This window comes from Gordionus sp. m RMFG-2023, chromosome 3 (genome assembly GCF_954871325.1).
Source record: "Gordionus sp. m RMFG-2023 chromosome 3, tfGorSpeb1-WG-v2, whole genome shotgun sequence".
NCBI classification, from domain to species: domain Eukaryota; kingdom Metazoa; phylum Nematomorpha; class Gordioida; order Chordodea; family Parachordodidae; genus Gordionus; species Gordionus sp. m RMFG-2023.
In genome coordinates, this window is record NC_088777.1 from 51,676,218 (window position 1) to 51,748,306 (window position 72,089).

The window sequence follows — 72,089 nt, forward strand, 5'->3', positions numbered from 1 at the left end:
TAGAGAAATTTGCATAATTTATCGGTTCATTCCATGGTTAATCAAGTAATATTTTCTATATTTTAAAAACAATATTGACTTTAGTTTTTTTTAAACCTCTTTTGTCACAAAAATTTGTCATTTTTTCTTCCCCTATTGGCGATGATTAATTTGGATTGAAAAAATAACACTCTTATGTATTTTTCGAAGATTAAACGACGATACACTTTACTAGATAAAGCTGAATTTATACCACTTTGCCCCGGTATAATTCCTCAATAGCGACACTATGGAACAGCTATTGAAGGTCTGGCCCAGTTTTAAAATTTTGGAGTGCCATCTCAAAAATTCAAATTCTGAAGTATAAGATAAGGAAAAAAAAACACATTTTTGATTTAAAATTACACACTCATTGAAGCCACGAAAAACTGAAAAAGTATCGTGATTGATGTTCCTGATTCCTTCCAAACTTGTAAAATATACAAATTAAAATTTCAAGGTCTTATTCATTATTAGCATAATAATAACCTGTTTGTAACTTAAATTTCTAAAACTGAATGTGGCCCCCCTTATCACATGGTTCATTTTGAAATATTTACTTTTTTAAAAAAATATATATATTTATATGTACAATTATTTGACAGGTTAGAACATATCAGGGTAAAAGCGGTTCCCGTGAAATTCTTTATGAGTATCATTGATCCCTCGGACGGTTCGGTTATTCAGCATGTAGAACACAAGAAAAAGATTATCCTGAAAATTACGGCATCGGGTAAGAGGCGAATTATAAATAAATTAGACCAGAAGTGTCGGATAGGGGGTCCGAGCTGCGAGAATATAAAAATATCAACCCACTTGTTAAGAGGATCCATCTTTCCCGATTTGAGATTGGTTGATTTGGTCTGTTCCTGACTAAAAGGATTAGATCAAGTCAATTCCTATTTATTTTCTAAAAATAAGTAGTGTTGTTCATCATTCCATTAAGACTTAATCAAGCCTTTTAGCCCACAAAATAAATTGACTTAAACATAAACATGGATATTTTTAAAATTATTACTTACAGTCTCATGGAGAAAGTATATTTTTGTTTAAAGTATCTATATCTAGCTAGAAGTACTTGTTTTTATATACAGATACTAAATTTTTTATATCTTGATACTTAAACAACCCTGATAAATATTGTCTGTTTTAGTAAGAATTATTGAAATTAATTAGAAATCTAGTTAATGGCATTTATTTTTTAAAAAATTCTTAAATCAATTAGGCAAGTAAATATCAATAAGAACTAAGTACAGAAAAATAAGTAATTCATTTCCTAAAGGGGAAAAAAAAACTAAATTTGAAATTAAGAATGAATAACAAGCATTTCTTTGAAACCTTACCTCAATCTTCAAAATATAATAAATAATAGAAGCAGCTTAAGGAAACAATTTCAATAACAAAGAAATTTTATCCAATATTATTAATTATCGTAGTAGTAGTAGTAGTATATTATCCAAGAAGTTTTTAAAAGCAAACCACCTTTTCCCCTGCCTAAATTTTGTAAATCAAAAATTTTGTTCTGATTTTTATCAAGTAATTTAATTTTTATATTGATAATTATAAACAAATGCGTAAATAATACAAGAAATAGGAATTTAACTAATGTAAAAATATTATTTGTTAGAATAATATTTTGAGATTTTGATGTTTAATCAGCTGTAAGGAAATTACTTTTCATTTTAAACACATTTTTAGAATCTGGTTTTGATTTATTTGCAAGAAATTGCTATGTTACAATAGGAGATGATAATCAAACAGGCACGTTAGAAACATTAATTGATGAAAAGGGGTAAATGATTAATAGTATACAACATATCAATATTTCAATTAATAAGAATATTAAAATAAAATTCTTATTTCAAGTTGTTTCGGGGTTAATAATTTTTAATTCTAATTTTTTTTAGTTGTCCAAGACAAAGAGAAATATTCAGTGGTTTTATGAAGAATTTTAGCTCAGATTCCCTCATTGCATCCTTTTTAGCCTTCAAATTTCCAGATATTTTAACAATATCTTTCAGATGTACAGTTAAAGCATGTATAGGAATGTGTCAAAAAGTTTAATAAGTATTTTTTAATATCGTATAATTTTCATAGGCATAATATACTATTTCTCTTCATTTATATATATGATGGTTGTATTTGACACTATATAAAAATAATATATTTTTTTATAAGCCTCATTGTCAAGATCATGAAGCAAAACAAAATGTCAAACGCCATATAATTGGAAATGGTAAATAAACAGATTTAATACAAATTATGTCTTGCCATTTTTAGCAATAAAATCAGAACATGAACTTAGTTCTCCTTATAATTTAAGAGATCATGGCTACAATAAAAATTTGTGTTTAACAGACAATATTTACAATGCTTTGATAGTGCTCTGGATTTTATTTCTGTTAAATATATTATTTTTACCTTCATTTGTCATATATATAAATAACAGTAAATAATATTATAATAAAATTTTGTTTAAGTGTGGCGACAAATATTTTGAAAGGGTTTCAATCTAAAATAAGATTTAATTCGTGGAAAAAGAAATATGTTTCTTACTTTGATCATAATCATACCCATATTAATTTCATCATATTTTTCAGTGTAAATACAAAGGAGCAACTTGTTAATTTTTTTAACAAAAACCATTCCATTCTAAATTATCTAAATAAAATATCTTGAAAAAATATGATAAAAAAAAACCATGCATTCTATTGACACAGCTTCTAAAGTATCATTTAATTCTGTGTCATGTCCCAATTTTTCATATAAATTCCAGATATTACTAACTAAAGCTGATATCATGAAAGAATTTTTATCAGCTTCACCAGTGTGAGCTAATAAAGCTCCTTCATTATTCAATAATCTATAAATATATATAATTTGAAAGGTTAAAATTTAATAACAACAATGTGCTATGAATCCCTCCAGTATTAATCTGCTTTAAAACTTCTGAAAGAACTTTTGGTTTTAACATGTTTGCTTTGCCGCTAGTTTAAAATCATATCATTCATTAAAACATATGTGATTTTGTGGCAACCACGAGGAAAGTTGATCAAATGTATTTGATGTTTGAAAATGAAGAACATAACACTAAATTAACCATATATGTGAGAAAATATAATTTTAATAAAATTAGAGGTTGCTGATTAAATTCTTTATGCGATCTTAGCAGTACCTACATATCAAAACAAAAACCAACAATTCATAATACGTTGAAAATATAGTACACCAAGACTTTTTTAATAACTTTATTTTAAAAAAACGAACAACTTTGAAAGTATATCAAAACAAAAATTTTATTATATTTAGACAAAAATTTTATTATCCTTCTAAAACAAAAATAATTTTTCCAAAAAATAAAAACTTTTTGTAATTTTTCAAAAAAATGAATAATATTAATTATTAAAAAAATAATTTTTTCTTTTAAATTTCAAAACTTTAATAATAATAATCAAAAATGATACCCCCCTTTTCCTTCTTGTTATTTCAGCAATAGCTTTCCTCAGAATATTATATAAAATCCTGGATTCTCCTAAAATAATTATAACTGCATTTTACCAATTAAATTATTAAATATCCAAAAAACATCTCGCATTGCTTTTATTGATTGAAGACATGTTAATAGTTAGATTTCGAATATATTGCATCTCAGATAATAATTTGTTTTTGAGTGAGTTAGAATAAATAGTTTAGAGAATAGGTCTTGTATGTCTAAGTACATACGAATAAAAACCTTCTTTAGTTTGCCTTCTGAAAACGTAAATAGATTTATAAATTCAGGAAATTCGGAGGCTTAAAAATTAAAAAATAATCTTGACAGGGTCCTTTTTAAAAATAAAAATTAAATTAATTAAGCAGTTGAAAAATAATATAATTATGAGTTTACTATTCATTTACTACTAATATTTTTTTATCCCTTTGAAACAATTTGAAAAATAGGCCCTTGAGGCATTAAATTGAAATTAATTAAATTATAACGGTATATATTTTATTATTTTTAATACAAATACTCACAATTCAAACTCAATATAGTCACTTAAAATTTTTTTTTAAATATAAATATCTGATTCATGTTTTCAATTTTAATAAAAAATAAATATTTATTTTTTATAACTTTAGCTTATAACTAATATTAGAAAGTTTCTAAAATAAGACACATATGGAATATCCACGCTAAAGTCAATATTTATTAAATATAAATATATTTGTATTTATTTTTAAATATTGGTATTGCTAGTATAACAAATATTTTATTACCATTGGATTGATATATCCCTAATTGTATTAAAAATCAACACAATATCTGTATTGAGGGCTGGCTAACAATACCATTATGTTGTATATTTTAAAATAATGTTACGATTTAATTTTAGCAACATTCTATTATATTCCTTTATCGAATATTGGTAACTTTTTTTTATAAAACTTATATAAGAATTAAAATTATAATTCTTTCTTATTATCAAAACTCTAGATTGTGTTTAAAACAATGTGACTCTCAGATCTTTAACCTTTGAGTCACACCTGCCACTTAAAAAAAACATTAAAAACGAGTTTTCCAGACAAAAAATCATTATACTTGCCAAATTTCGGTATCTTAATCCATCACATTATATTTAAAGTGCATCGCTGCTAAAAACAAAAGCTCTGTAACATATGATTTATAAATAAAACTAGTTATAGCATAAAAAAAATAAATGATATAGGATTAATTAATATTCCTTGTAGTGTAAATCAACGACGAAGCGTCCATAGTATGGGAAGCATTGCTTCCCTTGAAATTTTTCTTACAAAATTCTTAAATAAACTGAATATAATCTTTATACTATGCTAAATAAACTAATCTGACTTCGTTGAAAAAAATATTAATATAATTTTCATAACCTTAAAAAGATTAATATTATTTTTACTATTATTAAGAAATATTATTATTTTTACTAGGATACAATAATTTACTATTATTATTTACTACGTTAAAAGATTTACTATTATTTTTACTACTAATTTATAAAATCATGGTTTCATACAATATATTTATGGTGCAATATTTTTATTACGTTAAAAAAAATATACATGTGGGGAAGCAAATATAATATTGCTCATTTTTTTTAATAAATAAAGAGAAAATCACATTGTGAAATTGTGACGATTAAAAAATATGCATTGGGAATAGTATCGTTAAACGGCTAACTAATACAGTAGCCTGAGGATTTTGCTCATTGAAGGAACAAAGGTCTAGACACATATTATCGAAATATCGAGACTTAGGCAATATTTTTCTAGCTAAAATATTGAGTTAGCCGTTTTAAAAAATGGGCTCAAGACGAGCCGTTTAGCAACACTAATTGGGGAAACAAATTAAGAAAAAAATGCTTATTTAATAAACAAAAGAGAAAGAATTTTTTTTATATTATATTTTTATTTTTACCTTACTTTTTTTAAATAAAAATTTTTTTTATTTTTTTATAAGCCTTTAATTAATGTTTAATAATTGTAATTGTATTATTGAAAATTTATTAACATTATCATTTAGCTCAAGAAATTTTGATGCGGAAAAATTGATTATTGAAAAAGGAAGACCAAAACCACTTTTACAAAACTTAAAAAAAAAGGATTCAAAACTTGCATTCATAATTTTTCTATCGATAAATATGAAAAATATGAGTTGCTCACTGGACGTGATTTTCTAATTCTCTATATTGTTGGTCATGCCTATTATTCCCAAAGGAAAAATGTGCTTGAAACGATAAAGGATTTTCGGATATGAATAATTTTTCAAAGGCAGTTAAACGGCATGAAGGATCAACCGCTCATTTGCAGTCGATGATTGAATTAAAAACTGGCCAAAATCGTATTGAAAATATGATAGATTCGATGCACAAAATATCAATCGAACAGCATAATTCGAAAGTCAAATCAAATAGAGAAATATTGAAAATATTGATCAACTCTATGTTTTCTTGGAATTCAGGAGCCGGCATTCCGTGGTGATGATTAATCCTCTAATTCAGTAAATAGATAAAAATAATATTGAATTAATTTATTTCTCGCGGAAGTAAATTTACTACTGAAACATCATTTAGAAAATTGTAGTTTTTATTGGACTATAAAGCGACATTAAAAATGATTTAATTAATTCCATTTCATACGTCTTGCACCATAAAAATATTAATTAAATTAAGAAGAAAAGGAAATTTATATCAATAATATTAGATGAAACAACAGATATCAATAATAGATCTCAACTAGCTGTTGTTCTTCGTTATGTTTTAAATAACGGGTCATTGTATGAAAGATTTATTGAATTCTTTGATGTTACTCTGCATCGAGATGCTAATTATACATCTAAATTTGTCATTAAATTCTTGAATGATAAAAAAATTAATAGGTCAAAATTAAGATGGCGCAACTGTTATGGGCGATTCACATCCGACTATAAGCTAAAATTAGGGACGTCAATCATTCGGCACTTTATATTCCTTGCTTTGCCCATAAGTTGAATCTAATATTATTCAAATTCTTGCAGCAAAATTAAAGAATGTTAGGTTTTTTTAGCAACTTTATCTGGTTTAGCCAGATATTTTAGTTACATCATCTAAGCGAACAGCAGAATATGATAAATATATCCAAAAAAAAGATTACCACAAGTAGCCCCAACGAGATGGGAAATGGTAAGCTGGTTCAAACAGTTTTCAATTATTTGAAGGATCTAGTCGTTTCTTTTTTTGAAAGTATGATTGGTGGAGAATGTGTAATTGTCAGGGATAATGACGTTCTAATAACATATCGTTCGTGGCTATTTAAATATATTGAATGATGGAAATTTTTCTAATTTTATTATATTTTTTTCAAGAAATCTTTCCAGAATTTGATTTACTATTCGATATACTGCGAACTAAAATTAACGATATCGCTTATTGTCTTCAAAGGTATTAACGATTTCCGAAATTCAGTTAAATCGAATATAGAAAACATTAATGTTTTTTTTTGGAGAAATTTAAATGTAAAAGAAAATATTGAAGACAATTTAGATATAAAAAAACGTAATAGATCGGGATTGCCCAATACAAAAGAATTTTATAAAAATTTGATAATTAAAATAACAGATAATATAATCAACGAAATTGATTTTTGGTTCAATACATTTAAAAATTAGTAAATTCCAAATATTTAATCAAAATTTCCAAAAATATTTATTAGACAATTTAAATAACACTCATTCTCATTTTTTCGACTTACACAAGCTGGAAACCGAATTAAAGGTAGTGTTTCGGGACGATGAATTCAGAAATAAAAAGAATGTTAATGAAATACTTGAATTTTTGATATGTACCGATTTGATGAAAAGTTTTAAATTTTAAAATTATGCAAATTCATCTTAACATTGACTTCAACAACAGCAAGTGCAGAACGGGGTTTTTCATCTTTAAAAAGAATCAAATCTTATTGCAGAAACAGGATGAGTCAAATGCGATTATCGAATCTATCTTTATAAATGAAGTAATCGATCATTTTACACAAAAACAAAGACGAATTCCATTTATTTATAAATCTTAATATTTTTTAATTGTAAATGATAAGGCAGGCATATTCCTTAAAATTACTAATATTGCATAGTAATGACAATTTTATTTAATTGGTATACAACAAAGGTTAAAAATTGTATTGTTAATTGCAAAAAAAAATACATATATATATTATATATACAAAGTAAAGACATAAAAAATAGGTTACACAATTGTTACTTAAAAATGACTTTTTTTTTAAAAAAAATGATTAATTCACATTAACATATTCTTATTTGGTAACGAAGTTATATTAAAAACACGATTAAAAGAGGCCAATATTTTGTCGGAAAAAAAGCCAAGCGCATATAGAATTAACTCCTAAACATAGGCCCAATACGAAAGTGACGAAAATATTATAGTTCGAATGGTGAAGAGCGGTCTGCGGATTCGCTTGATAAGCTGCTTGCATGAGCATCCAATAATGCCTATCATTAGGTAACCGATTAAAATATGACAATTGGTTTTGGGAGCTGGTAAAGGCGTCATCGGTTGAACAACTTCCGCCATTAAAGCGAGATATTTGATTTCGAATGCGGGAAGAAGATGTAGCGAAGATTGTGCCATCGTTATTAGTCGGGTACGGTGAAGGGGGTATGAGGGAATGGCTTACGGCTCTATTCCTGTTGTGCAGATCTTTGTATTCCTCTTCGCAGCCTCCAACAACTCGTTGTGATTGAGGGGGAGTTACGTTCAATTTAGGTTTTCTCAAAAAAAAGTTTTCGGCGATATCATTGGAGGTACGATGCCGGGTATGTTGGAACGTAGCATTGTTGACTGAGCTAGACAATTGCTTAGATCTAATACGATCTTTTTTTTAAAAAAGATATATAAAGAGTGATAAACTGAATCATAATTATTTAAATAGTATGTATTACATATTTTCTATATAGAGACTAAATTATAAATAATTTATATTTTTTTCGTCAATCATTCAAACACGTGACATAACAAAAATAAAGCGCGTCTCGCCATAATGAGAAAACACAAATTTTTTACTTTTTATTTGGTATTAAATGATTTTTCATATTAACCGAAAAAGGAGACAGTAAAATGCCGAATTGGGTACCCGAGTCAAACCGGTTTTCTTTTCCCAAACCCGGGGCTGGGCCCCTGAAAAGCTGTATAGCCTCAATAGATCTCTCTCTCTCTCTCTCTCTCTTCTGACTCTGATAATTTTTTAATAATGTAAAAGTTAAAAAAACCAAAAATATACCGTATACATGATTCGATGGATTGATGTTGCTAGTCGTTGCTGGTTCGAGCCGGGAAATATTAAATGATCCGAATTTATTGTTCAGATCGTATTTTGGCTTTGGTCTTGCATTTCTGAATATATATATATTATTTTTTAGAGTATACTCATTTTACTCAAAAACGCTTAAAAACGCTGGAGAAAGCGGAAAAGTTAAAACGCGGGCAACTTCATGGTCGCGGCAATAGAACCGAACGAATATTTTTATTTATCGAATGGTAAAATATATTTTTTTTTGAGTACGAAACTTAATATTTTTGTTAATTTTTTTTTTAAAGTAATGAATAACCTAAGATACCAAAATAAAAATAGTTCCTTATGTTTTTTGAATTGATGTTTCATACAAAAAAATCTAGAAATAGAAATCAGATGCTGAGTATGAGACAAAAAAAATCTTAAGAGGAGAGGGCTTTTTTAAACTTTAATTTATTTACTTATTATAATCGTTCTCAACGTATCCGCCATCGAACGAGTTTGGGAAATGCCCGTTTTGATTGGCGTAAAACTTGTGTGTCGTAGTTCTCCGCGAAGCGGGCATAAGAGTGTTGAACAATTTTAGAGCGGAAAAAATGGTCAAACACACGTCCATACAATAATGCCACCAAAATTGATACGAATAAGTGTGACGGTAAATAATCGATCCAAACCAAAGAAATGGTAAAGGTAAGGTGAAAAATTTGCTCCATCCACAATTTCTATAACAACCCAATCATCCAAAAAAATATGTCAATGTTTGTGTATTAGTAGTTATCAGAGTTGTTAAAGAATCAGTATACAAGTATCTAGATCCTGTTTCTAGATATTATTTTAGACGTTGTATCTGTATCTAGATCCATTTAAAAAGTATCTTTTAACAACTCTGGTAATTATATTATATTGTATAAAATGTTTGACAATATATAGTCACTCCGGTAATTGAGGTACGCATGGATTTGGGATAAATGGGGTTTAGTAATCGTAGTGATCTAATTGGTTGAGACGTAAGCCAATACGGAGCATGGAGATTGTTACGTTGTCATTTGCGGAGTATTTAAATGATTAAAATGGAAATCTCCGCATTTTATCATATTACTGTTCGTGCTAAAAACGATCCGCCTCTCCCTCCCTCAAGTTTGATCGTGGTGGGTGGTAGGGAGCATTAAACCCAAATCTAGACTTTAAAAATGGAGGCCCATCATCTGTAAACAATAGTATCGGAGTTTCCAGATGGCAAAAATTATATTTTCTAAACTTCCGCAAAATGTTTAGTAGAAAAGTGTTTTTTATATTTCTTAGTCCCTTTATTAAAACTATCGATTATCACTAAACATATCTCTACGTAAATGGGTCTGGTAAAATCAAAATGTACTCGTCATAAATGTTAAAAGATACACGATATTTGAAAGATACATTGGCAAAAATTCGCGAAAAAAATTAATGCGGCTAATAGTCAGAACTGCTGCGGCAATTAGGAAAAAAAATGAATGATATTAATTATGAACCCCCGCTATATCATAAATTAATTTATTTATTTTATTAACCAATCAAAATCTATATAATCACATTGAATATAACTGCTTCAAAATAATTTATATACCTTATCTAAAAGTTGTCCAAAAAAAAAGTGAAACTGAAATTGCTAAGTAATAACAGAAGCTCAACCAGCAATGCAATAGGTGTCATGCTGAATCAAAAATTTCACCAAATCTCAGAGAACCAAACAAAAATTAATGATTAATATAAAGGAAATTTTGAATATCAGAAAATGGTGGTCATTAGGTAAAAACTTTGCAAAAGAATATAAGGCACCAATACACATAATGATTGATTAAAAGTGTAATTTTGAAATGCCTTAATATATGATCTCTTCATATTACAGTCAGGTAATACCATTTTTAACCAATAATGTGCCCTAAATATATTTTGACTTAACCAATCACAAACGGAGTTTAGTATTAGATTGTGAATTTGATAATGCAAAGATTTCCTTATTTTTAATTATCGATATATTATGTAAAATAGTAACGAAACGATCTCCAGGTTCCATCAATTACTAAAGCCCATTTATCCCCCATCCATACATGCCCCAATTACTGTTTTCGTTTAAATGTAAATGAGAAGATGTATACGAAGGTATCATAGTTAACGGAACGGGACCGATGACGTTTTTAGGTGTTGCGGAGAAAACAGAAAACACGGAATGGACCATTCCGAGTTTAAATGCCAGGGAGAGGGTACGATTAGGGTCCATTCTATAGAATATTAAAAAATATCAAAAAGGCAAGTAAGCTATAATGGCCTCCAGTACGGCCCCTAAAGTTAAAAGTGAGAGAATTTAAGGTTATTATAACAGAACACGTGGTCGAGTCCGGCCTCCAAATATGTAATCACCCCAAAGACAGAAAAATTCTGTCCGATACCATCGATAGACGTCAATCGAAACCGATGACTATTATCCAAACCCAAACCTTGAATAGCCTGAAGAAACTTCAGAAATGGCTCCTCCAAATTTATCTGTAGAAGAAACCGAAAATTCTCCTAGTTCCCATATATTTAACGGATCCTAGTTCGTGGACAAAATTTAGTCCAAATCCCAAGGTATGATCGATTTGTCCCTATCGTCCCGTAGTATCGAATTAGGATTATTTTTATACCTTTTGTCGCCTTATAAAAAGGTGATATATAAATTGGTTCTGAGTTCGAATCCCAGCAAGGATCAAGTTTTTTTCTTCTCTTAATCCGACTTGATGGTTCCGTCTTTGGGGGGGGATTATATGTAGGAGGCCGGACTCGCCCACGTGATTCCGTTATAATAACCTTAAATTCTCTCACTTTAAAATTTATGGCTCATTTTGGACGCCATTTTAGTTTACAAGGTGGGCCCAAATCCCATTTGACATGACTCACGTTTGAACTGTAGAGTTTTATATGGAATTTGATCATAAACTACTAAAAAAAATAATGAAATATAGTAAATTGGAAATCAGTAAACCCAGTGTCTTGTCGTTGATAAAGGATGACGACGGATAATAGGCAGGCCATATTGGTTATGTAACGACAAAGGGTGGGTTTGTTGGCGGGAAAGACTTCGAAGTACCGTAAATGATTGACGTGCGAATGGTCAAGCACCAGGCAACATACGGATAGAATAAAGTTAAGGGCCGCGAGAGAGACGGATATTAGCCTAACATTCGTTTTGAAGGGACTCTTATGGAGGTAAAGCGGGGGGAGGGGAAGAGTATTAGCGGAAGTGAAAAAAAAGGTAAAGTATATCAAGAAAAAAAAATGATCCAAAAATGTTACAACGAATTAATTCTACAAAAAAATTAAATTTACGCCGTCCGCGATGCGCGTCGTAGAATCGTCTGTATGAGGTAAAAGCGATTGGTCGGCTTTGATCTTTTTGTTCAGAAAATGTTGGCACTTGCGGCAGAGAGGGTACACGCGTTCCAGATTGTCGCGAAGAGTCGCGTGCTCATCTTCGTAATTTCTCTTTTAAATCACGATATATTTTTTTTTGATAAAGTTATCTATATAAAATAAACGTATTTACGACCAGCTAATCAAATTCGAGATAGAAAAAAAAAAGGAAATGGAAAAACGGAATTTAATAAATTCAGAGGAAGATGTGAGCAAGATCTCCTGTTGAGAGTCAAGGTCAGTTGGATTTTAAAGAATATGAGTTAGGATCCAATTTTTTTCGGATCCATATTCAGTCCCGAAGTGAAGAGGTAAACCGAACCGGTTTAGAAGGCGTCATAATGCTATTTTTTTTTTAAAAAAATCTTTGATTTCTTAGAAATCAAATGAATAAGTTACTTTATCCCTCAAAAGCCGGTCCGGAGAGGAGTCAATCTTTTTCAAATGTTTTTCGGATAGTTAAGCGGTCTAAACCATTTTTGGTTGATTTATTACTATAGCCCTATTTATGATATTTTGAAGGAAATCGGGAGAACCGATAAACTCTTTATTCGAGTCCGGTCTTGATTAATTAATTTCTGAACTGTCCGTGCCCAACCGATCCACATCCGGTAGGATCGGACAGTTCCTTGTCGGTTTCTCGTAAAAATATTATGGTCACCTTATTTCGAGGAGAGAAATTGTTCAAGCAAGATATCTTGTGGTTTTCGTTCGCGTTACAAGTATCGCACAGACCGTTAGAAAATCTATCGCCGCTATTAAAAGCGTTACATTCGGCGTAACGTTTCCGCGTATTCGAGGTAGAATAATGTTGAGCCCTTATGAGCCTATTATAGCCTCCATCCTAGCAAAATATAATGACGGGGAAAAAAATAAATAAGGTTTGTATATTAGCAAACGAAGCGGATACTTCGGGAAAACTATATAAATAAAATAATCCATTTCCGGAGGAAAGGTTTAAAAAAAAGAGAAATAGGAATGAATGAGAAAAACCATCACTGAGAGGGGATAGTCTAGTAAGGAGTTGATGATGCAATTGTGTTATTTATATTTTAGTGGAATATCCTATCATTGAACATATATCGACAGCATCCATTTTTATAATTGAAATCGATATCAAGGGCGGGAGTCATCAGTGTCATTGGCTCGGTTCAAGAGAGCTATGAGCGAGGAAGGTAACCTTCTTTTCGTAAATACTAGAGATCTGGAGAGGTTCGATCCTACAAAGCTGGACTGACCTAGAAGCGCAAGGATTTCAGCTAACAGGGATTTAGCAAAAGGGAAGGGACTTGGGAACGTAAGATTCTACTGCTAGAAGGTGTGGTAATGGTTTTAGGGGCACCTCAGAGCAATACATTTGTGACCATCGATTTTTTTGGAGTGAGTGAACCTGGGGATTTAAAAGTGGAGAGGGTAGACAAATCTATTAGAGAATTAGTTTTTTTAAAAAAATTTGAAGAGCTGAAAGGTATTTTAAAAATGATAAATTAAAGTAGGGATGCAGAATTTGATAAGTTATTTGTCAGAATTTAAACCGCCAGTTGAAAAAGTATGGAAGAAGATTTGATGCGCGGTTCGGGAGTCGTTACTCAGTGGGAGCGTATCTTTATGCTAGGAATTAGCGAAGATGCCGACTGTCCATTATCGACCCCGATCTATAAAGGTACAACACTTGAACAATAAAATTCATAGCCATTTAATCTGCCCACCATTTAATCAATAATGCCTTTATAGTTCATTATACCGTATATACTCGATATTTGTCGCAAGGACACAAATTTATTCAGAACCACCATTCATAGTTTAAACACTCCTCAAAAATAAAAAATGTCTTCAAAGATACTTTTGGACACTTTTTTTTCAAACTCCGCTACTAATAGAGGATCTACAGATCTTCACTATAACTAAAAAATATATTCGATTATGCTTATATAATTTTTCTTTCCCTTCATTTTATCAAATATAGAGATGAGTTCTGAAGAAATTATACATTTCTACTGAGCAGTAGGCAACAAATATTTAGGATAAAATTTATATATGTTTTCTAAGCAGGTGATAGCCGAGAAAAATTAAATGATATATATTTAATAATGTTTTATTGAGAATGTTGAAAGCAAAGACCTGCAGGCCAGGCCATAAACCCGACCTGGGTACACGGGTCGCATCGTATTTTAATCATTTTAAATATTCGGGCCGGGCTTTAAAAAAATATCCGGGCCGGGCCGTATATTTTAAAACCAAATATTTGAAACCGAGATTATTAGCTATAAAATCTTAAATCAATAAAATATATTTTAAAAAAAAATCCGGGCCTGGCCTAGCGAAAAGAATTTCTGGGCAAAAAATCAGGCCTGGCTCACTGCAAGTGGTACCTCTGCAGGTCTTTGGGTCGAAACTAAGATGATTTCAATGAGTCAAGAGTTTGATTCACAAAAAAATTTGGTGAGGTGTTAAAAACCAAAACTCACTTTAAAAAGGAAAAGTTACAAATTTATATGAATAGCCGTAAAATGGGTGGGCCCTTTGGTCAACAAAACGCCATATACATATCAGGTTTTATTAGCATTTGTTGGCGAAGAAGTATAGGTCAAAAAGGGCAAGTTAGATCCGAATCAATTACAGAGAAAGGGTTTTAATATTATACGAAATGAAAGAAAGCCTTCAGCAACAGGAAGGTGGACAAATTTTCGAGGTCCGCTAAATCGGACCTCGAAAATTGGGTAAGAAATTTTTTTTTGGACGGGTCGAGGTTCGGAAATATTTTGTTACAATTTTATAGATAATTTCTTATAATGTATAACATACTATAAAAAAAATAAATAAGGAAGGGTTGGGAAATCAGGAAATTAATTTCATATTCGAGTTTGGTGGAAAAAAAATTTGTATCCTTTAGGTCTCTAGTGTACGTAGAATGGATAGTTAGAATATTCTATTCTATTCGAAAAGTCAAATCAATTTGCATGCGAATACAAATGAAGAAAAAAAAAATGTGGCAAGAAAACTCCGAGAAACTTGTTTCAAAAAAAAAAAAAAATTAGATTATTTCATTATATTTTTTTTTTATCATGTTATCTATATATATATATTATATATATATATATGTTTAAAAAAAATTTAAGTATAATTTTACATTTTATGTATTTGATATTGATTTTAAAAAAAAATATTGCCATTTTGTATATAACATATTCTTAAGTTATCCGATAATTTTCTAGAAGAATTCAAGAGAGATAATTATCAGAAATATTTTTAAAAAAAAATTTCAAAATTCAAACAAAAAAAATTAACCTGGGCGGAAATCGGGTTATAAATAAGACCTGTGCGCCGCCGATCGAACACTCGACCACGCCGACGCTAAAAAAGCGTGGCGGCTAATTATTTGTCGGCGCGATATAATATATATTTTTTTAAAAAAATCCTTAAATATTATTTGGCATAAAAATATCTGATTTTTGTAACAAAGAATGATATGTTATTATTAGGATAGTAATTTAGAAAAGGGTATCGATATTGAAACATTTAGTGTTTGCAAATGTCCGGTCCAAGTCGGTCCCATCATGCTCTTGGGTCCCATGGGACGATCCGGTCCCATAACACGGTCCTATGGTCCGGTCCGACCGATTAAAAAGATAAAAGTTTACTATGCTATTAATCGTTTTTTAGTTAATGTGCCATGTACATGAACACATATTTAATGCCTAACACTTTATAATATCTTCATTCACCTTCAGAGTTGTACGAAAGATCTTCTTTGAAGATTTTTGAGCGAGATCTAGCTCAAAAATTTGAGCAAGAAAGATCTTTGAAGATCGTAAAATTTGAAGATCTTTTATTTTTTTAAAAATTTTGTGTAACGATCTTCAAAGATCTTCATGATATTTATTTTTTTACCCCTTTATTAAAAGCCCAGATGTTTTTGAATTTTATTAATATATTATTTCTTTTATGTTTTATGCCTCTCCTCCTGCCTTGATGAAAGAAAAAAATATTATTTATTTTTTAAGCATGTTAAATTAAAATATAAATTCAATAATAAAGATGCACCGACAATCTTCATAATCGTATTTTATAAAAAAAGTTTTACCACAGAAGGGTAAAAATTTAATTTATTATATTATTAATAAAATGTTAAATTCAGAAAAGCGATAATTTTTCTAATCGTTATTTTTACATAAATGGGTAAAAATTAATATTGTAAAAAAAATTTAAGTTAAAATTTAAATGAAGATGTATTGTAATTTAATTTGTAACACAAAAAATTGACAATCGTCATAATCGTTTTACTTAACTTTTTTGATTTTTTTTTACGCAAACAGGTTAAAATTTTTTTTATTTAGATGTAAAATTAAAATTTTAATAAAGATATACCATAGAAATGTGACATTTGTCATATTCGTTTTTATTTAACTTTTTTGATTTTTTTTGACGCAAGGTTAAAATTTATATTACTAAGATGTAAAATTAAAATAAAGATTGACCATAGAAAAGTGACAGTCATAATGTTATTATAATACATTTTTGAACCTTTTTAGATATAATATAGAAAACTGATAATTGTCATATGTAATATTTTAAAATTTTTATAAAATTTAAACAAGCATAAAACGGATATTTTGACAATTATTGATTATTTCAAAATTATTGAAAAAAATATATATATTGTTAACCAGTTTTATTTTCAGAACGGTGCCACCCCATCTAATTTTAAAAAATAAACGTCCCAAATCTAATTTTTCGAGAAAAAATGTTGGCTTAGTATGTTTCTTAAATTTTTGGCTTTATTATTAGATTACAAAATATTTAAAAAAGATGCCTTCTAAGTTCTAACTTCTTTATTTGAGCATTATTTAATATTAAGTAAGAGTCGTGCTTTATCTATTTACAACGACCAAGATTTTCAGGGCAATAAGATATAGGTAAAATAAGTCAAGTCCAAATTTTTTAAATATATTTATTGGTTAATTTTCTTAGTTGGGCTTGGGTCGAAATATCTTAGTTTTTGGTAAGATTTTTGGTCAAGAAATTAAACCAGACCCAACTCATTCAAATGGATCGACTTATTATTTTTTTATTCTGAAAATATTGTATATTTTTTTATTTTACTCTAATGTATATATTTAATTTTTTTAAGTAACGAGTAGCCCGTTACTTTTTGAAAAGGTAACGAGTATACCTAATTTTTTTACTTAATCACGTTTCCTCACACTTCACGATTTTTTCACGTTTTTTGAGTAAATTAAAATAATCACACTTAGTCTCATACTTTTTCTCACGTTTTTAAATATTTTCAAAAATATTTTTAAATTATTTTAAAATATTTTTAAAAACAAATAATTTTATTTTTTTTCTCTTTAGCTTTCACCTTTTCTGGTGGTAAGCTCCTTCAACATCTCTCTCCACTTTATGTTATTAATACAATCTCTTTTATCTAATTTATACTTCTTTATATTGGCTCTAACTTTATGGCCCCATTGAAGTTTTGGCCTTCCTCTTTAAGTTTGCCCATCACTTCCAAACTCTTAACTTTATTTCCTATGTAGTTCATAGGCCTTCTCATTGTGTGCCCATACCACCTAAGTCTATTTAACATTAACTTAGTCTTAATGGGCACTACCTTTAAACTACTTAGTATTCTTGTACTGCGCACTTTATCCTTTCTTGTTACCCCAGCAATCATCCTCAGCATTCTCATCTCCATGGTTTGTAGACTTCTCTCGTCTGATTCTTTGGTTGGCCATGTTTCCGAACTATATAGAATAGTTGGTTGTATTATGGAACTGTAAATTTTTCCCTTTAATTTGTGTGGGATTCTTTTATCAAATAGCACTCCAGATAAAGATTTCCACTTTAACCACCCTTGTCGGAAATTACATGATTATTTAAAAAATAAAATATTTTTCCTTCCCTCCTTAATCTTATTCTTTATCTCTTTTTCTATTGTGCTGTTTGTTTGTATAGTGGAGCCCAAATATTTGCAGCTTTCAATTGCCGATATCTGCCATTCATTTATATCAATACTCTCTGTTTCATCTCCTCCTATCACCATATACTCCGTCTTTTCTCTATTTACTTTTAATCGTGCGTTTCTAGGATATTTATCAAACTCAATAGTCTTTCTTTCATTTCATCCTTAGATTCGGCAAGTATCACAATATCATCTGCAAATATCATATTCCACGGGACTGTTTGAGGTATAGACTGTGCTAATACATCTATTACTGTAATGAAGAGAAGTGGGCTGAGAGCCGACCCTTGATGAACTCCTTCGGCTATTGTGAAGCCTGCTGAAGTACCTGATATCCTGTATTATTCTTATATATTTTTCGGGAACATTTTTGTGGCGTAGCGCCCACCAGATAAGTTTTCTTGGGATTCTATCAAAGGCCTTTTCTAGATCGAGAAAGACCATGTGTAGCTTTTTGTTCTTTTCCCTGTATTTTTCACTCATTTGCCTAATTGCGTGGATAGCATCGGTTGTTGATCTTCCAGGCATAAAGCCGCCAAACTGAGTCTCTCCTATTTCGATTATATCTCTTAATCTTTTTCTAATATTTTTTCGTATAGTTTTAGACAGTATGACATTAGTTTTATGCCCCTGTAATTTTGACAATTATGTGGATCCCCTTTATTTTTGAAGATAGGAACTAGATAGCTCTGCCTCCATTTTTGGGGAACCTCTTCATTTCCAAGTATCTTATTGTATAGATTTGTGAGGAGATGTATTCCATCATCTCCTAGTGCTTTAAGGCTTTCTATTGGAATATCGTCTGGACCCCTAGCTTTGTTGTTTTTCATATGCTTGAGGCATGTGATTATTTCTTGTTCTGTTATAGGTTGTACAAGGTTTTGATATGAGGAGTGTTCGTCTAGATGTAGTGTGTGGGGATTAAAGTTGAGAAGCTCCTGAAAATATTCTTTCCATCTATTCATTATTTCTTTTTCCTTCATCATCAATTTCCCATCTTTATTTTTGATTACTTTCGGAGCTCCGTTTATATCCCTAGAGTTCTTTTCTCGCTGTTTGGCTAATCTGTATATTTTATTTTGCCCTCCTTTGGTATGTAGATCTTCGTACATGTCATCGTATGCCATAGATTTGGTTCTAGCCACCGCTTTTGTAGCTAATCTCTTGGATTTTTTGTATCTTGTCTTGTCATCTGCGTTTTTGGATTTGTACCATATTTTATATAGGGCTTTTTTCTCCTTTATAGTGGTTTGTACCTCTTCATTCCACCACCATAGTTCTTTGTATGATTTGTTGCCTCCCCTTGTCAAGCCTAGTGTCGATTTGGCAGTGTCTATTAATCTGGATGAAAGGTCTGTCCACATTTTTTCACTGACTTGTGAGGAATCGATTGTTTCAATATTTGCATTGATTGCATAGTCATCTGTCATTGTTTTTAATTTAACCCATTTGATGCATGGTTCCAGTTCTATCTTGTTTTGAGTGGATTTATTTGAGATGCGTAAATCCATGGCTAGTAGCTTGTGTTGTGCGGCGATATCTTCTCTTTGAATGACTTTGCAGTCTATTACTTCTTAAAATCTTCTGCGAGAGATTAAATAATCTAATGACTCTTTTATCCTATAGTAGGTGTTGGTTAAGGCAAGGTCGAAGGCTTGCGCAAATTTCAATACGTTCTCTCCTTCATCATTTCTTTCTCCATATCCAAAACCACCATTATGCCTTTTGTAGCTATCTCTTGCTTTCCCCACATGCGCATTTAAGTCACCACCAATTATGACTAGGTCCTCCTTAGGGATTTCCATTACAGCTTCATCGAGGATAGCTCTAAAATCATCTTTCTCTTCTTCTTTGCAACCCGTTTGAGGAGCATATAATGAAAGGATGTATAGTATTGATTGACCAATGCAGAGTTTTATCTTCATTAGTCTATCAGAGATCCTGTTGACTTCTACAACTGAGGAGGTTAGATCTTGACTGAGGATGATGCCGACACCGTTCTTATTGCTAACAATTCCATTATAGTACAATTTATACCCATCTCCAATCATCAAAGTCTTCTGTCCTTTCCATTTCGTCTCTTGAATGCACGCTATATCAACTTTTCTCTTGTTCAACATTAATGCCAATTCTCTCATCTTACCTTTAAGCGTCCCAATATTCAAACTTGCTAATCTCATTTTCTTTGCTTTGACCTTTACTTTACTTTTCACAGGATGGAGGTCTACACCCTGCGCGTCGCATGGAGGGAACGCCCTAGATTTCATATTCATATTTTCATTTGTGTCCTTCATTTTGTTTATTAAACAGGTATCCTTAGCACCCGGCTGTCCAGGCCTGTCGGTGACCGGGTGTCTTCTCAAGCTCCGAAATTCATCATACCATATGTCTTTACACACCAGTCATCGAAGAAAAACTTGAAAGTTTTTATGGTTCTTACCAGGATTGAACCTGCGTCCTTGTTCATACTCGTGTTTCCAGGCGTACATCAAAATTTTAAATTAATTTTATTTTAAAATATTTTAAAAAAATTGTCGTATAATAGTCCAGCTAACCAATCATATTCATTGATCAATTACCCACAACCCATATTCAATTTAAAGAAAGTTTATCATCAAATAATATGAATTAAATAACTATATATTATGGATTTTATAAATCTAAGATTAAAACTCGTAAACTTAATCATTAATTAAATTTTTTTCTTTATTAAATAAAATAAATTTTTTAAATTATAATTATGAAAAAAAATTCTGTAATTTCTAATTTTTTTTTCATTTGACAACGACAATATTTTTGCCACATGCAGCTCATGCCATAAAAAGCTCAAATCAATTCCATGTAAGATTTTAAATATATTTTATTTTTATTATCATCCAAAACAAACAAAGAAATCAATTTTTTATAAAACAAAAATATATTATTATAATATATAATAATACTATAAAAAAAAGAACGGAGATGGTGTGGCGCAGGGAAACAAAAATGAAAAAGGGACGTAAGTGTTGTTTAGGATAGCTCTTTGGCTAGAAGACTACCATTATTATTGGTTTTTCTTTTTAAAGTTACAACTACCAAATTTTTATATTTTCGTCATTTAAATTTTAGAACAATTAGGGTGTGTAACGTAATCTATATTTAAGCTAATAAAGACTTTGGCCAATTTAAAATTTTTGCAAATTTCTGGCTATACCTGTAGAAAAATATCTTCACAAGTAATTTTTTTTTCCTAGTCCGTTGTTCTCGCCCAACCCTCATTAGTTATTCAAACAAAATCTTATGAATTAAAGGACAATTAAAAAGAGGCTTATAATTTTTCTTCTATTTTTATAGTCATTCACCAAACCTAGTTAACAAATGATTTATAGCGAAATTAAAATTAATTCGATACCGAATATATATACTTTTATAACAACCTCCAATTGTTTTATTTTACAGCCTACCTAGTTTAAAAATGATTTAATAACCTTATAATTCAAATATATTTGCATTTTACAGCTAATCTTACAAGACATATTTTAAGTCAACATCCTAATATTGCAGCTAATTTGAAATCAGATGAAGTTAACATTTGTGATACGTCAACAGCAAGTTAGCAGTCAAACGAGAAGACAACCCAAACAATTAAAATCTCATGAGCAAATCGAAAGTATTTTATTGCATACATTAAACAATAAATCACTATAATATAATCAACTTTTTGTTGTTAAATCGTAGAATTTAATTTTTTAAAATAATTTTTAACTCGGGTTTAATTTATTTTTAAGGAATCTAGGAAAATAATTCCCCGTGAAGAAAAAAATCCCTGGAAGATTACTCCCCTGAAAATAATTCCCCTGAAAAAAAAATCCCACAGAAAATAATTTCCATATTTTTTGATCCCTATATAATATTAAATTATTTTTAGAAAATTAACAAAATAGTAAAAAAAAAAACCATTTTTAAAATAAGCCCTTGTAATCATTGATTTGGATATATACTTTTTTAAAAATTTATAATCAGATATAAATTTTAAAATCAATAGTATTGTATTAAATTAACATAAAAAAACATCCATTTTGTTATTTTTAACCGGGATTCAGACTGATACAAACGTACGGAACAGAATAGTAATCTGTTATTCTTATTTAATGTTATATAAATCATTTTTACCTTAGTGGCGTTTAGGTTGGAAATACCCTCCCCCCTCTTCATGGTAAATATTAGAAACCTGCAGAGGTGCCATTTGTACGGCCAAGTCCAGCCTGGATTTTATATTTTCAGACCCGGCCTGGACCGGCTTTGTTTAAAAAAAAATTTTCAGGCCCGGCCCTTATTTTTAAAAAATATATTCTATTTATTTTTGATTTTTATGGCTAATAATGACGATTTCATATATTTGGGTGTTTTTTTTAAAAAAAAAAATTTCTGGCCCGGCCCAGGTATATTTAAAAAAATTAAAATACGGCCCAAGCTTAGGGTCGGGCCTGCAGGTCTCTGGTAAATATAATATGGTTAATTAATATTAATTATTGAAATCTAGATAAAAAGTAGATTATGGATATGATATCCCTCTTTCTAGGAAAAAAATTTGTTTTCAATTTTTTTTTTTTCAATTTTAAATTGAATTAAAACTATAATTTTCATCTATTCTATAAAAATCTATCTGATTGATTACCAAATAAAATATAAAAGGTATTTTTGAATCTGATTTGACCTGAAAGTTCAATTTTGCAGGGTTCTAAAATAATTATTAATTTTAAATATCTTATTATTTTTTTAAAAAATAAATAAGGTATACGAATCGGTTGTGGGATTAATTGCCATTAACAACATGCCAATTAATTTAGTAACATATGAATCATTCAGGCTATTATTAGATCCAATAGTCCAATCATTGAATATGACTATAAACAAACATATCGTAATTGATAAAATAAAATATGCTGCGTCAGAAATAAGATGCCAGATAATGCAACAACTAAAAAATAAGCTCATTTCTTTGAAGATAGATACTGCCACAAGATTTCAAAAATCAGTGTTGGGGGTTAATGCCCATATTATTATGGATGATAAGATCGAAATTCGAACTTTGGGCATGTTAGAAATTGTAAAGGCGCACACGGCGTCTAATTTAAAGGAAGGAATAGATAATTTATTAAAACAGTATAATATATGTTTGAGCCAAATATACAGTATAACAGTTGACAATGGTGCTAATATGGTTAAAACCGTTGAAATGATAGCCGAAGAACAGCTAATTACTCATCTTGATCTTTATGAAGATGCCTTCTCAGAAAATTTGTCCCAAATGAATGATAATGAGTCTTCATCGCAAATAATTAACGATTCTCTAAATGATAAAGAGATCGCCCAGGAAAATGACAACCCTATTTCAAATATAAATGATAGTGATTCGTCTGAGGAGTATATTATACATAATCAAAATCAAGATGATCTACAACACGATGATGAAAAGATGAAATAAATGATGACTTGGAAAATTTAATAAATGATCTAAGAAAATCATTTAAGCTGATTTGTGTGCGTTGTTGTGCCCATACAATTTAATTAGGGGTTAATGATTTTATAAAAAAATTTATTAAGGAGGACCTAGATGAAATAAAATCGATTCTTAAATTATTTAAATCACAAAATATAAAAATTTCAACGGTTTTAACCATATTAGCACCATTGTCAACTGTTATACTGTATATTTGGCTCAAACATATATCATACTGTTTTAATAAATTATCTATTTCTTCCTTTAAATTAGACGCCGTGTGCGCCTTTACAATTTCTAACATACCCAAAGTTCGAATTTCGATCTTATCATCCATAATAAATTGGGCATTAACCCCCAACACTGATTTTTGAAATCTTGTGGCAGTATCTATCTTCAAAGAAATGAGCTTATTTTTTAGTTGTTGCATTATCTGGCATCTTATTTCTGACGCAGCATATTTTATTTTATCAATTACGATATGTTTGTTTATAGTCATATTCAACGATTGGACTATTGGATCTAATAATAGCCTGAATGATTCATATGTTACTAAATTAATTGGCAAGTTGTTAATGGCAATTAATCCCACAACCGATTCGTTAACCTAATTTATTTTTTAAAAAAATAATAAGATATTTAAAATTAATAATTATTTTAGAACCCTGCAAAATTCAACTTTCAGGTCAAATCAGATTCAAAAAATACCTTTTATATTTTAATTGGGATTCAATCAGATTTTTTTTACTCTGAACGTAATCTATCACGAAAAAAACAAAAATAAACAAATAATGGCGACGTGCCGAAACAAAAACTATAGGAATACTAAACATCCGGTTTTCGCCATTATTTAGTGCTTAATTAGTATATTTAAATTCCGTAATTTATTTTGTTAACCGTCATATGAAAAAATTGTAAGACGCTAAAGAAATTTTTAGGGGTCATATATTTTGATGCAATCTACAACTCCCGATAATGCTGTCGGCGAACCAGTCTAGTTATAAATATTTAGAAATGAGAAGGGGAGGAGTAAAAAATAAATATAATAATATAATATTGAATCCGCAAGATGGCGTTTATTGTTAAATATTTATAATAGCAACAAACAACTAATAAACTTTGGATCCATTTTGAAAAATTAAACATTATTATTATTATAGTAATTATTAATTATATACTTTCATATCAAAAATCATAAAATTTAGATAATGAATTTATTTTACTTTGGTAAAATAAATTAAAATAATTTAAAATTAAAAATAATAATAATATTGTACTGATAAATAAAATTAAAATACTGGGAGAAAATATATATCTGTTATTGGGATATGGAATCGTGGGATTTTAAATCTTTGAGCCTAATTCTATTTAATATAATAGGGTTCGGGCCTAATATTTTTATTTAAATATATCTAAATTTATCAATTTTATATTGAATTTTTTATGTAAAATAAAAATATTTGATTTTATCTATTGAAACTAAAAGACATATAACATATGTCGTTTATTTTGAGTAATTATAAAAATTAATTTCTATATTTAAACAAAAAATTCGGGCCGGGCCGGGCTTGAAAAATTCGATACTAATTTCTACCCTTTGTAAAATTTCAGCAAATTTCCTCTATAAACCGTTAGAACCATATTTTCCGTTTATTTTTTTTTCCAAATATTATATTTAATAGAACTATAAACTGTTTCAGCACAATATGATGAACACAATATTTTTCGCAAAAGCATTTTCGCCAAACTTGTATTTTGGAAAATCCTCCAAAGATTAATAATATTTTAGGTAACTAGTGGCAGGATAAAAATATCTGAAGCAAGGCGTAACAACAAGATATTGATACGAGAATGGAATACAAAGGCATAAGATGCTATAAGACTTTTTTTTTGTTCTTTTACAATCTCGTTGAAAAGAACTGAAAAAAATGGTATCCATTGGGAAAGAATAGGTTTAACAAAAACACTGACAGATTATTTGGAGCCGTATAAAAATGAAACTAATCTTCTTGAAGAGAGAATTGAGGCCTACATACAGAAAGTTCTTTTATGGTATGAAAATTTAATATTTTGGGATTTATGCATATTATTATCTTTATTTATATAAAAATTAAAAAAATTAGGTGTAATCATCATCTTCTACATGAGCATAATCAAATAAATAATGGATAAATGGAGAGAAAAACGAATTGCGAGAAATCCATATGCTCCATAAAATTTCAACATTTTTAAAATACCAGGGTTCTGACAAATGAGGATGGTTTTCGTTGGAAGATAACTAATGAAGCCAAAAAAAACATACTGAAAACAATGTTGGATTTGATTTGCAATAGAATATTATAACATCGACGTGGAAGAAAATCTTGATTTTACCCAAAGCAAAGAAAATCCGATTTAACGGTTATTAATCAATTATAAAAAATTCGCTCGGCTACTTATTAAACGCGATGTTCGAAAATAAATAACATCCGTCGTCAAAATTCAAAACCCCAACAGATAGGAGGATGGATGAGGTTATTACAGATGGAGAAATACCCTACCCAATGACATAACAAAATAATTTTAAATTTATAATTATTGGATATGATTTTAATTAAAGGATCTCACTCGAGAAATAGGGATACACTTCAGACTGATATCCTAACGTGGAAACGATACGCTCAAGATTTGCCAAGGCTATTAAGATTAGAAGTTAAAAAAATATTGACAATTCCTGAAATCACGAGGATTTAGCCATTGCTGGAAGGCTTTTTTTTAGAATAAAGAATGAACGTGTTTGAAATCCAGCAAATGTAGATTCATTATATTTATTTTTGCATTTATAATTACATAATAATATCAATTTTTTTCCATAAATATTTTTTATTTGATCAAATAAATTATCCATAATTTAAAATTGAATATAAATTATAAAAAAAATTTTTTTGTAGAGGTGTAAATGCTGAAATTTTTTTTTTTTATAGATGATTAAAAAAAAAATTGAAAGAATGGGCTATTAATTAAATTTTACAATAGCGGTCTTGGGGTTAAAAATTTTTCTTTATAAATAATGGGTTAACGGGTAAAAATTTTAGAACTAAGCGTGAGGGTTAAATTTTTTTTTTTAAGATATTGGGCGAGCCTTTGGTCCAAAAAGCCCGCAATGCAGATATAGATATTAGTTTCTAAAAATATTGTAAATTTTTTTTTTTGGTAAAATTGTTCAATGTATACTGTAATTTTAGTTGGAAAAGGAGTAACAATTTGTACTTTAAGATGTACATGAAAAATATTTATATGTTTAAATAAAAGAGGAAACTATTAGGTCTTTATTTTAAAATAAAATTTTATTATAAAATATTTGGAAAAGAAAATTATTAAAAAGAAAAAGTCTAATCGATATAACCCTGGGCGAAATCGGGTTTTAAAATAATTAGAATTAAAAAAAATATATAATTCTATAATATTACGCACGCAAGATGGCGTTTATTGATAGCTAGTAATATTGATAAATTTAAAATTAATATATTATTCCACACACAACTAATAAACTTTGCATCGATTTTGAAAAAATTAATTATTACTACTTTAGTAATTTATTAATTACAAAAATCATTAAAATTTAGATATAATTAAATATAATAAATGAATTTATTATAACAATAATTTATAATAAAAACTACGTATAAATAAAAAATAATATTGGAATCATGGGATTTTAGATCCTTTACCGAGATTAAAAATTTTTTTTTAAATCCGATTCAGCCGGAAATGTATTTTTTAGCATCTGTAGAGTATTTTGCCCTTATAAAGGTTCAGCAAATTTCCGCTATAAACGTTTTGGTGAATTTTTTATTCAGGAAGTTCTAAAGTTCATGGTCAAATTGTTTGAAAATTTACAATCTTCAGAATTATTAAAATTTAAAAGATTCCGAATAGTGTTGTTAAGCGGCTCGTTTTGAGCCGATTTTTAAAAACGGCTAACTCACTATTTCATCCAGAATAATTTAACTCAAGCCTGAAGATTTTGTTTGTAGAAGGAACAAAGGTTTGGACATCTATTAGCGAAATCTCAAGGCTTAGGCTATATTTTTCAGGCTAAAATATTGAGTTAGCCGTTTTTAAAAATCGGCTCAAAATGAGCCGTTGTTTAACAACACTAATTCCGAATACCCGTGTATTTATTCCATATCCCAATGCGATCTATATATTCGGTGGTAAATATATTCGGACACCGGGATACATTTACTAAAAATTTTATAACCGAACCCGATACTGATATACAGGATTGTTACATTTGAATATTTATTATTGTAAGATAATATTTAAAGGTCACCCTATATTTGTATATTATATTATTCCGACATGTAATATTATATTATCGAGGTTAATCAAATTGCATATTATTAGAAGTTAAATTGGATAATTATATATATGTATATATACCATAAGAATTACAAATAAAAGTATTATAGTTTTTTTTAAAAAACTTAATCGATATAATAAGGATTCGCTAGCAGGAATTTTCAATTCAAGATGGAAGGGTGGGGAGAGGGGTTAACTGTTTTGGAATGGATTTTTTTTTTAACTCCAACCCTAGAGATTGGTTTTAGATAATTGGTTATTGGTTCTATCGGGGGATCGAACAAGAGAAAAATATATGTATCATAATAATGTGAATAAAGTTTATTTTTACATTTAATTATTGTATGTAAGAATAGATTGAATTTATAGAGTATAAGACAAAAATTTTATTGTATCGAAAAATACGTCAATTAAAAAAAAACTCAACAATCAATCAATAAGTTCATTTTTTATTTATTTTCCCTTCTCCATTCTCTTCATTATCAATTTTAATTATAAAAAAAAATTTCGCGATGGCAAATTGGAGCGAACAGTTCTTCCGTAAATCACGTGATTTCCCCTGTTAAAAGTTCTAAAATCAAAAATAACGCGGTAGAGGGCTTAATTAGACATAAAAACATGGGTAACCAAAGTAGCAAGGTAAGCCTCATTTTTATTTTTCTTATGAATAATTGGTTGGTAAATTTGAATAACTAAACCGTCACCCCTTTCTCCGCCCGCCATCTTGCCCCCTCCCCCCAACCAAAAAAACTTTATCTACCGGAAATTTAAATCATGATTGGCGGGCTCATTGGTTAGTTTTATTTTAAGGGAGAAATAATTCGCCCGAAAATAAAACCGTAATTATTCGTCTTCGAATAAAACGCGCTACGATATTCGAACCTACATCTCCATTCCATTAACATAGTTTATTCCAAAAATTAGCCTCTCCCATATAAACGCCGATTAGAACTCCGCTGATTTCATTTTATTAGCGTTAATTTTTAAAACCGAATTTGGCCGGATATTATTCGGACCGACCTGAGACCGGTTTTGGGTTGGCTTGCACGGCCTCACGTCAGATTGAAATTTTTATAAGCAAAATGTTAAACGTAACCTAGGATACATCCAAAGAGGATGGCCCAAATTACAATTACGATGGCGACGATGATTTTAAAGGAAATTATTCAGAGGCGGCTAGCGCGGGGAACGGGAAGTCGAGTTGGTCCGACAAATTATCGCTGGTGGCCTCGGGCAAGGCGAGACGGGAAAAGAAATTGAAGGAATGGATGGAACACGCCAGAGCGGACTTTGAGATCAAATGGGAAGCCTATTCCCAGGGCGGACCTGGCAGTCAAAGGCGATTGTCTTACATGAAGTACAGCAGTAACGTTACAGCGCTGGTGGATGAGCATTACAATAAAGTGGAATCAGGAGGGGGTTCAAAAGGGTTACATGTTTCCGTGGGTACATTTGAGATAAATTTGCCTTTATAAAAAAAAACAATCTCTCCTGGAACGCCCATATTTCTAATTAGGAAAGGGTTTATCAAACCAGTGAGAAGATATTAGAAAAATTTTAGAAAAGGGTGTTAGGTCCGTTCTTTGCAAATGGTCTTCGATTAGGACCGTTAAATTTTTTTTAAATGCCAAATATTTTATATATTTTTTAAACATTAATAATTAATGGGTTGGCAATTCTTTTTTTTTTAATTTTATTTTTTTGTTGTCTAAATAGAAATTGAAATGGTTAAAATATTTTCCTAAATATTAATAGTCACCTTATCCTTATTTATTTATCTTGATTCTAGACCCCATGAGGTCGCTTGCCTCTACTATTTAAAATTCCTACAAAATGACCACCAAAATGTTCACTTAATGGAACAAATGTGCACTTTTAAAAAAACAACCAAAGGAAAATGAGCAAAAAAGTTATGACAAAATATTTAATAGTTCCTGATTCATTTGTGATCCCAGGACTGAATATAGGTGTTTTAAGATTTTAGCTTATCGGGTTTTTAACTTAAATGTCGGTGCGCTTTGGACCAGTTTTTTTGACCTTCACTGTATAGGACCTTAGGTGAGAGAGAAATCGATAAAATTTGAATAACTAAACTTTTCTGAAACCCGGAAAAATAAATAATTGATTGTCACCATGTCAGTTAACCGTTCGCCTCTTAGAAGCCCCAAGTAGCGTCATTTGGCGGTTTTTGTCATTTTATTTATGTATTAGAGATAACTTTTGCGATTTCCCATAAATACATCTTCGAATTTCGTAACTTTACAATTTAGAACCACCAAAATAGATATTTCTACCTATAAAAACCAGTGCCATCATTTGGCGGGAAAAGCCACTTTGGTTCAAATTTGTTTATAAATAAAAAAAATAAACGCCAAATTATTCATTTTTTTTTATAAAAAAATGAATTCCTCTGCAATATAAAATATTTTGGACAAATAAATTCTTCTTTTTTTTTATAATTTCCCTATAAAAATAAATTTCTTTTAGAAACGACAAGATATGTACAAAATGTATAATCGCTTCCGATTAATCGCGGAGATAATATACGCACTCAAAATTAAGAAAGGCGATTTATATTTCATTGAATATATATGTCTCACCGAGGCAGATAAATTTTCTTAATTCAGAACCGGGATAAGTATCCCGCGACTTTTTTCAGTTACTTTGAGGTATTCTTCCTTAATAGTTCACTAAATATCCCGAGTACAGATTAATCAATATCCGCATTTGTATTATTTAGATCGAACGAGATTATCTTCAACAGATGTCTGCAAGTCGGAGTAAATAAATAAAATTAAATTTATAAATCTAGGCTTAGGATATACAAAAAATAATTATGAACAACAAATCTCTCGGGAAGGGAAAATTTAGGCAAATTTTGTTAGAAAAAAAAAACTCTAATCCAAATATCGCGATTCGATTGGTGCAAAAGAGAGCAATAATCAATTATAATGTAGTAGAGGTCTAGGTAACAAAAAGTCGACATTAATAAAATGATGCGAATGTACAGAAATGCTACAAAGTGAAAAACGCGAAATAAAAAACGTGTCCAAAATATATGGAAACCTATATTTTTTTAAATTCAATAAAAAATATAAATTTTCATAATAAGTGTTCCGTCAATTGACGATTTTTGGTGGTCTCGGGTTAGGGCAAAAATCTTAGCGCTTCCAAGTGGAAAGAAGAGCGAAGTGAGGGTTAAAACATTTTATTATTACCAATTTTTTTTATAATAGTGAAATTGGCAGATTTCGACCTGATCCGTACCCTGGGAGAAGGCTCATTTGGTAGGGTAGTTTTAGGTAGGTATCGGGATCCCAACAGGTACCTCGCCATAAAGATCCAAAACAAGGTGAAGATAGCGAGGATGAAGCAAGCCAAAAGTGTCCTGAACGAGAAGAAGGTTCTTCATTGCATGGGAGATTTCCCTTTCGTGGTCAAACTGTTTTACAGTTTCAAGGATAATTCGTACCTCTACCTGGTGATGGAATACGTGGCGGGCGGGGAACTTTTCACGCACCTCAGGAGGAGCGGTCATTTCAAAGAAGAAATGGCGGCCTTTTACGGGGCGCAGGTTGCGATATTTCTATCCGCCATATTTCTTTTAAAAATTATGTCAATTTTAATATATTTTCATGAATGATGATGCAGTTCCATCCTCCAAAAATGATAAAAAATATCCTCTCCTATCCTTTTTTTTACGATAGTTTTTTTTTCTTTTGCATAAAATATAATATATATTTAAGATGCTATATGAATATTATATTTTCCTTTCCTCCTCCGCTTCCAAAGGTTATCTTAGCACTAGAATACTTGCACAGCGTCGATATAATCTATCGCGACATAAAACCGGAAAACATCTTACTGGATCCCACTAACGGTTACTTAAAGGTCTGTTACCATTTTAAAATCTAGAAAAATAAGAAATATTCTTTCCGAATCGGTTTCATACCTATAAATACTAATATTAAAAACCATCATTTAAAAAGCTCACTGATTTTGGATTCGTTACTAGAATAGGCGTCGGTCGGCGCATGCGCACGTACACTTTTTGCGGAACGCCGGACTACATGGCCCCCGAGATAGTGAGCAACAAAGGTTACGGCAAAGGGGCGGACTGGTGGGCATTAGGGGTGTTAATATATGAAATGTGTGCTGGGTACGCTCCGTTCACGGGCCCGGCCCGACCGGCAAATAATGTAAAAAAACGTATCTTAATTATTTAAGTATGCTCGCAATATATGAGTTAAAATGTTAGTTGACACCTTTCAATCTGGGATAATTAATTTTTTTTTACATTAGACTCCTTAAGATAAACAGGTATACAGGATTATAATCCATCATGAGGTGGGTGTGAAGAGGGGGGGTGGTAAATATTTCAAGAAACATCCTAAAATGGCAGGGGTGTAAATTGGATAACAAGCATAAACAATGAGGATGGGCAAAAAAAATTTAAAAGGAGGGGGGGCTAAAAATAACAACGCTAGCAACGAGAGCGGAAATAGATGTAAAGAAGAAAGGACTAAAGCTAACAAGGAATGACGGGTAAAAGCGGGTGATAAGAAAGATTCAATTTGACAAGAAGGGCGGAAATAGTGTTAAAAAGGACTAAGAATAACTAGGACTGGCAGGTAAAAGATATAAGAGGGGGATTTGTTTAATGGATAAGACTCGTGGCAATGGGAGAGAACTAAGAATAGGTAAGATTGGCAGGTAAACGTCAACGAAAAGGGGGGGGGTAATTAATTTAGCGGTTATTTAAAAAAAAAAAAATGGTAACTCATGTTGACAACAAGAGCGAAAATTGACATGTAAAGGACATACTAATAGAGATAAAAAGTTGGTGAAGAGAGGAGGATTGGTGATTATTTTAAAATAAAATGCGAGGCAGAGATATGGCACATGATCTGATTTCCTCATAGCTTAGGTAATCCCTTCATTCATTTTAAAAAAGGCGACACTAGTCGAAATATCTATGAGTGAAGAAATGGACGAAATTAAGTCATCAAGGGAAGTTTTTCTCTTCAAACTGTCATCCAAACATATGTTTTGTTCATTAGCAACTTACTCATATTTACAAATATTTTCGATTCAAAATAAAAATATTATGAGGTCGAGCCCCAGACGGATTTATTCAAGGCCATCACGAGTGGGCAATATTCTCCATTTCCGTCCCACTTTTCGACGCATCTAAAGGACCTGCTCACGAATTTACTAAGGCTGGAGGTGGTGAGGCGTTACGGTTCGCTGAGCCGAGGAGTTGGGGATATAATGTGTCACGGGTGGTTTGAGGGTACCGGCAAGCCTGGCCCAGCCCTTAAACGCAGCTGGAACGCCATTTGGAGTAGGAGGGCCAAAGCCGATTTCATACCCAAGTCAAAAGGGGCGGGTGACACGTCACAATTTGACCCGTCACTGCGAGAAATCCCCCTAGAGATATCGGACAGGAATGAGTGCAGTGACCTTTTTGCCGAGTTTTGAAGGAAAAAAAGGAGAATATAATCACCAACCAAATGTAAAAGAGAGGAAAGTCACATGGTAGAAAAGAGCCATTAATAAAAAATTCATATGAAAAAGAAGATCAATCATAATTTTTGTAATTAAAGTCTTTTTTTTTGTAACTTATAATGAGTTTTTATTGAAAATACAAACAATTGAAGTAAAGTAATATATGTTTATATACTATATATCTTGATGATATATATACCTAAATTAAATTATACAAATGAGAATTTTTTTTGTATATAATTCGATGAAAAATAACTTAATATTTATGTTTTAAAGTAAATTTTTATTAAAAAATTAATGTTTTAATTTGATTCAATTTTCATAAAAGGTTCATATCATATAGAATTTCACAAACTTCATGTTAAATAACTGAATTTTAAATATATAATATCTAGATAGGGATTGCCCACCAGAATTTTTCACCAAACAACCATATGTCCAAAAACCAATCCAATAGTCAATCTGACTTATTTATGAACTAGAACCAATCAAAATAACTGTAAATTAGGCATATTCAATAAACAAACACAAATAGTATATTAATCGTATTTGATACGTCTAAACGAATCAAATAATTTACTGTTTGTATTCAATTCGGATTATTCGAATAATTCGTTTTTAAATTTCGTTTTTTATTGTGCATCTAAATTTTAAGCATCTGATCATAAACGATAAGAACGTGTTATCAATTAACAGGATGCAAATGCATATGCAAAACTAATTTGTCATATGGTAAATGTTCTTATTAAGATTATAGAAATCTCTAGATTTGTCGGATAGAGAACCTAGCCTTTCTGCCATATATGCAGTGTTGTTAAACGGCTCGTTTTGAGCAAATTAAATTCAGTGTAGTTTAAAACGACCCAATATGGGTCCGATTCTAAAAAAGGCTCAATTAGATTTTAGTCAGAATAATATTATGCAAGCCTAGAGATTTTGCTCATATATGTATTGTTGTTAAACGGCTCGTTTTGAGCCGATTTTTAAAAACGGCTGACTCAATATTTTAGCCAAAAAATATTGCCTAAGCTTCGAGATTTCGATAATATATGTCTAGACCTTTGTTCCTTCTATGAGCAAAATCTTCAGGTTTGCATAACATTTTTCTGGCTAAAATATTGTGTTAGCTGTTTTTAAAAATCGGCTCAAAACGAGCCGTTTAACAACAATACATATATGAGCAAAATCTCTAGGCTTGCATAATATTATTCTGACTAAAATCATAATTGGGCCTTTTTTAGAATCGGACCCATATTGGGTCGCTTTAAACTAGCACTGAATTTAGATTTGTAATGTCAAGCAAATTTTGTTGAGGCAAAGGGTGTTTTTTTCTTACTGATCCCTCTTTGTGCAATGTTTTGATAAAAGAATTATTTTAATAAGAAAAGTCTTTCAGCAGTAAAGATCAAAAAATTTTGAAAATTTGAAATATTTAAATTAACATATGATTCAAATTGAATAACTCTTAATTCAAACAAAATGAATAATTCACTACTTATATGCATTTATTATTCACATTCATTATTATTTGATCTAAATTATATTGGAAACAATTTAATTAGTGTTAAACGGTTCGATTTTTAAAAACAGTCAACTCAATATTTTGACCAAAAAATATTATGCAAGTGTGGAGATGTAGCTCTTAGATGGCAGAAAGGTTTGGACATCTATTAACAAAATCTCAAGGTTTGCAGTAACATTTTTTTGGGGGTAAAATTTTGAGATTAGTTGTTTTTAAAAATCGAGCTGTTTAATAATACTAAAATCACCATTTAACCCAAATTATTTGAAATAGTTCATTTTTGAATAAGCTACTATAAATTAAGGGCAAGATTTCCTTTTCTCATGAAACGGCATGATGCATCATAACTGATGATAATTTATGGTTGCTTAGAACAATTTGTAACCTTATTTTAGATATGCCATGTTTACCTTGAATTTACAGTGGCCCATTTGCGATCACGATTTAAAAGCTGACAGTTTTATATAATCTGTTTGTAAGATCATTTTATCTTTATCAAAATCGTTATTTCCTAGATTATTATTATGTTAATTAAAGATAAAATTAATATTAATAAATGAAAATCTATCTCATTAACAGATTTTAAAAGTTGATCAACTATTAAATCGCCATTACAATCACAGTACTATGAATTTAAGCTGAAGCTGATGACTAGTTGAATATTTTAAATTTCTTTTCTAGTTGCAAATATTATAAGAAACAATCATCATATTTTTAGTTATATTTTCTTATAAAATATTTTGATATTTTTAAAGTTTTATAAATAAATCAAATATAATTATTTACACAATCATAAAAAAGCCTAAAACAATTAAAATATTTGATAAGACAAGTATTTTAAAACTATCACTTAATTTGATTTTTTTTAAAAGAATAGATATGAACCCTGATTAAACCTTTATCAATGGCAGTCATAAATCTAAATGTTAGCCTTTAGGAGTTAAGAGTTTACCAACCCAAATCACCCACAGTAAAATAATTTCAAAATGAAGATATATAAAAATATCCATATTGTAAAATATTATATATTGGCAACTTTTTAAAACATTCAAATTAATACATCAAGCTAATAATTTGAATGGAAATAAATGTAATCAACAAATTTATTTTATATTTGATAAATATAATACTTAGAATAAAAAATTGAAATATTTGTGATTAATAAATAAATATTTAAATTATATTTACTTCATTGAACCCATTATACTGCTCACAGAATGGGCATTCCCATGAATTTTTAAATTCTTTTAACACAAAATGTACTTTGGAACAAAACCAACATTGCACTTTTTTCAAAGGATTTCTTTGGATAATAATTTTATATATAAAATATATGTATATTTAAAACCTCTTATATTGTAAAGTTTTGAATAATGTAATCAAAATAATTATTGGAATAAATATAAAAATAATAAAAAATATAAGATTGTCCATAAATTTTGAAATTTAAATACCGAACTGATAAAGGTAATTTTTAAGATTTAATTTAGCCTATATATGGTCGTAAATATTTTTACAAGATGGGAGGTTAATTTTAATAAAAAATATAAGCCTGAAATAAATATGAAATATATTTTTATTAGTTTATATAAAATATAATAAATTACTTTTTTCTTTTTTTTCTTTTTTTTCTTTTTTTTTCTTTTAAATATCCTTTATTGACAAATATATAATATTTATTCAATTATTCTATAAAATGTATGATATAATAACGATCAATATAATAGTAAATTTCATTAATATGTCAATTTAAAAAATAATCACATTTGTTAGTATATTTTTTAAGGATAAATAATAATATATTTAAATAATATAAATAAATATATAGTAAATTAATATAATAAATTGAGCAAATGATTTAAAAGAATTATGAGTTTTCATAGTTTGCCCTTCAGTTTTTCTTCTTCCATCTGAATATTCCTCTCTTGTTCTTAATTGCTTTTCTCATCGCCGATTCTGTGATTAGGGTTTGGTTCTTTTGTTGACTTCCATCTGAATATCCCTCTCTTGTTCTTAATTGCTTTTCTCATCGCCAATTCTGTGATTAGGGGGTATCAGTCATTGAGAATATGAAGCTGAGGTAATTGGATTTTATTATATTGAGGGCTAATCTTTGGCGTAGGTAGTAACCCTCGTTGGGATCTTCGGTTCTAATAGAGATCCGTTTCCCCAGCTCTTTAAAGAAGGTAAGGGCGTGAAAGCCGAACGATAGAGTCGGGGCGATTAGTGGTAGGAATGTGTAATTGGCCGGAAGCGATGGCGAATATTTAGCGAGTTTATTTATCTCGGCGTCTACTAGAGCATCTCTATTTATATTGGAAGGGGCAAGGGGATCGATGCATGAGAAATTCCAGGTTAGGAATTCCCTTCTCTTCCAAGGGATCAGGGTAGAGCCATCGACGCTTACCATCAGAATTGTAGAGTCCAGTAGGTTCGAGGGTTGATGGGATAACGGCAGATTTTAGGGCCCTGGCAATAGTATTGCATTTTGAATGTCTAATGAATCTGCCTCTACAGCGCTTGCAGTGTAAAGAGTGACGGCCTTTGGAGTTGACCGGCGTTTAAGGATGCAGTGATAGGGTATTACCATATCACAATTAAGTCTTAGACCGATGGCGTGACGTAGCTCATCATTGCTTAGGAGCTGGTCAAGGTTTCGCGATGGAAAAGCTTCGAGAAATTCATACCCGCTGTCTGCGGAAATGGAGAAGGGTAGAGAATGGTCCTCGGGTTGGCTCCTCGATTTAAGGTATGCAACGGAGTTGCCAACTAGAGGCTTATCCCAGTCCTTCTGCAGTGCCGATGAGGGAGGATCGACTAAAGAAAGAGATTTCCATAGATCAATTGCCTGGGGAAGTAAAGGGTCAGGATGTTTTGTGAGTGCGTGTATGATGGGCTCGCAGGACAGGCGAGAGGATATGAACGCACTAACAGAGAGTAGGGAAGGCGATCGTATGCCAATGCCGCCGGATTTGGTTGGCAAGGTGGCTTGTAGCCAAGATAGGTCTCCGAATTTGAGATTGAGTATATCCTCTGTGAGGTGTTTAATCTCTAGCTCGTGTGCAGCGAGGTTGACGTCGTATTGGAAGATACGTGACGATCGGAGTGTATATAGAATTTTTGGGATTAGGAGGTATTTCTTTAATAGAAAGAACGCTTGGTGGGCTGGGAGGCGAGATAGTGTACCGCGCATAAGGGATATCTCTAGTAGATTGTCGGCGAAGAACTTGACAAAGGACTCGTCTTTACCCACTGGAGATCCAAGATGTGTTAAGAAGTTCAATGGTGTATGATTGCACGAAGGATCATAGTTAAGGTCGATGATTCCAAGAGGACAATATTCGCTCTTGTCTTGATTGATTCGCAGTCCCAAACTGCTCTCGCTGGATTTTATTATTTCGACCGCCTTCATAACTTCGCTGGGTGAGCCGCCTAGTATACCATCGTCGATATACCAGTTATGAAGGTTTAGTTTACATTGGTCATTTATGCCTTGTATTAGGCTATTAATGCCCAGACAGAATAAAAAGGAGCCTAGAGGGTCACCTTGTTGTATTCCACTACTAGAAGGAATCAATCTATCTCCAAATTGAAGATGCGATGGACTAGCATAACAATCGAAGATGAATTGCGAGTATTATGGGTAAAGGGTAAGGATAAGATTAAGAAACGCTGAACGTTTTAGAGAGTTAAAAGCGTTTGAAAAATCTATTTTAATTAGGATATCGTCACTGGCGTCTGTTTGTAGATACATTCTGGTCATGTGTAGGGATACCTCACATCCCCCTTTTACGTTGACTCCTAATTGATTAGGGCACAGGTGATTGGATACTGTGAACAATATTCTGCTCACTACTAGCTTAGCGGTTAATCGGCGCCAAGTGGTCCCAATAGCGATAGGGCGAATATCTTTATTAGGTTTATGAAGGGCGATGAGTTTAGCTTTATAAAGGAGTGGAATAATGGCGGGTGGTAAGCCTCCAACAAGCATACGGTTGATGAGTTGAGTAATTTTTTCCAAAACGTCGCATTGTTGTGTGATGTAAGGTGCGGTTAGATCCTGTAGGAATATTGGGCCAAACCCATCAACCCCCGGTGAAGAATCGCGTTTGAAGGAGAGAATAGCCTTTCTAACCTCGCTTGAGGTAAAAGTGGTTGCAATTAGAGGAGCTTCGGGGTAAGACGGTATTTCGTCCTTAAGATCGTGTGGGTGGTGTTTTAGGAGAAGAGCTTGGTAAGTTGTTTGATCATAGGGAGCTAGCTTATTGTCAGATGTTGCCAGTCGTATGGCGGATTTAACATTCAGGTTATCCAGCTTTTTAGATATAAGCTTGGCCTTGGTGAGTAGGTCATTTTTGTGATTTTTATTTTTATCGGTGTCATCACCTTTAAAAGATGTGGAAAAGTGACTGATGGGTAAGGGGTAGATAGTAGCATCCTTGATTTGCTGTGTCATAGATTTTTTGCTGGCAGGATCAGGAACTTGCAGCGTAGTAAAGGCAAATGACAGGGTGTCTAGCCAGTGTTTTATGGAAGAATAATTATTTATCAAGGAAGTCAAGTTCTTTGAGAGGTGTCTGGCAACTTGAAGTCTTGCTCTTTTAGGTATTCGAGAAATCACAAATGGTTTTGGTGTGACTAAAAATATTTCTACATCTGTGGAGTCGGTTGGATTGAAAGTGAGAGCATTTTCGGCGGTTGAGGTGGGGACTATTGGGCTAGTAGGCACATCAGTCAACGTGGGAATGGTAACTATAGGTTGTGCGAGGGCAAGGGCAGAAAAGGCATTTAGGTTTCGAGGGATAGCTGGTGATAAGAGCCCAGATTGAGGACATTTTATCCTCTGGTTTCGATGAGATGGCAATAGCCCCAATTTGGTTACTTTATCAAGTTTATTACATAAAGGGCAGTTAGATTTGGTAGAAGCTGTGCTGAGGTCTGGTAAGCTCATGAATTAAAATTTTTTTATCAGTTTAAGAGTGAAAATGTTGGATATTATTTTTATCTTCAAATATGGGTTTCTTGTGGGTTGGTATATTAAGGAAGTTTAATGAGTTATTTTTTTGATTTTTGATATTTATTCAATATTTGAGGTTTGATTGTGGAAGATGATTTATTCATAGTATAATTATGTGCAAGAGATCATATAGAAATCCCACTTTCAATATCATTTAATTTTTGTATTTATTTGAATTCATATTAATTGCAGTCTAGCTTGTAATATTTAGTTCATGAAGGGGTTTTTGCAAAGATGATTTACTCATAGTATAATTATGTACAAGTGATCATATAGAAATCCCACTCAATATCATTTTCTGGATAAATATTTGGTGAAATATTTTTAACTGAATAAATGTTTGGCAATTTTTGATAAGGTTTATTCAATATTTGAGGTTTGATTATGGAAGATGATTTATTAATAGTATAATTATGTGCAAGTGATCATATAGAAATCCCACTTTCAATATCATTTAATTTTTGTATTTATTTGAATTCATATTAGTTTGCAGTCCTTGTAATATTTAGTTCATGAAGGGGCTTTTGCAAAGATGATTTACTCATAGTATAATTATGTACAAGTGATCATATAGAAATCCCACTTTCAATATCATTTTCTGGATAAATATTTGGTGAAATATTATTAACTGAATAAATGTTTGGCAATTTTTGATAAGATTTATTCAATATTTGAGGTTTGATTATGGAAGATGATTTATTCATAGTATAATTATGTGCAAGTGAACATATAGAAATCCCACTTTCAATATCATTTAATTTTTGAATTCATATTAGTTTGCAGTCTAGCTTGTAATATTTAGTTCATGAAGGGGTTTGCAATAGTATATTTCCATCTGTAAAATCGTTTCCACAAGAGATAATTGCAAGTTAGCACCATTCAATTTTAATTGAAAAGAATTTAATAAGGCTTGAAAAAAAAATGTCAGACGATAGCATAGTGCTGCCCTTAGAAATTTAGTTTGCATACGCATTTGCAATTCAATTTTTGACTCAACTCAACATTTTATTTCTTTATTTCTTCATAGAATTTTATGTAAATATTTATAAAACATTAAGGTGGTTTTTATTAATATTATTAAGTATTGTTTATAAATTTTTAAATGTGGTTTATTTATATACATTAATATAAAAGCATGGTAGTAATTTATTCCAAACAGGTATATAAGAAATTATTTATAAAAAGTAAGTAGATATATATAGTTGATATTCCTCTATTATATAGAATTAATTATAAAATATTAGGTAAAATTCTACTTTTACAGACATATTTGACAGTTAGAGAATATATTACACTTAATAATTTAACAAATTTAACTAATCAATGCTCTTGATAATATATATAGCAACAATTTGAATTTAATTATCTACCGACACCTATTTTTTTTAAATTAATCTTCATTGTCCTTATCAATATTTTATAGTTTTCTGTAAAACATATAATTCGCTATATTGGTAATATTTACTTGATTTTCATGTGATAATTGATAAAATTAGATAACTTTAAATTTTATTCCAATCAGGAAATCATAGTAACCGGCTTCCATAGTTTTTTTTTTAATGTGCTACCATTTTTTTTATTTAATTCAATAATAAATGTTTCTTTTAATTTCGGAAGTAACTAAAACCTCTTGTACTAAAAACACTAAAGAATTATATAAGTTTCATCGTTAATGCTTCCAAAGGTTCGGTTAAACGCTCTTAACTTTGACGTCATGACCGTAATATAGTTAATAAATATTTTTTTTCATAAGGTGGTTAATTAACTAATTGCAGAATTTATACATATCAATTCAAGCCTTAAATATAGATGCAAACCGGATATTTATTGTTTCTATAATTTTTGTTTTGGAACATATTTTATTCTGGATTTTGACTACTAAACTAGTCGAAGCATTAACATCTACTATTGGGAGAAATAAACTTAAAACTGTCAAAATATATTTCATGGAATATCTGCGGAAATAAAATCAAGAGTTGAACTGTAATTCATCTTCATTGCTTTCATTTGACTTTTAAGCGTGAAGTTGGCTTCAAAGTTTTTATTTTAGCTTATAAATTTTTTTGCTTTTCGCCTTCATTTAGATTACTAGACGGAAGGAAGCACTAAAAAACTGATAAAAAAGAGATTCGTCGTTAGTTAAGCCTTCAATCGTTTGGCCAAATTTCGGCGATCTTAAATAATATCATAGACTAGTGTTGTTAAAACGAGCCGAATTTTAAAAACGGCTAACTCAAATATTCCATTCAGAAAAATATTACGCAAAACCTATAAATTTTTTTCATTTTAGATATATATATATATTAACGAAATCTCGAGTGGCTTATGGTATAATTTTTCTGGCTAAAATATTGAGCTAACCGTTTTAAAAAAATCTGTTAAAATTGAACCGTTTAACAACACTATCATAGAACTATGAAATTTTAATAAATAAATAAAAAGATAAAGTTCTTAATGTTATCTAGCTTTTGCGATTGATACAACCACCTAAATCATCTAAAACATTCAAATTTTGAATCTTAAATAATAATGACATTATATTCAAACAAGTTTTTTTTTAAAAAATATATATATATATTTAAATTTTAAAAGGTTTAAAAATCTATTCTTTTTTTTGTCTTCGAGACAACCAATGTGTCCCTTTTTGGTGAGAAAAAGACCATTTATTTTCATGTTCATAGACTTGCCCAAAGGTGAGCCTATGTGTATCATATGAAGCACCCCCCATCCTTCATATAATTATGCCGATTGAGCTCCTTAGCAGATGCCTAATTTTTGTTTTTACTCAAGGATACCAACAAACCCTGTAAACCAGATAAAGAAAGAAAGAAAGAAAGAAAGAAAGAAAGAAAGAAAGAAAGAAAGAAAGAAAGAAAGAAAGAAAGATCGAAAAAGAAAGAAATAATGAGGGCGGAACTGCACCCGAACCATATATATATGTTAGTAGCAAATAAAGAAATAGAATATAAGAATCCATTTATTTTCGTTAAATGAGATAATCGATAATGTGACTTGATTTATAAATTAATAAAAAAAAACTTATATTAATCCAGAGTTTGTAAAAAAAAAATACAAAATATTTACAATAGTTGAAGAAATATTTCAATACGATTTATATGATGGATAAGGTGGGGTGTAAGGTCTGGAAATAGCCTGCAAATTTGGTTGGGTCTCGTAATAATTGCTGTAATCGTTTTCATTAACCTGCGAATAATCGTAGTTGGACGGCGCATAATCGTAATTTGGATCGGTCTTCATAACATCCTGGTATCCTGGGTAAGCTAAATGTTGACCCTCTACATAATTGGCGTAATAGTCCCATCTTTCGGGATTTTCTTTATCGATAGCATCATTGTAAAGGGGATCGACGACCCCAGAAGTCGTCTTGCCGTTCTCCGATACCGATGATTTAGTCCTACACATAAAGTAAGTCCCCACAATAATTAGTAGCAATACTATGAAAGGCCCCACCAATATCATCCACATGATATTTTGGGGAGAACCGAGTTTGCTAAAAGAACTTTTTCCGCTCTTTATATCCTCATCGTAGTATTCGTCTGAGGTACCTTTGTGCGTTTTCTTGGTAGATTTCGACTTTTTCTTACTCTTTTTTTCTATGTGGGTAGTAGTAGCGTTGAATATAGGCGTTGTTGAAGATTTAGTCCTTCTCCTTTTTTTCTTCTCTTGCGTAGCGTTCGCGAACGTCGAAAAATTATTGTAAATCGCGATAGGGGTGGATAAACTGGTATTATCGTCATCTTCATATTCGTAGGTATTCAGGTCATTTCTCGTGTTATGTTCTCTGAAGGTATGCATAATATTTTTAATATGATTTAAAAGAAAAAAAAATCTATAAAACGCGACAAAATTTTTGCACAAAATATGTGTGATTTATCATTACTCTGCTGCATTTTTAAACTTAACCTTTATTTATGAACTAATTTGCTAGTTTTTTAATAGAAGTAAATTGACTTGGAAGGAAAGTTTTAGAGCATTAGAAGGCATTTATTCAAAAAATTACATAATTCATTTAAAGTGATATTTGAAATGAGATATATACTAATTATACTGACTGTTCTAGTAAAGCAAAAAACAAAATTTAATTTTTCACAGCGTTTTAACTCACTAGTCATTTATTAAAATTAAAGGAAATTTGTATACTTTGAAATTGTATAATTATGCGATATATTCGACGTGGTAGGAGTAGGCGTGTTGACCCGGGAAAATATTGTGGCGGTTATTTTAGGAGCGGAAACTGATTTTATTGTAACCACTTTTGCGTCCGTCATAACGGCTTTTCCAACCGTGGTGGTCGGGTAAGAAATTATGAAATCTGAAGGTCTTGGGGGTAAGGTGCCACACTTTCTATCTAAACAAAACTTCCTCACCGTTATATTTATTTTTTGAGCGTCGGCGTTTGTCCGATTATCGCACGCGGTTCCGTCGGGGAAATACTTTATCAATTGATCTCCGATTATTTCGGAACTATTCGAATTAGCGATGCATTGATAGAAACATTTATCGACATGGTTCTTCCTCGAACCAGGATTAATCTTCCAATCCGGATGTTTGGAATGAAGGGATTTGCAAAATTCAAGATCATAGGATTCGGCGGAGACGAACGAATTGCACGTTTCCTTGCAGGATTTATAGATATATTGACAAGAGAAATTATTATATTTCGGATAGACATTTTATGTACATTAGATAAATCTGACACAACTAAAGAGAAAATTAATTTATAAATTCGAATAGAGCAAGTTCGAGGTTTTGCTAACTCTATTCCAAATTGTGTCATTTTTTAGGAGAGTTATTAAATGTTAGCTCTAGGCTTCCATGTTTCTATTTATATTGCAGGGATCTAAACAGTAACTTTCGGTTCGGTTAGTAAAAAAAAATATATTATTCGAATTTGAACATGAAAATCGGTTCGAACCCTTCATGGATACAAACTTATTGGAATTGTAAAAAAAAAGAATTTGTTTTTTTTTTAAATTAACCACTAATCATTAAAAATGAATATTCCACCGGAAAATTACTATCAAAATATTTTTAAGATTCTTTTATCTCAAAGAAAGACAGAAAGAAAGAAAGAAAGAAAGAAAGAAAGAAAGAAAGAAAGAAAGAAAGAAAGAAAGAAAGAAAGAAAGAAAGAAAGAAAATTATAAAAGTAAAAGAGTTAGTATATAAAAAGGTTTCAAAACTGGTTTTCAAATACCTATTTACAGTGTTTGGTTTTGGAGTTAAATTTTTAACGGTTCAGGTTAGGGTTTAACTTCCTCGAACAAATGGTTAAGGTCAGGTTTGGATCTTTTGCTATAGTAGATATTTTATTATTTTATTTTTTCTATCATATTGATGTTCTTTCTCACTTTAGAATCTGGCACGCATTGCGTAAAATGAATCCTGATAGCTCCTTCCTTACACCTGCTTCCATTATTTTGTGGATACGGCTTGGAGCAGGTTGAAATCCAAATCTGAGTATATATGGAACCGCTTATACAAGGATTAAAACATTTCAATTGAGGCTTTGCAGATATTTCAGAAATCTTGAACTGTTTAGAATCTCTGATATCCTTTTCCGAAGGCAACCTTAAATCTGGAATAGATTTCCAATTCCCATATTTCCCATCTATAACCTTTGAGTTAGGTGCCGATATATTGCTATTGGCCAAGACCCAAACTATAAAAAAAAATATAATATATAGTGAATTTTATAGTTAGAATAATAATAATAAAAAAAAATAAGTTTTCCTAAATGAGATTTAATAAATGTTCCAGAGAAATTTCATATTTAAAAAATTTGGAGAGATTTTGATTTGATATATCATAAAATAACTAAGAGAGTTAGAAAATTTGGATAGAGAGATAATATTCACCCCAAAGGTGAATTCTAGCATGTCATCGGCGCTATCCAGGACTTTACTAAAGGGGGGGGGGTGGTAACACTAGGAATTTCCCCACTTTATTAGAGGTCCTTAGACACTGTTAAAGACTTTTGACTATATTAGATTTATTTTAAAAATAATTTGGGGATTTTCACTCTTTCTCTTAAATTAAATGGTTAGTTTTTTTCCTAAAAATTTTGAAAAATGATATAAGGAACAAGCAAATTTTTTGAAAAGGATAATTTTCCCTTGTATAGATAATACCCTACCTACACTATTAAACAATATCCAAGTGGATATGTATTATAATTTATGTTTTAAAATGTTGAATGTAAATTTATTATATTATTATTCAATTTGGATGGCTATTTGTGGGCATATGAAGAATTATTATTCGTATACACCCACTTTTCAATTTAATTAATATGATAAAAAAAAAATTTTTTTAATTTTTAACTTTAAATCTGCTTAATTTTTATTAATATAATTCCAGGTGCAAAAAATTTATAGTATTGATTTTTGTGACCAGTATTTTAGAAAACGATAATCATTTGGGCTGGTAATCCAATTGATTCATCCATTAATTTAAAAAAAAAAGAGGTATAATATCGTAGATTTTTAATATGATATTTAGAATACATTTTGCATGGGAAATAGAATTGTTCACGCGATCAAGCAAATTAAGAAAAGACCGCACTAATAAGAGCGGGCTTAGGGCTGCTAAATTATTTTGTTAGGGTCATGGAGAGGGTAGTTGATTTCCAATAAAATTCTACTCTCATGTAGAACGGAGTGACACCTCCTTTCCTGAAATATGTTTTTCTTCCAAATCTCGTATACACACCCAAACTCCGCCCTTGCTTTCTCCTAAAAATTTCACTTATCAAATTTCCCCAAAAGAAAAATATAAATATTTCGATGATGTGATATGAAATAAGAAAAGACAATTAGAAGATGATAAATATTGTTATTTATATTGGTTTGAGCTGATATATGAAATATGATTGTATTAACTACAAAAAAAAATAATAAAAATTGCTATTCCTCTGAACTATAGTCTAACTTCTAACACCTTTTCAAATTAACAAAAAGCTATGCTGGATCTCGGTAATAAATTTCAAACTTGTGAATATCGAAAGCTAATCTGAGAGCGCCTAATCTATTCAACTTTACCAAAAGAGGATGTAAATAAATATTGATAAAATCTTCTAACTAAAAAAAAATGTAGATATGCATGCAAGTTAGAGAGACCTGCAAATGTAGGTCCAGCCCGTGCCCGGCCCAAACGGGCTTCGGACCGGTCCGGACCGGTAAATTTTTTAAAAAAATATTTCGAGTTCGGGTGGGGTTTGAAAAATTAGGGCCCGATGCAGATCACTAATGTAAGTTTATCGTGAAATACGTTTATTATTCCACGATTGACATTTCCCATCTATGCACCATTTGTCTTTAGCGCACCAGGTACCCTCCAGCGGTGGTCCTAAGTGAGTTAGAATGGTATAAAGAACATGATTCTCCCTGCCCATATCAACGACGCATTGCATATCCTGACAATTAATCATTTTAGCAGCATAATTTCGCGACCCAAAGGAATAGCTACATTGTTCATCCAGGGTTAAAAATTGCCCCGGTAGGGTTTTCTTGATGTTCCACAGGTCCTTGTTTCTCATATTATTCATTTTGAAACTGGTATATTTATACGGCATCGACGAATCATCCCTCATCAAGCAGGAGTAGGAATCTATTCTCGGCACCAAGGATTTTCGACTGCATATTGACCAAAAATCATAGGTATATTGTGTTATCGCCCTCATTATGTAATTTCTATCCGTACAATTTCCTTTATCTCCAGACAACACTTCGTCGTGATTCAATCCTAAACTTTTGTTTTTTTTTATTAAGTAAAATAAAAAATTTAATCTAATATTTGGAAATTTGTGGCAAAACGTTTTAAATTTTGGGGATCTAGAATTTCAATTTTAAATTTATTAAAAGGATAGGGGAAAAGTTAGCAAGTTATTGGATTCAATACTTATACCAAATTTTTTTTTTCTCATTAGAATGTAGCGATAAATTATTTAAATTATACAACTATTTTATGTAATACCATTTCATTAAACATGACATTGATTTGATTTGAGATGATGAGAATAGCGGAGAATATTTTATTAGAACTCAAGGAAATTAGGGCTAATGTTGATGAGGAATTTCATATTTTATATTGTTTTTGTTGGAATCAAAAGCAGAGCTATACGAGTTTAATATTTGTCTCCCTCGCTTGACTTGCAGCAAAGCAAGCTCATCGTCCAAACATTAGTATAGGGTCAGTAGAAGAATATTATTAAATAAATGTCTTTATACCTCTTTTGGATACATTTATAACCCAAGTAAATGAACGGTTTTTAATTCATCAAGCAGCACTTACCAATCTGCAGATATTACTCCCGCAAAAGCCCTCTGAACTATTTTCAGATGGTGATAGAAAAAAAATGTAAATATTTGGCAGATTTTACGAAGATGATGTTAAAGTATCTCATGATGTTTTATTTGCTGAATGCCAACTATGGTATTAAAGATTAACTATGGTTGATACAGTTCCAAAAAATGCTATGGGTGATTTGCAACATTTCAAACATCTTTTAGAATATTTTCCCAAATATATTGAAATTATTATATAACTCTTCTCATTAGTACTGCAACTAATGAGAGAACATTCTCTTCTTTAAGAAAAGTAAAAAAAATTCTGAAAATAAATTGAATGGTCTGGGCCCCTTGTGAATCTTCTTAGGCATTTGACTCCAAGCACGTCCCAAAGAAGATTGGATTTTAAATTATAAAAATATATTTTTCAATGTCTTATATATTTTTCTTGAATACTATAAAAAAACTTATGTATTAATTTATATTTCCAACATTTAAATTTTTTATTACTTTATATATAAATTTTAAAAGCTCAAAAAAAATTTAAAATTTCTATTATTTTATAGTCATTCATATCGTGGTTATTATTCACTTAATATTTTATAATTCACATTTATTTTACAGTTATTCATATGCCGTCGGTTATAAATCCGTATATTTTTTGCCTGTTTAAATTTAGAATTTTTTTTTTATAAATTCGCATTAATTTAATATCGTGTTATTAGAAATAATTATATCTTTAAATAACAAATAACTTTATTTTTTTAAAAAAAAATTGAATTATCTACACCCCCCCCCCTTTCCCACACCAAATTCCTGCTCACGCGCCTGACTTTATGTAGAGAATCTTTGATCCAGAGGTTTTAATGCTAACCATATGATAGAGATTCGATAGTATCCAAGTCTCCTAGCGTGTATGGAAATTTAGCAACTGAGGGTAAAAAGGCTGAAATGCCTAAGGATTTGAGGGAGAATGGATATCTATACCACCTAACTTTGGTGGAAGAGCAGCTTGCGTACCGAAGAGTGGATCTCATTATTTTTTTAAAAATCACAAATTCCTATTATTAGTTAATCCAAATTTGAATTAGAAAATATACAAACATCAACATCATTTTAAGTCTATATTTCGAATATCTCCTAATCATAAAAATAAACAGATCTGGGAATAGCAAAATTCTCCGGCCGGTAATTTGGATTTAGTTTTCGCCCAGCGCAGTCATATTTGTACCCTGTCCGGTTTCCATTTTTTTTTTACTAAGGTCCAGCCCGACCCCGGCTCGGTCCCCGAAAAATATGTAAATTAAAAAACACCAAATAAGAAAGTTTTAAGAGTTAATAATTACTTGTGGCCAATTTCATGTGCCACGTATTTGTGAATATGATAACCGTGCCTGAGAACTTCAATCAGAGCGCACGATTCTAGAGCATTACACATAGCATCCACGTATCCAACTCCCACCACACCAGATTTCCCATCTTTATCTACGATGTCTAATCTAAATTTTATTTTTTTTAAATTTTATATAAAAATAGAAAGAAAGAAAGAAAGAAAGAAAGAAAGAAAGAAAGAAAGAAAGAAAGAAAGAAAGAAAGAAAAGAAAGAAAGAAAAGAAAGAAAGAAAGAAAGAAAGAAAAGAAAAGAAATAAAGAAGGAAACCCGGTTAAAAGGAGTGCCTCGTCCCAATCTCTTTCCGAAAATTGAGCTTGATACTTGCAAAACCTCTCTAAATATACATCGGTGAAGTTATCTATTTTCAAGTTTCTTTCAGATTCCCCGACAAAAACGATCTTCACAATTTCGAGTTCGATTAGAATACCCAGACTTGGATGCACGTAGAGCAAACTTATTTGATTGAATGTTGTCAATATGTAATTTAGGGCAAGGTCATAATTTCCATCTATTAATTGATTGCTTATCGCAACGTGGTCCATGAATATGGCCATCTCTATTTTGCGATAGTTGTCCCCCTTCGAAGCCGCGTATTCGTTTTTGGTTTTCCGCTTGGATCTTCTAGTCTTCAGATTATCCAATTTACGGGGAATCTTATCTTGGTATCTATAAAATTTATATGTACATATTTTATATTCATTTATTATTGTTATGTATATAATGTATGATATATATGGGATGTCGAATAGAAAGGAGAAAGTGGAAATGGAGAGCATTCATTAATTTCATAATAACCATTGCTAGATTTAGATATTATTGAATTTAGATTTTTATTATCATGCAATTTAAAATGATATGAATGATGATTTGAGATATTTTGAAATGATATTTTTTTTCATTTTTTATATATTTTTAATTTTATGTTATGGAAATTATTTACTATATTAGTTGAATAAAGATCTATTTTATCTAAAAGGTATATTTTTATATTTAAATTTAAATTTGATAACAGCAAACCTTATCCCTAATTCTAATAATAAATTGTCCGTGTTAACGTTGTTTTAAAAAATATGAAATAGAAATGAAAGTGTTTAATATCGAGAGACATCCCGATAGAAAAAAAAATAAATATTCTATTTAAGATTAACCCAGTAATTAAGGGCTATTTTTTAATTTACGCGTTTATATATTTAATTTATATTATAGATATATGGTTGTATATGTAATAAACTAGTAATGTTAAACGGTTCTGTTTGAATCGATTTTTCAAAAACGACTAACTCGATATGTTAGATAGAAAAAAAATATTACCAAAGACTAGAGATTTCGATAATATAATGTTCTAAAACCTTTGTTCCTTCTATGAGTAAAATCTTCAGGCTTGGCGTAGAATTTTTCTGGATGAAATATTTGAGTTAGCCGTTTGTTTAAAATCGGCTCAAAACGAGCCGTTTAAAGAAGACTAAAAACTTAACTGAATTTATTTTTTGTTTAAATTGTCTTGGAAGTTAGTTAATTGTCCCTTTCTATTTCAGTATTATCTTATAACATGACCAGTTTAAGGCGTTGAATAAAAGAATGCAAAAAATAGTAATTTAATATAATTGGGGTTAGTTACAAAACTAATTCGTTTTTAAAAAATGAAACGAATCACATTTAATTTATTTTTAAAATTATGATAAACTAAATAAATTTTTTTTAAATATTATCCTTTCGAATACCTTCCTTTTGGGGTTTCTAAGTATATATAGCTATTAAATAACATATTTTTTTTTTCTAACCTTTGCTCGATGAAAGTAGGATCGCTACTATTAATTAATCGTACTTACGCTTTCTATTAGTTATCTGTATCGGGCCTAATCCGGGCCGGTACTAACCGGAAATTATTTTAAAGAAAATTTACCGGCCCGGCCAAGAACTTATTTAGATATAGAAATCAATTTTTTTATGATTACTCAAAATAAAAAGACATATGTTATACGGAGTCTTAGTTCTATAAATAAAAGTCAAATATTTTTATTTTACATAAAAATATTCGATATAAAAATTGATAAATTCAAAATATGTATATTTAAAAAAAAATTTCCAAGGCCCGACCCGGCCCGAATTTTATTTAAAAATATTAGGCCCAATCCGGCCCGAACCCTTGAGCCCGGCCCGGGTCGGGCTTACTTTTGCAGATCTCTACCTTCTATCGCTACTGTAACATGCTAGAGCGCTTAGACTTTAACAGTATTTAAAATTAAAGTGATAATAATTATAAAACTTTTGGACCTAGCCCCCATTTCAAAGATTTTTATATTTAAGGGGTCCGGCCGTAAATTTTTAAACAAATTATAAATTTTATAACACAGTTTTTTATAAAGAATTAAAATGAAAAAATCACTAAAATACACTTTTATTTTAATTTAAAAAAAGAGGAGAAAATACATATTTATATATTTTTTTTTCCTTTAAAAAAAAAAAATTTTTAAGCGGGAATTCCATCCAAAGTCTAAACTTCGTACCAGTTTGTATGGCTCTTTACATAGTGTTCAACCCAATGACATATAATAATACCTAGACTGACGATTCATTCATTAAAATGCATTTTTTAAGCGTCGTTAAAAGCAAATCAGCTGGACCCGCCATTTTGGTAACCTTTATAATAATTATTTTCATGTTAAAAACTAATATTAAATTGATAACTTACTTTCTTATTATCTCGATGATCAGGCAATTCTTTAATAAAGTTTGCATCAGATATAATATAAAATTAGGCTCTCGTTTAAAATTTTAATATTTATTACAGTAACCAAGATGGCGTCTCTAGCTGATTCGTATTGATGTACACTTTTAATGAATGAATTGTCAGTCTAGGTATTATTATATGTCATTGGTTCAACCTGAATAATAAATAGTATACTAATTAGAGTGCACTCGGCCGGGCCTATTTTAAAAAAAAATCGGGTTCGGGCTCGGTCGGGCCTAACATTATTTGAAAAAACCGGGCCGGGCCGGGTCGGGTCGGGCTTTGGAAATATCTTTTTTAATATATCTTAAATTTATCAATTTTATGTTGAATTTTTTTTTGATTTTTTTTATTTATAGAAACTAGACGCCATATACGACATGTATATCTTCTTATTTTGAGTAAATTGTAAAAAAATATTTAAATAAATTCAGAGCCGGGACGGACCGGTTAAAAAAAAATCGGGTTCGGGCTCGGTCGGGCCTAACATTATTTGAAAAAACCGGGCCGGGCCGGGTCGGGTCGGGCTTTGGAAATATCTTTTTTAATATATCTTAAATTTATCAATTTTATGTTGAATTTTTTTTTGATTTTTTTTATTTATAGAAACTAGACGCCATATACGACATGTATATCTTCTTATTTTGAGTAAATTGTAAAAAAATATTTAAATAAATTCAGAGCCGGGACGGACCGGTTAAAAAAAAATCGGGTTCGGGCTCGGTCGGGCCTAACATTATTTGAAAAAACCGGGCCGGACCGGGTCGGGCTTTGTAAATATCTTTTTTAATATATCTAAATTTATCAATTTTATGTTGAATTTTTTTTTGATTTTTTTTATTTATAGAAACTAGACGCCATATACGACATGTGTATCTTTTATTTTGAGTAAATTGTAAAAAAATATTTAAATAAATTCAGAGCCGGGACGGACCGGTTTAAAAAAAATTGGGTTCGGGTCGAGCCGGCAAAACTTTTTAGGAAATATTTCAGGCCGGCCCGGCTTGAAAAATTAGGGCTCTATGCAGATCGCTAATATACCAATATTTGCCACTTATAAAATTATAAAAAATTTATAAAGCAGTTACGTTTTTGCTAATTTTAACAAAAACCAAAATGGTTTCGTAATAGGAAATGTTTGTATTCGAAGAAGATATTTGTATTAAACCTTGTAAGGAGTGAGTAAGTATTATAATTTAAAAAAATATATATAACGCCCTAACACGAAAAGAAAATTCGTATTAAATCACTTTTTATCCCTTTTTATACCAAATTTTGCTATATTTTTGTAGACCTATGATTATATTTATTAAAAAGAAGGGTTTATTTTTTAAAAATCATAGACCTGCAAAAGTACCATTGGAACAGCCTGGCGCGGATTTTTTTAAAAAAAATTTTGTGGCCCGGCTAGGGTTTTATATTTTAAGGCCATGCCCGGTCAGGTTTTTCTACATGTTATATTCATTTTTTTTTAGAGCTAATAATGGCGATTTCAAATATTTGGTTTTAAAATATACGGCCCGGTCCGATAAACGGGCCTGACTTAGGGTCGGGCCTGCAGGTCTCTGTTAAAAATATTTTATTAGAAAAACCGATTATAAAATGAACGTAAATTCAAGAACTATATATATATACATATAATAAATTTACTTTTGTCTATTTACATCTTTTTCTTCTTGAACTACAACGTAATTAACGGTGGAATGTTCTTCGGTATCAAAGTTTATATCTCTTCTAAACCTTCGTGGTAAAGATTTTACGGTGAACACTTTTCCCATATACCACATGCATGCATTTATCTTACATTTGATAATATGGTTTTTCATTTTTTTAAATATTTTGGCTAATAGAAATGGAAAAAAATATAATAAAATATTTATTATTACCTGGTCCTTTATCAAACTCATGGTCACGTAGGAATCATCAATCCCTAATATTTTCCCTAGGAAATGTTTATTATGCACGTATCTTGAGTAATAATGTTGGCCTCGTTGATCTGTGAAAGTCATATTAGAAAACCTGTGAGATTTACTGATAATCTTGGTGTAAGGCGACAGGATGCCGTTGTTGGGAAACAATTCTAATAAGTGGGCGAAATCGAAATCAACCATTTGTAACTTGAAGTACACGTTTCTTAGGGTATCCAATTGGCCGTACTTCAAGAAGTTTTCCTACCATAATAAATAATGAATATGAATATTATTTTACGCATATATATATATGTGTGTAGTAATATACCTTTGACCTTTTGAAACTTTCGTATATTAATTTTTTCGAATCAATTTCGTTAATCCTTTGTATTTTGGCCACAGAATAATTGCTCTTAACTTCAGTTTAAACAAAAAAATATATAAAATGTAAATATTTAAATGTAATGGGTAAAATTCTATAATAAATCGACCAGTGATTCGGCCCACCATCTCAAAAAAATGAATGAAGCTTGGCATGTTAGTTATTTATGTTGTAAAGGTTAATTAAAATCCAAATTTCTAGAGCGCCAACTCAACCAGATCCCAAAGATACACGCCATTTTTTTTTATTATAATGATTTTTGAATATAACGTCATCTATATTATCTTTTTTTATTTATATAAATAATAAAAAATTCAAATAAAATAAAAAAAAACAAAAATGGCTAGCGAGATTTTTTTTTTATTAAATAGTTTAATATAAAGGTAATAAACAATTTGTAAAGATTGTCAACACACAAAAAAAGATCCCTTCCCTATAAAATGTCAATCTTATATTTCAACCGGAAATGAGAAAACTCTATAAATTTTTTAAAATTTATATTCGATATTTTCCAATGTAAAATTTTAAGGGCTATAAAATGATATATAATTTGTAACTCTATCTTAAGTATTTTTTTTTAACAAAACAAGATTTAATAAAATCACTCATTGCGATATTTTCGCCTGAAGAACTTCTTAGAAGGTGTATATCTATCTTGGATCGGTTGAGCTAGCACTCTAGAATATCTAATTTACTTAAGATATACAAAATAGATAAATATCGTACCAAGTTTCATTCATTTTAAAGGTGGTCATCCAAAAATATCGTTTTTTTTGGTCGATTTGACTTGGAATGACCCAAATATAAGCAAATAAGAAGAAAAGGTATATAAAATAATGTAATTGTTCTGTTAGAAAAGCAATTATAAGATACCTAAATTGGGATCAGAAACTCCAAAGGTATAGAGCAATTCTTTGATCGTGAAATATTTGTAAAGATGGGTCAGGTTTTGATTAATCTTAAATTATTATTTATTATAAAAAACTTTTAAATTAAATCATATATTAGATTTTCTAATAATAATAATAATAATAATTAAAAAAAAAATCATAGTAAAAATAAATACATCCTTTGGGAAGGCAGGCTCATCCTTAAGAACCAAATCAAGTGACCCAAAAGATGGCGTTTACTTACGTCAACGCATAGCAATTCAGATTCACATGTTTTATGGGTTCGTTCCCCGAGGAGCCCCGCGGAGCCCCGATTAATCTATATTTTCTTATCCATCCCTTATTTATTTAGAAACTTTTTTACCCACTAACCCCCCCCCACCTCCTTTCTTTCTCGTATAAACATTTTCATTAATTATAAATGTAATAAATATATTTAATTTTTTATAAGAAATAAAAATTTTTTTATTAAATATAAATCTAACCCGTACTAACCCCTATAAAAAAAAATTAAGTTTGATTTTAATTGGATTTTCATATCGCCCAAAAATATCTTATCTTGTCGCATAACTCAATATTTTGGCCAGAAAAATATTGCCTAAGCTTAGGGATTACGTTAATAAATGTCTAGAACTTTGTTCCTTCTATGAGGAAAATCTTCAGGCCAGCCCTAGAATTTTTCTGGCTGAAATATTGAGTTAGCCGTTTTTAAAAAATCGGCTCAAAACGAGCCCTCCAATAACATCAATCCTATTCCCTAAACACTAAGTTATATATGGGTATAAAAAAAAATAAAGGCGAAAAATTATATTTTATATTTGACATGAATGCATTTCAATTATATATATATATGTGACTAATAATTATATAAATCATAATTTACCAGGAGGCTATTCAATTCCCTGAGAATAAACCAATAAAAAACGGAATAAAAACATGATAACATAACACATTAATAGTAACATAACATTAATAAAATAATAATATTTTTGAAAAAGAATACAAAAAAAAAATCAACTATATATTTAAAACGTGAATGCAGCGTAAGAGCAAGTAAAATGCTGACATTTATTTCACGTAAACAATTCTTTTTTTTCTTCTCTATTTTTTCAATTTCTTTCTTTCTTTCTTTTCTTTTCTTTCTTTTCTTTCTTTTCTTTCTTTTATTTCTTTTATTTCTTTTATTTCTTTTATTTCTTTCTTTTCTTTCTTTTTTCTTTCTTTCTCTAAATCTCTAACTAAGATGTGAGGTTATGACTAAATCCTAAATGTTGAAACTTTGCTCTGTAAAGTTTATTATTTAGATGAACTGAAAAGTAAAAAAACGTGAAAATTACCCTAACCCTGTTTATCACGTTATTTAGAAGCTTTTATTTAGCTCTAACCAACTAGAATCTAAAAAATATACCATAAGGATTCAAACAGCACGCCAAGCATAATTGACAAAAATTTGTTATCCTTTAGTAAGTTTTTTTCTGTGCTCGAGTTAGACTTATATTTTATAAAATTTATATTTTAATATTTTATGACAATTAAAAGATTTTATATAAATAATATTTAAGATTAAACCAAAACCACCCGTCTTTACAAATATTTCACGATCAAAGAATCGCTCTATACCTTTGGAGTTTCCGATCCCAATTAAGGTATCCTATAATTGCTTTCCAACAGAACAATCACATTATTTTATATACCTTTTCTTCTAATTTGCTTATATTTGGGTCATTCCACGTCAAATCGAACCAAAAATAAACGAGATTTTCGGACGACCATCTTTAAAATGTGAAGGGAACTTGGTATGGTTGTTATCCATTTTGTATATTTTAGTAAATTCGATACTTTAGAGTGCTAGCTCAACCGGATCCATAGATATGCGCCTTCTAAGAAGTTCTAAGGCGAAAATCGCGCGATAAGTGATTTCATTAAATCTTGTTTTGTTAAAAAAAAATACTTAAGATAGAGTTACAAAATTATATATCATTTTATAGCACCTTAAATTTTTACATTATTTCTTAATTTTAATCCCAATACAATTCATATTTTTATTTAAAAGTTTTATATTATAATATTTTTGAAATAACGCCATCTATATTATCTTTTTTTATTTATATAAATAATAAAAATTCAGATTGAAATAAAAATATCAAAAACAAAAATGGCTAACGAGACTTTTTTTTATTAAATAGTTTAATATAAAGGTAATAAACAATTTTTAGAGAATATCAACACGAAAAAAAAGATCCCTTCCCTATAAAATGTCAATCTTATATTTCAACAGGAAGTAAGAAAACAAATTCAAATTATTGGTCAGTTTGGTATGTTGATTACCATTGGACCAATTACGGGACAAATATTTTTTAAAAGAAACAATATTGGCTGAATTTGATTGACGTTTTTTTTGAGGATTATTATAATAGAATATATAACTTCATAATTCCCATTTAAAATCTATAAATAAGACTCTTCTTGATTATAAATTAAATACATTCAATGTTTTATATCATCTCATATTTTCCGCGACTTTTTGCTAATAAGTTAACCCCATAAACAACTAATAGAATTTAGTTAAAATATTTTAAAGGTATTGGGAACAAAATGATGATTGACTTACAATTATATTCGAAATAAGGTTGACCAGAAGTCGACAATAAAAAATAAAGTCCTTGAATTACTTCTTTTTTTTAAAAAAATGAATATTGATTGAAAGCTATTTGAGTAGTTAGAAAACCATATTATAAAATTTTCAATTTTGTCAAAAGGCGAATCATTGTATTAAGAAGAAGGTTTAGCCAAAAGAGAAAATATGTAAACATTTCTAAATATAAATGGATATAGTTTTTACAAAGGAAATTCATTATAAAACTAATTCCATAATTTTGTTTTACCCGATCTATCAAATATTATTCGAAATCTCAGTCCGAATCTGAATCCTAGTATGGAACCAGTTAAAATTAGTAGCTGTCCATTTGACCCTAGCGTTAAGTTTTCCATGGGGGGGGGGGGGCTGACTAAAATATATATATTTGATTTTTTTTTGGTATAATATAATATAATATAATTGTACTATAAGATATTTTGATTGATTCATTATAGAAATAATTGTTTTGTTATTTTTATATTTTTAATCAATTTTAAAGTTATAAGTTATAACTTATTTTCTTTGTATAATCAGTTTTTTTAATTAATTTTTGTTTTCCTTCGCACTAATAATTACCAGAAACTAATTTTTATTTTGAAGGAGATAAACTTTGGAGAGTTACTAGGGAATTTACTACTTCCCCCCTAAGATTGTCTGTCGAGGCAGCAGGATGCCGGCATCTAATTTGATATGTATAATTCTTACCGTATTCCACTTATTTTTGCTTATTTTAAGGATATCGTTTTTTTTACCATGAAAAACATATTTAATTAGCTAAAATGACTCGCTTAATCATTAGCGATTTGTAAAATCCGGGCCGATACTCGGCCCCAACCCGGGTCGGTTGTATTTTTAAAATTAATTTTTAGAGCTGGGTAGGGGCTAATTTTTTTTTAAAAAAAAAAGGAAGTTCATTTAGCGTAAACATATATTTTGCTATTGCGACTTTTGAATAGGAAAAACATGTTTTCCAAATTATTTATTATTATTAATGAAAGGGTTCATATAATATATACATAAATAATTTTTTAAGTACAATTTTATAAGCCAAACATGGGATAATAATAATGATTAAATAAAAATAAAATAATGAAGAAGATTTGAGAAAAGAAAACAAAAAAAAATTAAAGAGAGAGTGTTAAAACTTATAAGAAAAAAAAATTAAGAAAATTAAAGAAAATAATAAATAAATTTCCAAAAAAACAAATGACATTTTCAAAGATTTAAAAAAATATGGTTGGCCTCACAATTTTGAATGTTAACTCTACATTTTCAATTTTTTTACATTTTGCATTATACCTTACATGATTATGATCATATGTATCGTAATTACATATTGGAGGAATAAATTGTATCTGTATCGAGAGATACTTTTGGTAGCCATCTTAACAATCCCGATCATTTTGTTATTTTCTTATAGTACCCAATTTACGGCTATATTAATCAAAATAATTGTAAAAAAAAATTATTTTTACACTTTCAAATAATAATAAAAAAAATAATAAATGAATAAATAATTAATGAAGATAATTTTTTTTTAAAATATATTTATCAAGAATAAGGGCTCTGAAAAAAAAAATTTTTTAAAATTATTCCCTTAAAGGAATCAAATTGATTTTTTTTTAAGATTTTCGGATTAAATTAAATTTAAACCAAAAGTAAAGTCACGTGATAAAATGGCTTTAGATGGGTTAGTTTGTCAGGTTCCGGTAAAAAATGATTTATATATGACTGCAAATTCCTCTTCCGGTCATTATATGTAGTTAAACGAAGAATCCATTTTGCTTCCTTATTATATTTCGGGGGAAAGGGGGCGGGGTTAGATTAGTCTATAATTTTTGGGTACAGGAGGGTATATAGCAGAGATCTGCAGGGGTCCCATTTACACCGCCCGGCACGGATTTAGTCCGATCCGGGTTTTATATTTTCAAACCCGGCCGGTATTTTTTTTTAAAACAAATATGTTATATTTATTTATAATTTTTATAGCTAAAGATAGCGATAAAAATACGGCACTGCCCGTATAACCCGGGCCGGGCCGGCTCTCTGGTATATAGTAAAACAGATCCATATTTATTCATAATTATATTTATCTATCCATTAAAAAAAATATAAAGATTATAAATAATAATTATCCAGCTTCATATAATAATTCTCCAGCTTCATACCTTCTTCATTCCCACAGGTCCATTCTTTGTTCTTCCCAGCTGACATCTTCTCCAATTAATCCAATATCTTCACTCCAAGTAGCCAACAAAAGACTTTTCTTTAACAATAACCCATGTGATCTTCACGTTTTTCCCCCTCCACCAGGAAAACTGAATTCACCTGTCAGAAAATAACTGACATTTGATGTATTAAATTACATTTATTTCTTCTTTTTTTCAACAGCTACAACACGCCCACCCCTCACAAGCCCAGCGTCCCTCTCTCTGTGGTGGTGTTGTATCGAATCGCCCTTTGAATTGTATCGACTTTGAATTGTATCGAATCGCTCCTTTTAATTGTATCGGGACGCCTTTAAGACGTTCAGGGAATTTATCGAATCGTCTCCCCTTATGATGATTTATAATATAATATCTCCGATACATTTCAATATATAATCGCGAAAACACATATTATCAATAATGACATGTACATTGGGGTATCTGCATTTATAATCTATGGAACATTAATATGGACAATGTAATATCAGCACAACATAATAATTTCATTTTAAGACATTAGAGTATGATTAATGGTAATTAAGAAATAATGATTTTACATTTAATAATGTAATGTGAACACATGGTCTATGTGTGAAATGCAATTTTAACATATGTAATTTTCCTTCTGTCATGTGAAAAAACAAAGCTACATTTTTATAAATATCTCCTAAAATGAATAGAAAAATCCATCTTTAGGTATTAAAAATAATTCCGAAACTTTGCCAAACAAAGATTTTAAATAAAATTACAAAACTTATGTATAGAAATAAATTTAAAATTTTATAGGGAGGAAAAATATATAATACGTAGAAAATACAATATTTCCCATCTAGGAATTACTCAGTATCCTAAGAAAAATATACCATTTCTACCTACCTCTGCCATCACAATGAGCACAAATTCACAAAAATGTAGAATGCAACGTAACAAAAATTGAGAATATAATGGGCTATATGGTATATATGTAAAGAATTTTTAATAAAATGTAATATGCAGCATAAATTTACAAAAAAAAAAATTACACAAAAAAAAAAACTTTCTCCAGTATGCAAACTAAACAATATTCTCACCTCAAGGCATACCCTTCAACATGGCTGACCTTATCTGTAAAAATATTTTCCCTTCACATCATTGCATACCATAAAAATAATATAATAATTGCAAATAAAACTTTTTATAAAATTTTATAATTTAAAAAATATATATATATAATATATATTAAATATAAAGATTTCATAATTTGGAAAAAAAAATCTTACACATCATGATCATCTAATATATCATATAAATCCATACCCAATTTATATATATATCAAATGCAGGCACTAAATCAAAATAACTATCCACCTATAACATTATAGATATTATTCTGACTTCTTCATACTTCAATTCCTTTATATTATCATTCATAATTAAATACATCATATGTGTAATTCACATTACACCCTATTTCATAAAAATGGTTAATTACTTCAAAATAAACAACATTAACTCACCCTCAATAGATCCCTTAATAACACATCAACCTTAATTGAAACTAAATTACAAACACAATATATTAACATTTATTAATAATAAATGATCCCACACATGTCCATCCCTTTAAAAACCCAAAATGCATAATTATATAATACACACTTTATTACAAAAGTCTATTTCCATATATATTTTCCTAAATTTCAAATATTTAAATATTTAGCAATCCTTTCTGTCCTGCTGATCTTGAGGTCTTAGCTTCCTATGACGGAATACCTATAACATCATTCAATGAGTTTTAAGGCATACCAAATAAGAAGACCATATCCACTGTCAAAATTGGATGTACAATATACATCTAGACATATAATATACCAAATATTACTGTCTTAAATTCCTGATCTTATTTTCATATTCCTGCCTATAACTCATTACATACTTTCTATCTTACCCTTTGTAAGCTAAATATATAAGTATAGAAATCCTTAAACTAACCCCTTAATCTCACTTATCCCTGTATAGTTTCTAGTACTTGTGTTGTGGTTTCACAGTAAAATTCAAAATTACATGAAAAAAAATGGTTCTTACCTTTTTATAACAAATAACTCTTGAATCTCCAGGTTCTGTACATGCATCACTTTCTTATCCTTTACATTGCATTGTGTTCCGCATTAATCCCTAGATAAATCCTGAAGTCATCGGCAACAATAAAACGATCCATATTTATTCATAATAATATTTATCTATCCATTAAAAAAAATATAAACATCATAAATAATAATTATCCAGCTTCATATAATAATTATCCAGCTTCATATCTTCTTCATTCCCACAGGTCCATTCTTTGTTCTTCCCAGCTGACATCTTCTCCAATGAATCCAATATCTCCACTCCAAGTAGCCAACAAAATACTTTTCTTTAACAATAACCCATGTGATCTTCACGTTTTTCCCCCTCCATCAGGAAAACTGAATTCACCTGTCAGAAAATAATTGACATTTGATGTATTAAATTACATTTATTGCTTCTTTTTTTCAACAGCTACAACATATAGTAACTTAGTAGTTATTTTATTATATTACCATTATGGGTTTCTTTTATGATTCAAAAATAATTATGTTTAATTATTTTTTTTAGGGAATTGTTAAAGTTACTAGTTACAACTAGTGTTGTCTAACTCAATATTTTAGCAAGAAGGAGTATTGTTAGAGCCTCGAGGTTTCGATAATATATGTCTAGATCTTTGTTCCATCCTACGAGCAAAATCTTCACGCTCGCGTATTTTTTTTCTGGATGAAATATTGAGTTAGCCGTTCTTTGAAAATCGGCTCTAAACGAGCCGTATAACAACGCTAGTTACAACTCACTTACATGTCAACTAGTTACAAGTTAATAAGTATCTGTTACAAAAGTAAAGAAAAAAAGAATGAAAAGAAGAGAAATAATTGAATTGATCCGAGTGTGCAAAAAAAATATTACCTTATGTTTTTAAAGATGCCGTTACCCAGCTGTTAATTTTCTTTTTTATTGGAGAACCATAACTTGGAAAGATAGGAGTTGAGGAATTGTGTTACTGTCTAAAACCTCATAATCTAGCTAACAGATGTTCCAAAACCTTTTTTTTTTGCCGACCTAATGAGCAAAATGGTTAGTGTACCAATAATACTCTTTTTTTCTGGTTTGAATGATTTGAGTTAGCCCTTTTCAAACAGTTTAAACAACAAATAGTTTGGGACTTGATAGAAACAGAAATTGAATTGCCCGCTCTATAACAAAAAAATAAATTTACAAATAAAAATCATTAGGCCTGCAGGCCCTGCCCTTAGCCCTTCCCGGGCCGTATTTTAATTTTTTTTTAAATATACCGCAGGACAGGACGGACCTGAAAATATAAAACCCTAGTCGGGCCCGAAAAAAATTTTCCAGGCCTCTGATAAAAATATGCTTTTATTATAAGAATTCTGGTTTATGCGTAAAGATATTATGATTAAAAAGTATAAACCTAGTATTCGGCTAGTGAGATTGAGCTTAATTTTGAAGTTATATTGGCCAAAAAAAAAAGATGTTTTAAATTGTAATACCACATCGCCATCTTGGAAACTGTATTTATTGGATAATCGCTTTTAAAGATTTTCATTTTTATAAACAAAAATATCAGGATATTTATATTTTTTTTTTATCTTTCTCATTGTTTTATTAGCCGAGTTTTGGAAACCGGAAGTGAACTCCAAAACTAGGAAAAAAAAATAAAAAAAATCGGAACAGCTGATATCAAGTTAGGAAACACTCGACCAGTTCATCTTCACAAAATTTTCGGGGAAACCAATAACTGATGCAGCTTAATTAAAGAATTAATGGCTAGATAAAAATTTTTAAATCAAGCATCATTTTTTTTTACACCCCATAGGGAATGTCGGAAAAGTCAATCGCTCTAGTTTGATATTAAAGATGTATATCTCTGTTTACAATTTAAATTCAAACCAAATTTTTCAAGCAATGTTGAGGTTTTCGAAATATCTATAAGATGGCTTAAAACGGGGGGTGTAATAATTGCACGTGACCTAAAGGTTAAAGAAATCTAAAAAAATTTCAGAACTTTGAAGACATCGTAAATTTATTTAATTAATTCGAAAGAAAGAAAGAAAAGAAAAGAAAAGAAAAGAAAAGAAAGAAAGAAAAGAAAGAAAGAAAGAAAGAAAGAAAGAAAAAAGACTTCTTAGTACCACGAAAGATCCATTTCTCCTAATAATTTAACCATTTTATCAATGGAAAAAAAATTAAACAATTAAATATTGATGAAATTATAAATTCTTTTTTTTGCTCATCCCTAATTTGTCCTAAATTATTAACTTAAAAAAATAATATGATTTAAAGTTACTAAAGGCGGTTTTTGGATTTTAAAAATCTGATTTTACAAGGAATTGCATTCCAGCATGCGTAGAGTATTAACCCTATAAATTTCAGCCAATTTTTTAATTTATATGAAAAATCAATATAAAAAATTAATATAAATTAGAAGTAGTTTCGAAGGGTCGTGGCAAAAATTGTTTCAAATTTACAGTTTGGGTAACTCCTAGCCATGCTAGAGATACATTTCCGTTAAATCGAACTTTAAAAAATTTTGAAATCGCAGACGGTAAAGGATTTAAAATTGAGAGATTCCGAATCCCAATACAACATATGTATTTTTTTCTAATTTTTCAGAGTTGTTAAAAGATACTTTTTAAATGGTTCTAGATACAGATACATCGTCTAAGAATAATATCTAGATACCGATATTTTAATCAAAAATCTATCTAGATACAGATACAGATACCACATTTAGATACTTGTATCTAGATCCTTTAACAACTCTGCTATTTTTACATTTTATTTACATTATTATAAATATTAAAGATGATTGAATGCGATAAAAATTATTTTTGAAATCTATGGGAAATCAACCATTTTTTTAGAATGGAAGGGGGGGAAGGGGGTACTTTTCAAAGGATGTGAGGGGGGGGGGGGTTATTTTGTTTCCACCCGCTCAGAAAGTGTAGGGGCCACTGTTTGGAGATACTTGAATAAAGGAAACGGAAGGCTTAATGATCTTCTGAAATCTTAAACATCATTTCCGGAAAACCAGAAACATCATTCCATTTCCTCCCAAATGCGCCTTAATTTATATATATTAGATAAATTAATCCACCTCCCTCCTTTTAAAAATGTAAAAAAAATATCTAAAAAATGATATAAATAATATTAAAAAAATCAATCCATCAAATCTAATGGCTCGTTAAATTTTATTAATGATTAATTTTTATTAACTCCCTATTTATTTTTGTTATAAGTCAGCGTTAAAAAAATTCCAAAAAAAAATTCTTATTTACTTAAAATATCGTTGTATTTTTTTATAAAATATATTATTTTTTTAGTATAAAGTTCAATAATTTATATTCAGTATTTTTCGTTTTTTATTATACATAATTGAAAAATAGGTACAGATACAAATTAGATATCTTTTTTAAAAAATGTTTGGATATTTCTATGGGAATGAAAAATAAAAATTAATCTAATTAAAAATTAATAACAAGTGAATTATTGAACCTTTTTTTGCTTATATATATATATTATTTTTTTTTAAAAAAAAAAAGGTACCCCAAGGAAAAATAAAAACTAAATTAATGAGAGAATTTGCCTATTATTATGCCTATCCCTTGGCTCTGATAACTCTGATAATACTAAATTCTTACCTTGTTTACAGGACCCGTAGGGCGCCCATTAAAGAAGTATTTTTATCATGGCTCAACATGAGTCACCTAAATGTGATTCAATTCATATTTTTTTTTCGTCCAACTTTGACTATCATAGCACAAAGACATCCGCGCCTGCGCATTCTCCATTCTTTTGTGTACGTGGCCTACTTTGATCGCATGAGCTATTTGATAGTGCCGTCTCTTTATTCGGCGCACGTGATGATCAACGTGATGGCGGGGTTGGAGTTATTCTCGGAGAACATAGGGTTAACTTATTTTAGCATTACCTCGAAAATCAAATACGTGTTCTACATCAAATTAGTGACACTGATCTTGAACGTATTTCTGCATCTGCACAACCTCGTATTGTACAAAATCGAAAATACCCAAAGCGTCTCTCTTTTGAACGGCGTGACAGGCAATGTCACTTCGTACCACGTGATGCGTGGGGGTAAAAAGAATCTAAATATGATAATAATGGTATTTTTGCGCACCTTGACACTTAGCGTATTGCCGCTCATCATTCTGTCCTGGATGATTTGGCAAATATGCGCGTCCTTTGTAAAACGGGAGCGTTACGTTTATTGCCGAGATGGTTCTAAAGCGAATATCTTTAAATCCTTCCTAAATCGACCAATCGTGAGGACCAAGAAGTTCATCTTTCTACTATTCACGATGTCTTTCTATCCCGCTTACGTGTCCGACCTGATATACAAACTGGATTACGTGTTCATGTACATCGTCGGGAGCGGAGAGGAACTTTATATGATGTACGACATTCACAATATTTTGAAAATCGTTTCCCTCACCGGATACTGCGTCACGTGGTTTGTCATTTTGAGGAATGCTAAAGCGGATCAAAATAATATTTTGATATGATAAAATTAATAAATTGAAGTATTTTGTAACATCTTCTTGTCAATTAGAAATGAACGATCTTTTTTTTCTATAAAAAAAAGGAAGAATTTACCATGCATTCTCAGTTGGCGCCATTTCTCGGCTAAATTACGCAAAAAAAATCTAGCATATTTTTTTTTAAGATATTTTGCCGCGAAGCTGTAAATGCCGGAATTAAGTGGAATAATGCATCAAAGCATAAATTTGTTATAAAAGATCATGCGAAAATCCATTAAATAATCAATCTCTTACGCAGATAATCCTATCCTCCATTTTTTATGGCTTAGGATTTATTTTCTAAAAACATTTTGACATAAAACCTAAAATACTAACATATGCTGGCGCGGATTAATCGATACAATTTAAAAGTATCGAATAAGATACTTCAATAACTACGGATCAAATAAAAAGTAACGCCAATAACAATCATTTTATTAGTCACACGTATTTATTTTTATTTTTTTTTTGAGACGTTATTTTATTTTAATCTCATTTTTTATTTATTTTTTGATAAAATAATGAAGAAAATTTATACCGGATGTAAAATAAAATAAACATATCGTAAACAATACTTTATAATTGTATAAAGAAACTATGCACTTACCATCTTTATAATTACATAGCAACTGCTGTAGCAGGATTCATCCAAGGAATGGGAGAGTGTGCTTTACGTATTCTAGCATATAATAATTCTGATTAGGTTTTTTTTTAAACATCCGGTTGAAATTTGAAATTGTATTCTTGAAGACATTAATTTAAAAATCTAGTGTTTAAACCAGTATAGTAGCCACAGTATAAATGGTTTGCGCAACCAAGATTTATCTTATGGGGAGTGGTTTTTGGAAATTTTTAGCCCTATAAAAAAATAATATAATAAATTGATTTTTACGTGGTTATCCTTATATCATCTTCGTTTAAAGTTGACTGAATAATTGAAAAGTATACTTAATCCTAAAAAAATGAGTGAATTTTTTTTTTGGTGCTTTATTAGTTTCTGACTTTAACCTGTATAGTAACCAGCATAAATAAAAAAAAATTAGTAGGGCCAACCTTACCATCACATCAAAAAGCAAAAAAGCGACCTGAAAGCATAATCCTTAAAATTCCGTTGTTTACAGTGCTCAATCGTAGATTAAATTTGGCTTGGTAGGGCAGCAGAAAGAATTTTTTTTAAAAAAATTGTCATTATGCTTGAATGTAAGAACTATAAAGAACCATATATTTTCTTGCATGCGCTAATATTTAGTGTCTGACTAGTATTTTTAATTCCTAAATCAAATATTGGGAACAAAACGAACAACGTGAAGTTAGCTTGGCATAAAGCAGAGCTTTATTTGGAAACATTTTATAGTTTATTCTGTTTGGTATAAGATTGTTCAAAAGGGAAAATAAGATTACTGGTATGGAAATTAAATAAAAATTACAAAATTAGCAATATACCTGAAGAATGGAGAATATAAAATAATTTATAACTTATCTGTGGTCTGGCGTTAGTGTTTAGGCGGCCTTATTATTAATCATTTAATCGACCAATAAATGAGTTTTAGTAATTCATACTTTTGAAGGGAATCTCAACCAGGTTGGTGGATAAGTTTAAAGTAGAACGTTATTGGCTAAATAAAAAAATAAATTGCCAAGATTGACACCATCGTGTTTTTAATAGAAAATTTATAGAAGCCATAAACAGTATGTAAGGCATGATTGAGTAATTATACCTACTAATTAATGAATCAGTTTTTTTTTCATAATCAAATAAAAAATCAGATACTAATAATATAAACAACATTTAAAAAAAATACGGTATATTACGCCTTAATAAATTATTAAATATAGGAATTTTAAAATTGCCATTCATAGATCAATTTACGTCTAAATAATATTAAAGTTTTTCCCCGGTAAAATATATTTGAATCTTATGATTCTATGATCTTTATAGATGTTACTTGTTCTTTTCGGTTTATTTAATAGATATTTAACAATACAAATTATATTATTAAATTTATAGTAAAAAAAAAAAATATTTAAAATTTTTTTCAAGAAGGGGTGGTTATGGGCGGGGGTTTAAACCCCCAATCCCCCTTAGTCTACGCCACTGAATATAAAGGATAAAAATAAGTGCACCAAAATTTTGGCCTGCCTTATTTTAATCAATTTTTTTCTCTTTCGCTTTCACCTTTTCTAGTGGTAAGTTCCTTCAATATATATCTCCACTTTATGTTATTCATACAGTCTCTTTTATCAAATTTATACTTCTTTATATTGGCTCTAACTTTTTGGCCCCATTGAAGTTTTGGCCTTCCTCTTTTACGTTTGCCCATCACTTCCAAACTCTCAACCTTATTTCCTATGTAGTTCATAGACCTTCTCATTGTGTGCCCATACCACCTAAGTCTGTTTACCAACCTTAGTCTTAATAGGCACTACCTTTAAACTACTTAGTATTCTTGTACTGCGCACTTATCCTTTCTTGTTACCCCAGAAATCATCCTCAGCATTCTCATCTTCATAGTTAGTAGGCTTCTCTCGTCTGATTCCTTGGTTGGCCATGTTTCCGAACTATGTAGAATAGTTGGTTGTACTATGGAACTGTAAATTTTTCCCTTTTGTGGGATTCTTTTGTCAAATAGCACTCCAGATAAAGATCTCCACTTAAACCACCCTTGATTAATTTTACTCTTTATTCTTTTCCTATTGTGCCATTTGTTTGTATATCAATATTTAGTGCTTGATGCAATACTATTTTAATCCATTCGGTTTAGACACAGTATTAAAAAAAAATGTCATCGACTAAATTAGAAAAAATTGGCATTTGTCAGAATGGAAAATATATAAGATCAAAATATCCGATTATGCGTTAATATTTATATTAACCTGAAATCTATTGTACCAATTATGTTTAAAAATAATGAATTTTATTTGTACTTTTACTTATATATAATTATCAAATTTAATTTTCTAATATTAGGCGATTTGATTAACCTCGATAATATAATATTAAATAAAGTAAAATTATAATATTGTATGACAAATACGATATTCAAATAGCTTTGAATATATATAGCCTTTTTCAAATATATGAGATATTAAGTTATAACAAACCCGAGTTATGAACCAAATGAGAAATGTAACGTTACACACCAAATCCCAAAACTTTAAATAGTTACTTAATTAGTTAATTTTATTATTGCTTTTATCTGTTTGGTTAAGGGGGAGAAAGAAATTGTCTAAATTATAACATCATAACAGAACCGAGAATGTGGAGGGATCTAAATAACTTGTTCCGTTAATATTTAGAGCCCCTTACTTAATCATTAAAAATTCCTCAATTAATTTTACCCACCACGAGGAAAAGTATAACCGAATTATATAAGCCAATGGCATATATAATACCTAGACTGACGATTCATTCATTAAAATGTATCTTTAAGCGTCGTTTTAAGCAAATCAACTGGGCCCGCCATTTTGGTAACACATATAGGTAAATATTCTTATGTTAAAAACTACCATTAAATCGATAACTTGCTTCCTTATTATCTCGATGATCCGGTAATTCTTTGATAAAGTTTGCATCAGATATAGGAATAAATTAGGCTCTCGTTTAAAATTTTAATAATGATTAGTGTAACCAAGATGGCGTCTCCAGCTGATTTGCAATCGATGTACACTTTTAATGAATGAATCGTCAATGATGTAAGCCAAATATATTAAAAAAAATGATATCACGCCTTATGCTTGATGTAAACCAAACTTGACAGCATTTAAACTCTGAAAATTATATAATTTATAATTTTCAGATTATTAATATAAGCGTATCAGTGTAGGAATGGTATAAAAATGATAATTTTCACCCGTTTTCCGTTCCAACAAAAGTAAAATACTCACAGAGCTGATGAACATTATTATGATTTTTTTCCTCTCGGCACCTTCAATGATTGAAAATTCCTTCTAGAGATTCGCATCTTCAAACTTCGTTGGTTATAGATATTGATAAACCTATAGAAAAAAAAAGATTATTCAATTTTTTTTTATCTTTAATTCATATTTAAAAATCTAATGTTAACGAACTATCTGTTTTGACTTTTGAGTATAAATGTTGTCATGATTAAAATTTAAACGAAGTATGAGTGGCAAATCAATATAAGGAATATAATTTTTTAATTTTATTTTTTAAACAAGAATTTTAATGGTTGATATGAAATTAAAAACTAAGCTTTTTATAAAAGCTTTGAGAAAAATATGATATGTATGATAAATCTTTTTCCTAAAAAAAATAAATAATATTTTAAAGTAATGAGTAACGTTTTGCGTAATCGATACAAAAAAAAACTCGTTACTTTTCTTTTCCTTAAAAAAAAATAACTCCGTCAGTAACGACTATTTAGTAAGAATTGAAAGTCAGATGATGTGTATTGAGATAAATTGTAACATCTATATCTATTTGTATAATCAACAGCTGTTCTATGAGTGATGCCAACAGATCTACTAGAAAAAAAAAATACTACATATTCCTATGGTCCGTTTTCTGGTTTATTTTTTCTATCTGTAATATGTCATTTTAAAAAATTCTTATGTGTATATGTGTGAATTCTAAAATTTGAAGTTTTCCCTTTCCTTAGCATCTCCCCATTTTTTTAAAGTTTTAAAAAAACCCACATTTAGGTATAAATAAAATCGTATCAAAATCTGTTCACCCAGGGAATAGTGGAAATTTAAAAAAAATAAAATAATTTATAGGAATAAGTGAAATGAGAAAATTTTTCAGGGAACATTTCCGGTATCAGTTCTAATAAACGTTTCTATCCATATGAAGTTCCTGGGATTAAACTATTCCAAGACCCCCCAAAAAACCGATTTTTCGTACACTTAATAGGTAATTTATATAATAATTTTAAAAAAATTTTACAATGATAAATTCACTAATTAGCCTAAAGGCTTCTTTTTTTTAT

At 29.9% G+C, this 72,089-nt stretch overlaps 2 protein-coding genes across 2 annotated transcripts; one reads left to right on the forward strand and one right to left on the reverse strand.

Moving 5' to 3' along the window:
* Nucleotides 1-7,848: 7,848 nt before the first annotated feature.
* On the reverse strand, nucleotides 7,849-36,500 carry LOC135926471 (uncharacterized). The gene is made up of 8 exons (XM_065462362.1): nucleotides 36,407-36,500; nucleotides 36,247-36,361; nucleotides 12,899-13,081; nucleotides 12,154-12,309; nucleotides 11,810-12,024; nucleotides 9,273-9,533; nucleotides 8,800-8,912; nucleotides 7,849-8,393 (listed from the first exon to the last, which is right to left on the reverse strand). The coding sequence occupies exons 1-8, from the start codon at nucleotides 36,490-36,492 to the stop codon at nucleotides 7,849-7,851; spliced, it is 1,674 nt and encodes a 557-aa protein (XP_065318434.1). The 5' UTR covers nucleotides 36,493-36,500.
* On the forward strand, nucleotides 28,554-33,571 carry LOC135926052 (cAMP-dependent protein kinase catalytic subunit alpha-like). The gene is made up of 6 exons (XM_065461717.1): nucleotides 28,554-28,667; nucleotides 29,129-29,474; nucleotides 31,265-31,602; nucleotides 31,821-31,919; nucleotides 32,018-32,227; nucleotides 33,141-33,571. The coding sequence occupies exons 1-6, from the start codon at nucleotides 28,647-28,649 to the stop codon at nucleotides 33,507-33,509; spliced, it is 1,383 nt and encodes a 460-aa protein (XP_065317789.1). The 5' UTR covers nucleotides 28,554-28,646; the 3' UTR covers nucleotides 33,510-33,571.
* Nucleotides 36,501-72,089: the final 35,589 nt, after the last annotated feature.

Coding starts and splice junctions, on each gene's coding strand:
- LOC135926052 (XM_065461717.1), top strand. CDS start 28,647: ATGGGTAACCAAAGTAGCAAG. Junction 29,475..31,264: donor AGGGTTACATGTTTCCGTGG/GTACATTTGAGA, acceptor TTTTTATAATAG/TGAAATTGGCAGATTTCGAC. Junction 31,603..31,820: donor CGGCCTTTTACGGGGCGCAG/GTTGCGATATTT, acceptor CCGCTTCCAAAG/GTTATCTTAGCACTAGAATA.
- LOC135926471 (XM_065462362.1), bottom strand. CDS start 36,492: ATGGACAATCTTATATTTTTTATTATTTTTATATTTATTCCAATAATT. Junction 9,534..11,809: donor TATCAACGACAAGACACTGG/GTTTACTGATTT, acceptor GGGTTGTTATAG/AAATTGTGGATGGAGCAAAT. Junction 8,913..9,272: donor GTTGAGAACGATTATAATAA/GTAAATAAATTA, acceptor ATATATATTCAG/AAATGCAAGACCAAAGCCAA.